The following is a 72,089-nucleotide window of genomic DNA, read 5'->3' on the forward strand; positions in this document are numbered from 1 at the left end:
AGGCTTGGGTGACCACCTTGTGGGTCCCACCTCCTCTCTAAAAAAATAAAAATAAAAAAATAAATAAAAATCAATAAAAACAAAAATAAACAAATAAAAAGAAGCATTTTTTTTTATATAAAATAGAAAAGTAAATGAATGGGCCATCTCAGAGCGGGTCCAAATTCCACATTTGAAATTCATTTTGACGATTAGAGGGGTAAAATAGTCCTTTTAGAAAGTTTCTAGACGAAACGAGCTATTTTTGGCAGTTTTTTAAACGAGCTCGAATTTTGAAGTTCAATACCCCGTTGCGAAGCAAATCCAGAGTAGAATTTAAAAATGTAATTTTGAAAGAAATCCATATTGTTTTTCTCGAGAAAATGCTTCCAACCGAAACGAGCTATTTTTGGCAGTTTTTGAAACAAGCTCGGATTTTGAAGTTCAATACCCCATTGCGAAGCAAATCCAATGTAGAATTTGAAAATTTGATTTTGAAAGAAATCCAGATTATTTTTCTTGTGAGAAAATATTTCCAAATTTAGACTCCCGGGGGTAAAAATGTCAATTTTGGAAACCCAGGGTTTCAAATTGATTTCTAAAAGCTTTTAAAACTCGATCTGGATTGAAATTTATAAAACTGGAGTTCTGGACTTCGAAAATGAAATGAAATGTGATGAAATGATATGAAATGATGAGAAATGACATAAAATGTTATGCGAAATGCTAACCTTGAATAAAGAATTTTGGATGTCAGACCCCGATTGACACTTGTACCAGTTTAAAAAGCATTAAAATTGATAAAATTTGCAAAATAGCTCAAGAAATAATTTTCGGGACTCTACTGGGTCAGAGTGACACTGAAAATTGGGGTTCGAGCTGGATTGAACTGAAGTGAGTTGGATTGAGCTGGGTTTTAGAGTTTCAGAACTCAAATGAACAGACCAGGCACTGACTCAACTGACCTTTCCGACTGAATTTTCAAGAAAAGCTGCCATTTTTAGAGAAATGGTACGGAATGATCACTAGAGTGAAGTGAATTACGAACCTGAACTGGGTTTGAGCTAGAACAAAGGTCAGTAATACTGATATGAACTAAAATCAAAGCTTGAACACTAGCTCAATTGACTGAACTCAGCTCAATTTCAGCTGAAAGAGCTAAAATGGGCTCCTAGACACTTGGAAATGGTTTTGAACTGAAACTGGAGCACTTGAACTCCTGGTGAGCTCAAGTTAGACTCTGGGGAACATGACTGACTGAGAATGACTGACTTAGAGACAATTGGCTTGGATTCAAGTGAGAAATGAGCTCATTTTTGAAGAAATGATCCCATTTTGGCAGGAATGGTCAGAAATGAAAATGGTCTGTTCATTGTGAGCTCAGATGAGCTTGAGATGACTGATATTCTAACTGTCTTGAACTGACCAATGAGCTTAGTTGACTCCGACTGACTGGGGTCCGGGATGACCTAGAGGTAAAATGGTAATTTTCCTAATGAAAATGGGTAAAATTTTGATTTTTTGAAACTGACTCGGGGTTTGACTCCTACACTGACCTGACAGGGTTGGCACTGCACGAGGAGGGTTGTTTGAGAATGGATGAGGAAAATTTGGGGTGTTTACAGATGCCCCTCTTTGCTACTAAGCCGGCTTGAAGACGAGCTTAGTGGCAAAGAAAAACACACCAAATTTGGGCTATAAAAATGCCCCAGTTAGAAGGATCTGACTGGATATGAAGAGATTTAGCCCTGATGAAAATGGTAGATATGAAATGGAGAATAAAGAAGAAAAATTTTGCCTGAAAAGAAGTGAGATTCAGGTTTTGCCCTTAACCTGGATGGGACATGAAATACCTCGTGTAGAAACGAAGCTCAGGTTTGACGCTTAACCTGACCGGGAAATGAAATATCTCATCGAAATGAGACTCAGGTTTGTACCCTTAACCTGACCAGGAAATGAAATACCTCATCAAAAGGAGGCTCAGGTTTGTACCCTTATCCTGATTGGGTAGAAAATGAAATACCTCATCAAAGGAGGCTCAAGTTTGTACCCTTATCCTGATTGGGCAGAAAAATGAAATACCTCATCAAAGGAGGCTCAGGTTTGTACCCTTATCCTGATTGGGCAGAAAATGAAATGGATTCCTCGAAGGAAGAAACCATGATGGAACCTTCGGATTTCCGCACAATGAATCCGATAGGGGTTTTGCAAAAGGATGAAATTGGTGTCCCTAAAACTTGAAAAGGGGTTTGATTTTGGGTGCCTCATTGCTGAGACTAAATAACTTTTGAAATTGATGACCTTTTGCGAGAAAATGATTTGTGGCTTAACCTCAAGCCGAAATTGGACTGTCTATGGTGGGACAGTGGGGACACAGGGAAGTGTGCAAATCTGAGAGCCCATGCGCTCAGATTATACCAATAGAAGGGAAGGAATCTTGAAAACTCCCGTTATCAAGTCCTTAAAAGGGATAACAACTGATGTCAGGATGCGTCAAAGATGAACCTCAAGCTCTCGCTTCATGTCAGGATAGCTAGAAAATATTGTCAAAATATTAAAAATTATTGTTGATTCAAAATAATTTAAAATGATGCACATTGTTTTGAAAATGTTCCCTCTTTTCTACTTGAAGTATTACCTCTGACTGGGCGTAACTTCGTAGAATCCAGATTCGAATTCAAATTTCTTGCAATCGACTTTCTTTCAAGGAGGCTATCAATTTCCTTGATATGAATAGAAAAGAGAGTATTCTTAATATTGTGAAAGCAATTGGTGAAGGAATATTGATAATAGAATTTCACAAATTTTAAAGAAGATTCTTGACAAATTCGGCAGTCTGATATCCTGGGATTCTTTTCTCATGATGATCTTTCTGCCCACTTTTTTTTTTCTTTTTTTTTTTTTTGGCAGAATTAGAGCTCTCTTAGGCTTTTGGGGATTTTATTACATCATCCTTCATTTTGGAGATGTCCTGACTTTTCTCTCTCTCTCTTTTTTTTTTTGGAAGGGTACGTCACAAACTCCTTCATCTTGGAGATGTTTCGATCCTTCTTTTTCTCTCAGGGATTATATCGACGGTTATTGGCTCATTGGTTGGAAATCTCTTGATGATAGCGGAAATTAAATATCTTTTAGGGTTTGTCGGGAGGCTCATCGCAGTCGCCTTCATCTTGACGGTGCTCTGAACTTTCCCTGGAAGGATCCGTCACAAACTCCGTCATCTTGGAGATGATTCAAATCTTCTTTGGCCCCGGGGGTCTACTCGCCTAATTCGCCTTCATCTTGACGACAGTTGAGAGATCTCTTTTGCAGATATTTAATTGCAGCTTTAGGTGATTGAGGAGATATAGGGATTGAATGGATTTTTCTGTATCACCCAGGATATTTCGACTGCTTTATTTTCCAAGAATGATCTTTAAAAATGTGCCATTGACTGCGATCAATACCGATCACTTATGGCTTTGCAACAATATTGAATTTCCTTTGCTGGCCATATCAGGGATTTATTCTTCATCCTTTTGGTTGGCCAATAGAAAAATTTTGAATTTTGAATCCTTCTTCGCGAAAGCTTTGTCCTTTCGAAAGTAATACTGAAGGTATTCTGAAGTAATGTTTTTGTACAATAAAAATTTTGAAATCAACAAATATTTAATGACAAATTGGCAAAATGTTCTTGAAATCCTTGGTGAGAGCAAGCATCTGAAGCACAACGCAACGCACTCATGACAAAAATTTTCTTCTCCTTTTCCCAAAGGAGAAGATTCAGAAAGTGGAAATAGGAATTACTCCTCTTTTCCCTGAAGAGGAGGTGTTTGCAAAACGAACTTTCGAAGAGAAATTAAGCTTTCGTCAAAACTTCCTAACATTAGGCTTCTCTTATGGAAAGGGGGCCGGTAATGATGAGGTCGGTGAATTGGTCATGAAGGAACGAGTCCATCACACTCTCCCTGAAAAGAGGGTCCTTCATGATGAAATGGCCTAGTTTGAAATTGCGGTCACAAGGAAAGCGAGCTTCCGTCGAAGCTCTCCCTGAATTAAGAGTTCCTTGTATGAAATTGGAAATTTGTTTTGCAAATGGTTCACATAGACACGAGTCCCTTCAAACTCTCCCTGAAAAGGGGCTAGGTGAACAAAGGATAGCATGCGAAAAGAACGAGCTCCCTTGAACTCTCCCTGTACAAAGGGTCTCTCGCAAAAGGGAATGATTGGAATTGGTATGAAATTGGAATTTGGAAAATTTGAAATTTTGAAATTTGGAATTTGAAATTGGAAATTTGGAAACTTGGAAATTTGGAAATTGATATTTGGAAACTGGAAATTGATTGACTCGAAGGTCAAAATTGGTTGACCCAAAAGCCGAAATTGGAAATTTAAAAATTGGAAATTGGGAAATTGATTGACCCAAAGGTCGAAATTGGAAATTTTGGAAATTGATTGGCCCGAAGGTCGAAATTGGAAATTGAGTGACCCGAAGATCGAATTTGAAAATTGGTTGACCCGGAGGTCGAAATTGGAAATTTGGAAATTGGGTGGCTCGAGGGCCGAATTGGTAATTGAAATTTGAACTTTGATGTATGATCAACACAAAGACTGAACCCGAGAGGTTGACTGATACGACCCACCAGTGAGATACTAACACAAGTGCTCAATCTTGAAAAAACACCAGCATGAATACCGGGTTTTGAAAATATGTCAACATAGACATTGGATTTTAAAAATATATCAGTTCGAGCACTGGATTTTGGAAGTGTACCAGTTTGAGCACTGGATTTCAAAATTGTACCAGTTCAAGCACTGAGTTTTGAAAATATACCTTGTTTTTAATTTGAAATTTGAATTTTTAAAAGAGACCTATGCGCTTAAAGTATTTGGGAATTGTAACGAGAATGATTGTCGGGGTCTTAGGATTATCCCTTATCCTGAATGGGTAGCGAACTTGATGCAAATTTATGCCAATGAATGCACATGCGTGCAAAATGAGAGATTTGTTTATCCTGCCTGCATACAGGATATTTGTAAAACAAAATTTTAAAAATGCCCCAGTATAACTGGGAAAGGAGAATTTAACCATTATTGAACAAAATTTGGAGGAATTACAAAGAATAAGACATGGTTTAAGTATAGAATTTTTTCAAATGCCGAGCATTGATGGGATCTGGTAATTCCACTCCGTCGACATTTATGAGCCGATATGAATTACGAGGTAATGCCTCTTTGACAACATAGGGACCTTCCCAATTTGGTGACCACTTGCCACCTGGGCGGTGCTTGAGATAAGCCGTTGATCTGAGCACTAGATCATTGACTCGAAATTTTCTTTCAATGACTGATTTTGCATATTGTCTGGCTATCCTCTGACGATATGATTGAGCGTGCTCTGCTGCTCTGAGTCTTCTTTCATCTAGCAAATCAAGCTGTACTAGCCGCTGTTGCTGATACTGATCAAGAGGTAATTCGAGAAGTGATGCAAATTTCAGAGCAGGTTTCTGAACATGTAGAGGCAATACTACTTCGGTTCCGTAGACAAGTTCTGACGGAGTAGCATTAGTTGGAGTTCGAATGGTGGTTCGATACGCCCACAATGCATCATGAATCTTCTCATGCCAGTCACGGCCTGTTTCCAAAGTTCGCTCGAGGATTCGAATCAAAATCTTATTGGTGGCCTCTGCTTGGCCATTTCCTTGAGGATAATAAGGATCGGAGAAATGATGATGAATTTTGAACTTCAAACAGAAAGTCCTCATTCTCTCATTCTTGAAATGACTGCCATTATCTGACACAATATCATGTGGTATGCCGAAACGACATAGGATATTCTAATGGATGAATGAGACCACATGCCGACCTTCTACTGTGCATAGAGTGACTGCTTCTACCCATTTAGTAAAATATTCTGTTGCAGCAAGAAAATATTTATGGCCATTTGAAGCAGAAGGAGTAATGGGACCAACAACATCAAAAGCCCACATAGAAAATGGCCATGGCGAGACGACAGATTGCAAATATGTCGCTGGCGCATGAATGGAAGGTGCATGCATCTGGCATTGAACACACTTTTTCACAAAACGATAACAATCTTGTTGCATAGTTCTCCAGTAATAACCTGCTCGGATAATTTGTTTGACAAGAGTTTGGTAGCCAACATGACCACCGCAGATACCTTCATGTGCTTCTTGCACAACTTCTTTGGCTTCTTCTTCGTCCAAACATCTGGAATATTCAGAGCTGAATCCACGACGATAAAGGACGTCAGCAAGAATAAAATATCGAGCAGACATGCGCTGAATTGCTCGCCGCTCTTTCTTTGAGAGTTCTGGAGGAAATTCGCCAGTTTCAATGAAATTCTTGATGTCATGATACCAGGGCTTCTTCTTTTGCTCAGCTTGGTTTACCTGCTCTACTGGGACGAAAGCAGGTTGATCAAGTCTGCCAATTTCAAAGGAGCGACAAGATTCTTCGTTCCTGAAAGACATGATGGATCCCAGATTGGCTAAACTGTCTGCAATTTGATTAAAGTCTCTCTTGACATGGAAAAGTTGGAATTCTTCGAAATTGCTAACAAGAGCTGAGACGATCTTCTGATAAGGAAGTAACTTCTGATCCTTCACTTGCCATTCAGCTAAGACTTGATTGACGACGAGCAAAGAGTCGCCATAAGCATGCACTCTTTTGACATTGAAGTCTTGTAGAATTTTCAGACCTTGTATCAAAGCTTCATACTCAGCCATATTATGAGTGCACTAAAAATCTAATTTGAGAGAAAAGGGGATCATCTCCTTCTCAGGTGTGATCAACAGAATCCCGATTCCTATGCCTGCCATATTCTTGGAACAGTCAAAGAATAAATTCCAAATTGGGGATTGTTGAATATTGCAGATCCGCTCATCGGGGAAATCATCCTCGACTTTAACATCCTCTGCTAAAGGAAAATCTGCTAATTGATCTGCAATTGCTTGGCCCTTGATAGATTGCTGAGAGACATATTCCAAATCGTATTGCATCAATAAAACCTGCCATTTGGCAATCCGTCCATTGAGGAAGGGTTGCTCTAGAATATACTTGAGAGGATTTAATTTGGATAGGATCTTGACTTCAAATGTCAACAGATAGTGTCTCAATTTCTGACACATCCAAACCAGAGCTAGACATGTCTTCTCTATCTGAGAGTATTTTTTCTCATAATCAATGAAGGTTTTGCTCACATAGTAAATGACATGCTCTATCAGACTGCCTTCTTTGTATTGCGCCAAGAATCCACCACAAGCCACTTGATTAACTGAAATGTATAGCAGTAGGGGTTTTCCTAATTTTGGCGGCTTTAACACAGGAGGATTGAGCAAATATTTCTTGATGCGTTTGAACGATTGCTGACACTCTGGTCCCCATTCGAATTTCACTCCTTTTCTGAGCAAATGATTGAAAGGCTCACATCTCATGGCCAAATTGGATATGAATCGCCGAATTGATTGCATACGTCCCTGAAGGCTACATAATTCTTTCAAATTAGTCGGGGGAGACATGTCAATGATAGCTTTGGCCTTAGCGGGATCAACTTCTATCCCCTTTTTGCTGACTAGAAAGCCTAACAATTTGCCAGATTCGACTCCAAAAACACATTTTTGTGGATTGAGTCTTAGCTTGTAAAGAATGAGCCGCTTGAAAACTTGATTGAGAGTTTCGACGTGATCTTCTTCTTCTTTGGATTTTACCAGAATATCATCGACATAGGCATCCATGATTTTGTGCATCTGATCATGGAAAATGACGGCCATAGCACGCTGATAAGTGGCTCCAGCATTCTTAAGCCCAAATGGCATGACTGTATAACAAAAAGTGCCCCAAGGAGTAGTGAAAGATGTCTTGGACTGATCACGAGCGACCAACTTGATCTGATTATATCTGGAATATCCATCCATAAAAGAGAACATAGCGTGACCTGCTGTGCTATCAATCAAAAGATCAATATTAGGAAGTGGATAATCATCCTTAGGAGTCGCTTTATTGAGATCTCTGAAGTCGATGCAAATTCGAACTTTACCATTTTTCTTGGGAACAACAACAATATTTGCTAGCCAATCTGGATAGTCAATGGTTCGAATGAACCCTGCTTTGAGTAGGTCTTCTAGACCTTCCTTAACTTGTTCCACTCGAGGATCCATCTTTCTCAGTTTCTGCTTAACCGGCTTGACATTTGGTTTTAGGATGAGATGATGTTCAACCAATTTGGTATCTAGACCTGGCATGTCCTCATATGTCCACGCGAACACTTCTTCCTGTTGCTTGAGAAAACGGGTGAGCCTTTCTTTCTCTTCCGGGCTCAAACTGCTGCCAATCTTGAGAATTTTAGGATCGTCTTCTGATCCAATATTGATATCCTCAGTCAGATCCTGAACTAAGGATGATGGCTCATCTTGTTTCTGAATTGCTGCAAATTCTGGTAATTCTTGAAGAGCTGAATCAAATTCTACAAGTTCTTCTGACTGCTTTGTAATCTGACTACATTCTGCTCTTATTTTAACCTGATGAATCACTGTTGGCTTTGAAAAGGCCTCTGGATTAAGAACAAGCTTCTTGATAGATTGGGAAGACATTCTGAAAATTGGAGAATAAATCGATTCAGGAAAATCTCCTATCATAAAACAAATTACTTTTGTTAAGAAAATAATTTGAAAGATAAAAGAGAAGAATAATGGCAAATTTTCAAAGATTTGATAACGAGAAGTAAAGAGACAAATGGCATCCAGATAGACAAAGGAAATTTGCAACTTTATTAAAAGATTGAATTGAGGACAATGATTGAAATGAAACGGGATATCATCCTAAATGTGAAAACAAAAGAATAGAAATGAAAGACAAGCAGATGCCCTTAGTGCGTCCCTTTGATAAAGATAGTGCCCTTCTGAGATCTTCTGCCACTAAAGCCCAATCCGGCCCTCTGAGGATAGTGCTGAGGAATTACTGGCTCGAGATGACCATTCCCATTTTTTCCCAGGCCTTGAAAAGGCTGATAACCATGCTTTACTAACAGATCAAATCCCTTTTTGGCCTTCATAAATTGGGAGAACAGTGGATGATCTTTGAATGTACTATAGTCAATTCGTCCTCCAATCTTGAAAAACTGTGGGCCTCTCCATCGAGTCATGGCCACTGTATGTGCTGGTTGTTCAGCCGTCTGCAGTATTCCCGAATTTCTTCAAAGCTGACCTCATCAATGCCCCTAATGCTAGGGATATCAGTAGTGAAAGTGGGCCTAGGAACCATGGGTTGTGCAAGCCTCTTCTCCGGATCCTCGCCCAAGACTGTTGTGATCATTCCACCTTTTGACCACTTGACACACTGATGCAGAGTAGACGGCACCGCGTTCGTGTTGTGAATCCACGGTCGTCCCAACAACAGATTATACGTTGGGGGTACATTGACCACATGAAAGAGGACAGAGTGGACCGAGTAGTCAATGAAAAATTCCAAGAAAATTTTCCCTTTAGCTGTCTGGCCATGATTATCAAACCCGTAGATGGTGATCGAGTCCGGGATATATTCCTCTTCTCTGATGCCCAAAGCTTTGGCTGTCATTTCTGGGCATATATTGAGGCTGCTGCCTCCATCTATCAGCACATGAGGAACAGTCATTCCTCTGGCTCGAATCACAACATACAAAGCGTTGTTGTGAAACACATGCGACTTAGAAAGATCTTCATCTGAGAAAGTGATTGGAGCATTTGTCATGGCCTGATTGACTATCTGGGCCATGTCTTCAGGAGTTATGCTCGGTTTCACTTTGATTTTCCGCAACAGATCATTCAACACCTGCTGGTGTTTGGTGGAGGCTTGAGCTAAGTCCAAAATTGAGACATTGGATAATGCAGTTATCGGCTGTGGTGTGGATGTCTCACTTTTCTCCGGAGCGGGCTTAATAAAGTGCTTGGGGAGCCATGGCATTCTTTTAGCCACCTCAGGAGATACCCCAGCGGGTTTATCAGATACTTTCATTTTACCAAAAGCTGCAATGAGATCCATTTTCTGAGCTTTGGACTAGGCCTGCTGCAGCACAAGGACCTGATGTTGGACTTGCATATCCCTTTTAGAGCATGGCCTAATATGCTCCTGCGGCTGAAAAGGCTGTTCAGAGACGACCGCCGTAGAATGATGGGGAAAGGGTTTCTTTAGAATATCCATATTTTCATCTTCGGCACCCTCTACCAGAAGATTCTTGTCGATGAGATCCTGAACAATATTCTTGAGAATGAAGCAGTTCTCAGTATTGTGCCCCACTGTTCTGTGAAATTTACAAAATTGATCTTTGAATTTCCCCATGGGAATAGGGGGATCAACCAACCTAGGCAGTTTGACCATCTCCTTGGTCAACATATACTCGAGCACAGTCTCGAGGGATTGGTCTAGTGGAGTGAATTTCCTGTCATAACTCCACCCTTCATGCTTTACTTTTTCTCGGGGCTTCGGTCCCTGTTCTAATTGAAGTGGCTTATTGAATTGAGGGACTGACTTGCCTTTCTGATCGTTCTTGTTGGAACTTCCTACCCCATAACAGAAATCTTTGTTCTGCCCCTTACGGTGTTTCCAATTATTATTTCTGACAGAATGAGTGAAGTGAGTCTTCTTCTTCTGCTCAGTTTGGCCGTTGTTCTTAGTAAAGGTGAAACCTTCATAGAAACCATTTTTCATACTCAACTCGAGCCATTCGGCTCGCTCTGTCAGTTCAATGAATGTCCTTGATGGTGCAGTAGAGATGAGACCTCTTAGAGGCTGTGAGAAGTTACTCAGAATTAGGGACAAAGCATGTCCCTCTGATATGGGGTCCCTCATCTTGTTGCAAGCTGACCTCCATCGGTGGATAAAATCTCTGGCCTTCTCATTTTCTCTCTGTTGAAGGCCGCAAAGATGGCTGAGGGTGGGAAGTGCCTCAGCATTGAAGAGAAATCGCTCAATGAACATGTTTACCACTTTGTCAAATTCTTTCAACTCAATTGGATTTACATGCTCCGAGTACCATTTAGCTGCGGTTCCCTCCAGACTGCGAGGGAAACATAGGAAAAGTGCACGGTTGTCTCGCTTGAATCTGGAGCATTCAGCGAAGAACATGGCGAGATGAGCTTTAGGATCGCCAGAACCATCGAATTTGATAAACTTTCTGGGGAGATTCTCGAGATTGTCGTCCCCATCCAAACCATCATAGAAGTCTTCACTGGTGAAGACTTTCTTGCCCTTGTCGCGGGCCTGCAGGTCTCGAAGCATTCTGACCACATCTTTGAACTGCGGCTGGTCATAGTCATTGACAGACTGCTCTTTGAATTTGTGGGCTGACCCCTGCCCCTGGGTAGACTTGCGGAATGCCTGATGGGTCTCAAACTCTTCATCTGAATCTTCCACTGATTCCTCTTCATCAGTTGCATCAACATGCTGGGCAGGCTTCTTGGATATCTTCAAGGCTTTCTTGACTGCCCGACCTTTTGTCTTTTGCTTCACCTGTGCTTTCTCTGTACTGGCTTCAGCTTGTTCTGCCAGCATCTTAGTCATCATCTTCTTAAACATGGCATACATTTGAGGATCAATGTCATCCTCAACCTGTTGCCCCTGATTTTTGCCTGAGCGCGGGGAATCCATTTCTTCGTCTAAAGCTGTCGAATATGCGATTCCCTCGACTGGTGCAGTCTTCTTCCCTGACCTTGTTTGAACCATTGACTGTCACGAATGCTCTCTGCAGAGCAAAATCGATGGTTAGGCTTTTGAGAGAGATTTTGATTAGAAGAAAATATTCGCTGAGAATTTTGGTAGACAATTTGAAAGAATATCCCATTACTAGGGATTGAGTCGTCGCTGGGATTACGACAATTGCGTTGTCATTCCTTTGCAAAGAAAATAAACAACTGAAAATTAAGCCTTGTTACCTAGGCGAGGTCGTCAAACCAAAAATTGAAGAATTTGCAAGATTTTTATTTATTGAAAGAAAACATGATTGCATCAATAATAAACTTGAGAAAGAGGGGGCGGACAGACAATTTGCCACCACTCTTTATAACTAGCAGAAACACGAGGACCGAGAAAAAGCGGAAGAGTAACAAAAGAGTCCCAGCCATATCTGGCAGAATGGTATGCTCCGGACCACTGTGCTGATGTAAGGTCGAACTCTGGCACGACTCCTGATAGCAGCCGCATCTCTATGTGTTTCTGTCTCTGAGAAAACTATCGAACACACCGCTCCGGATGATAGTAAGCACAGAAGAATGGACCAAGCAACTTGAATCTCTTGCCATATGCATAGGTGTATCTGGGAGGCGATAATTCTCGATCAAAATAGTCCCACACCACTTCTTCTTCCTGCAGATAGTCGATCAAGAATCGGTACCGCGCAACTGGAAGGAGCTCCTTGCCGTTGTATCTGAATGAACTAGCTCTGGTCAGTACATGCTGAAGGAACCAAGATTGAAGAGCATAAGTATATCCCTCGACTAAGATGGACTCTCCAAGTGTGAAGCGGGTCAGTCCTCTGTATAGAAAAGCAAGCGCAGCCATGGCTATCGAGAGACGGCTGGTCTGTCGACTTCCCCATCTTCTCAAAAGTTGAACTATTCTGACATCCACATAATTCTGTCCATCTGGAAAGAAAGCAAGTCCCACAGTACACAAAACCATCGCATGCTGAATTCTCTCTCGAGCTGTCCTGGACAACGAGCTGACTTCTGCGAATTCTCCATACTGTCGGTAGATCTCGATCAGACTCACATACTCATTCCCATTTTCTTCAATCAGCGGCCAAGACTTGAGCCCTGTCACGCGAGCTACGGCATCTTTGGGGTCCAGACCCTTGACATTGATCAGAAACTGCTGCTCTAACGGATCTCCAGGCTGACCGGCTGGCTCAGGCAGTCCCATAATCTCTGAAAATTCATCCATCAGTAGTGTTATCTCGCCCCACGGGAACCAGAACGTGCAAGTGCGCGGATTCCACCGCTCTGCCAGTGCATGAATCAGATTGCCGTTGACTGTCAACTTTCCCACTGCAGATGCCAATTCCAACCCACAATCGCTCAAGTGGTCCGGAAACATACGAGAGAAATTTTTGAACCAGACATAGTACCACCGGGGAAAGAAGGGTCCGGTGCTAAGAGATCGATGCTCAGGAAGACTTTGTCGCACCTCATAGGAGATGTGACCCTCAGGAAAAACAAAATCGAGCTGACTGGATGCCATTGGACTGAAAGATAAGAAGACTGGAATTAGACTTTGGAAAAATACAAGAATTTTGAAAATTGCAGGCAGGATAAAATGAAAGATGGAAATTCGAAGTCCAGAGGAACGAAAGAATGGAAAATTTCCTGGAGTTTTGAAGGAAAAGGTGGATAATTTAGAAAAATCGTCCAGGTTTTTTGAGAAAAAAGGAGATATTTCATAAAAGATGAAAAATGAGGTATTTTGGAAAATTGTTTGGTATTTTGGAAAAATTGGGAAAAATATGAGAAAATAAGGCGAAAATGAATATCATATATTCAATTACAAACAATTATGCACATACAACAATCCCTAGGAAGCCAACTCTAAATGCATTGATTTTGAAAGAGCTTTAGGACCCTAATCCTGACTCTAGGCTTAGATCAACTGTGTCCAATCATGCTATGCCGATATACTCGAGCCGAGGCTCGATGTACGTGGCATAAAACTCATCTCCGGGTCTAGGCTTGTGTTTTCCCAACATCCTTGAGCGCCTGCCGATATACGTTGGACTATGGCCCTTGGTACGTGGCGGGGGGGCGTTTGCCCAAATAAGTGGCCCAGTTGTGAGGCTCTGTCCTGAACTATGGTTCTGGAAGAGAGCCCAGCAACGTGAAGACCGGGTAGACATAGGTGGGGTGGTTTTTGAAATATGATCACATGCAGGCAAACAGAGGGCTCTAAGTCCTAAAGAGATAGAATTTTGAAATTTTTTGAAGAAGCAAACATTGTTTTCATACAAGTCCTAGATTGAGGAGTGTTGTATTTCAGACCTAAGTCTAAGTGAGCATGCATAATTCTCCTCAATATGGTCCTATCAAACCATGCCTAGTCTACATGCAATCCATGTCAGCTGGGTTCAAGTCTAGGCTCCTAGGTTCACATGATATCAGAAATTAAAAGCTGACAGTTCAAAGAGCATAATTTTGATAATTGAACTAAGTTAAAGCACACAATTGATCAGGCGAAGACAGGTCCCATCACGGTCGCCAAACCTGTTATCATCGCAAAATTTTTCCCCTCCCTTGCGAGAGAGAAACGAATTTTGCGAGTCAAACTCGACCAAAGTTTTGAAAATGATTTTGAAAATTTACTCGCCTCCGTTTTTAAAATTTGCGGGAAAATTCCGTGGAATGGGATCCGCCTGTCGGTACGAGGTTCAACCGTTCCTGGCGCCTTTACCAGGGGTAATTAAACCAATGATCAATTACGTGCTTTAATTTGACTCAAATAGCTAAATTATGCTCTATTTTTCCTAGAATGCACAAAGAATCAGGCTTGTGCTATGAAATTTTTAAAAAATGCAAGTTTGAAAAAAATATGATGTTTGCTTTGGAAAATTGAAATATGCTGGAAAAATGATTGGAAAAGTACTTGAAATTGGGATTCCTGGGAAAATCATTGAAGTTCATTGAAAATCAGAAATTTGCATTGGAAAGTGATTTCTCAGGAAAACTTGAACTTTGGAAAATCGATTTTGAAATTTGGAATTGCTTTGCTGAGAAAATGGATTTGAGAATTCTAAGAAAATCTAAGAAATTCATTGGAAAATGACTTTTGAAATGGAAAATAAATTCTCAGGAAAACTGGAAAATATGAGAAAATCGATTTCTGAAAACTTGAGATTTTGAAATTTGAGAATTTGAAAACATAGGAAAATCTTGGTTTGAAATTGGGAAATGCTTTGAAATCTCTTTTGAAAACTCAGGATTTTGAGAAAATCAGATCCTGAGAAAAACTTGGAAATTTTTGAGAAAGCTGAATTTTCTGAAATTGAAATTGGAAAATGAATTTGAGAATAATGTAATTTGAATGATATGAATGAATGAATATGAATTTGAAAAAGGAATTTCAATTGAGAAATTGGGAAATCCTTTTAAAACTTTGAAAAATGCAGTGCATTTTTGAAGTTAGCCTAAGAGTGTAGGCTGAATGTGGCTGATATAAAGATCATAAATCTTGGTTTTCTTCGTATTCTGACTATGGCCATAAATACGAATCCCACCGAGTTTATAAACTCCATAAAAGCTTGTGCACGTATCATTCGTGTAAACCATAGTGAATTTGAAATAATGTGCATGAATCATACATCACATATTAAAATTTGCATAAATTAAACTATATGCAATGCAGCCCTATTCTAAGTAGAAAAGTAACTCTTATTCCAAATTATTACATTTGAGGTTACATTGAATTGAAATAAAAAAAATAAAATCTAAGTCTTCTTCTTGAATGTTCCTGCAAAACTAGAAAACAAGGTTAGCACAAAAATGTAGGTTATTCTGAATTTATCCGAAAATATGAGAAATTATCGGATATTATTCAGATATAAACCCAAATTCATACCCCCCTTTGATATAAACATAATAAATAATGAATAAATTTTGAAAATAAACTTGAAAATTCGAAATTGGGGTTCAAAATGACCAAAATACCCCTGATGACCTTGAAATCAGGGTTTTCTGAAAGAATTTTTATAAATTTTGGAATTTTGAAAATCAAATGAAATAAATCAAACATAATATGATAAAATATGATGATATGCATGAAATTTTGTAGAATTAGAAATTGAAATTTCGAAATTTAGGTCAAAATGACCAAAATACCCCCAATAACAAGACTATGGCCTTGAAACCAGGGTTTTCTGAAATAAATTTTGCAAAATTGAAAAATATGAAATGCAAATGAGATTAAAATTAACCCTAATATGATTCTACATGCTTATGTACATGATACAAACCCTAACATGGCGAAAATATCATAAAATATCGAATTTAACTTGATTTTCGCTTCTGAATTTAAAGATAAACTAACACATGGAGCAAATGAACTTGGAATTATACCAAATTTGGCATGGACAACTAAAATAACCCTAGAAACATAATTAATCTATAAAATATATTTTTTTTGTATTTTTAAATATGGAAATTCAAATAAAAACCCTAAATTTTGTGATTTTTGCCTAAAATGTTGATTCTAAAGGGGATTTAGGATATCAAATTTCCATAAAAATTTCCCAAATTTCATGGGGTGACAGAGGACAGTAAGGCAATGATTTTTTCTTTTAACACTTTCTGGGTTTGACCTATGGTCGGAGTTGTACCACTCCGGCAAGTCGGATCGGAATCCGGCGACTCTAGTAAATGAAGGAAACAGACAGGTTTCGGTAGAAAATGTGGGAAAAATGGCAGACAGATGGGACAATGTCTGAAATTGTGGGAACATGTCCCTGACAAACATAGGAAGATTTTATCTTTTGACACTATTGGGATTCGGGTTACGGTTTGGAAAAGACCACACTGTTATCAGAGACCTAAATCTCTGGAATTTCTGGATATTGGAATCTGTCAGACAGAAAATAAAATTTCGGGAAAAATACTGAAATAGTTCCAAAAATCCCCAAATTTTGGAAAATGACAGTAAAACATGTTAGGAACAACTTTCATGTTGAAAGCTTTTGTAGATGAGCTACGGATTGGGTGGACTCTGTGCATTAGGGTCTGTCTATACCCTGACGAAGGAAAATCAAGATTTTCCCAGGCAGCTGGGAAATCTGATTTTTGACAGAAGACAAAATTAACTGGAAAAACTTCAAAATTTCCAGATCATCAGTAGATTCGATTATGAATACACTGTGATTTTTGGAGGACAATCCGGATCTCCCAAGAGGGTGGTGCTGGAGGTTCTTTTCTGCTAAAGCAGAAATTGAAATTTCTGGAGGGTCCAAAATCCAGTTTGGTTTTCGATTTATTTAACAAGGTTCTAAAATCCTAACTGATCCATATTTTTGACATACAATCATAGACAAACAGAGACAGACATAACAAAATTTTTGAGATTTATCGACAAAAAATTGAGCATAAAATGATGACTAGACTGGACGGCTAAATGGAAAATGTATAAACTAATAGGACATGCATTAATGAAACAAGTGAAATGTATCTAATGAAATCAATTAAAAAAAAAAAATACCTAAATTATACAATCTATATAAAATCAAAACAAAGGAAAGAGGTGAAATATTTATTTGATATAGCCATTGAAATGAGGGGTTCAATCCATCGGCTAGATGAACCCTCTCATTTACGCATGCTTTGTCATGAAAAGTAAAAAAAATAGAAACTTAAGGTTTCCTACCTTCTAACACCATAAAGAAAGCCTTACCTTGCAATAATTTCAACCCCAAATTCCTCATCATTTTCATGAAAGCCATATGTAAGGGTCTCATTTCGATGATCAACCATGAAACCCAACATGTGGTACTTAATAAGATCAACAAGACATACAATATGTCTTACCTTAAGGGGCAGTTACGGCAATGGAGGAGTGGAACGATGGTTGGCTGCCACAAGTGATGTCACCAGTAAAGATGGTTGGAGCTCTTGGGGAAAACAAAAGGGAATAGAGGAGACTGCACGGTGAAGAAGGCTGGAACAAGGCTGCAGCTGTTTGAAGGTTGAAGGAGGAGGTTGCAGCGTCAAAGAGGCTGCTGTAATAGCTTGCTGTTGTAGCTGTAATGAAAGGCTGTGGATGGCAGCTGTTGGTGGCACTGTTGGGTGCTGTGTAGAAGAGGTGAACTGGCTGGTGGCTGTTGGCTGGAGCAGTGAGCGTGGAACCGGTGGAAGAAGCCGTTGGCTGGTGGCTGTTGGCTGGAGCAAGGAGCTTGGAGGTGGGCTGCAACAAGGATGGTGGCTGGAATGGAGAGCTGGCTGAAGCTAGAGTATTTGAAGAAGATGGCTGAATGTTGCTGCAGCTGCAAAGTGGATGTCGGAGGTTGAAGATGATCTGGAGCTGCTGGGCATGGAGCTTCAAAGAGGTGCTGCTGGCTGCAAGGAAGAAGATGGCTGAACCGTTCTAGTGGTGGCTGCAGCTTTTGTTCGATGGCTGGGCATCCAAAGAGGTGGCTGTAGAGAGGTTGGAAGGCTGCTGTGGCTGTAGCAGCTAAGGAGAGAAGAAGGGAGGTAAAGAGAGAGAATAGGAGAGAGGCGTGAGATGGGAGAGGAGCCGTAAGTGGCTTCCTTTTCTCTTTCCTTTTAACCAAACCCAACTTAGGTCTTTAATCAGCCTCAACTTAGGGTTTTTAGGGGTTAATGAAAAGAGAGGGAAAGAGTGTACGTGAATGGGCTGGAGAAGGGAAAGGAAGGAAGGGAAGGGAAGAAGAAAAGAAAGGGAAGAAGAAGAAAAAGAAAGAAAAGGGAAAAAGAAAGAAAAGAAAGAAAAGGAGGGAAAAAGGAAAAGGGAAAGAAAAAAATGAGAAAATGGAAAGTGGGGCTGGAGGCTTGGGTGACCACCTTGTGGGTCCCACCTCCTCTCTAAAAAAATAAAAATAAAAAAATAAATAAAAATCAATAAAAACAAAAATAAACAAATAAAAAGAAGCATTTTTTTTTATATAAAATAGAAAAGTAAATGAATGGGCCATCTCAGAGCGGGTCCAAATTCCACATTTGAAATTCATTTTGACGATTAGAGGGGTAAAATAGTCCTTTTAGAAAGTTTCTAGACGAAACGAGCTATTTTTGGCAGTTTTTTAAACGAGCTCGGATTTTGAAGTTCAATACCCCGTTGCGAAGCAAATCCAGAGTAGAATTTAAAAATGTAATTTTGAAAGAAATCCATATTGTTTTTCTCGAGAAAATGCTTCCAACCGAAACGAGCTATTTTTGGCAGTTTTTGAAACAAGCTCGGATTTTGAAGTTCAATACCCCATTGCGAAGCAAATCCAATGTAGAATTTGAAAATTTGATTTTGAAAGAAATCCAGATTATTTTTCTTGTGAGAAAATATTTCCAAATTTAGACTCCCGGGGGTAAAAATGTCAATTTTGGAAACCCAGGGTTTCAAATTGATTTCTAAAAGCTTTTAAAACTCGATCTGGATTGAAATTTATAAAACTGGAGTTCTGGACTTCGAAAATGAAATGAAATGTGATGAAATGATATGAAATGATGAGAAATGACATGAAATGTTATGCGAAATGCTAACCTTGAATAAAGAATTTTGGATGTCAGACCCCGATTGACACTTGTACCAGTTTAAAAAGCATTAAAATTGATAAAATTTGTAAAATAGCTCAAGAAATGGTTTTCGGGACTCTACTGGGTCAGAGTGACACTGAAAATTGGGGTTCAAGCTGGATTGAACTGAAGTGAGCTGGATTGAGCTGGGTTTTAGAGTTTCAGAACTCAAATGAACAGACCAGGCACTGACTCAACTGACCTTTCCGACTGAATTTTCAAGAAAAGCTGCCATTTTTAGAGAAATGGTATGGAATGATCACTAGAGTGAAGTGAATTACGAACCTGAACTGGGTTTGAGCTAGAACAAAGGTCAGTAATACTGATATGAACTAAAATCAAAGCTTGAACACTAGCTCAATTGACTGAACTCAGCTCAATTTCAGCTAAAAGAGCTAAAATGGACTAAAATGGGCTCCTAGACACTTGGAAATGGTTTTGAACTGAAACTGGAGCACTTGAACTCCTGGTGAGCTCAAGTTAGACTCTGGGGAACATGACTGACTGAGAATGACTGACTTAGAGACAATTGGCTTGGATTCAAGTGAGAAATGAGCTCATTTTTCAAGAAATGATCCCATTTTGGCAGGAATGGTCAGAAATGAAAATGGTCTGTTCATTGTGAGCTCAGATGAGCTTGAGATGACTGATATTCTAACTGTCTTGAACTGACCAATGAGCTTAGTTGACTCCGACTGACTGGGGTCCGGGATGACCTAGAGGTAAAATGGTAATTTTCCTAATGAAAATGGGTAAAATTTTGATTTTTTGAAACTGACTCGGGGTTTGACTCCTACACTGACCTGACAGGGTTGGCACTGCACGAGGAGGGTTGTTTGAGAATGGATGAGGAAAATTTGGGGTGTTTACAAAAGTGCATTCATTCACTCATATCATTTGCATTATGAAATCATTGCTTTTCTCAGGATTTTCTCAAGAAAACTTCATTCTCAAGAAAACCAATTTCTCAAGAAACTCTGAGAATTTTTCAAAATCGGTTTTCCCAAGTCAAGTTTTTCCACAATTTTCCATGGAAAAGGTTATTTTCTCAAGATTTTCAAAAGAAGTCTCTCACCTTTCTCAAAGATCAAAATCGATTTCCAAGTCTTTCAAGGCTAAGATTCCCAGGATTTCAATTTCCCAAGTTTCGATTTTCCTTCCTCAAACGGGTTTTCCAATGAATTTCAATCATTTTCTAAAGAAAGCTTTCAAAACTTGAAGCTTTTCCTGACAAGCATTTTCTCTTCAAATGTTTACCCTTTTCCTAAGAATTACTTACATTTTCCCAGGATTTTTAAACTATTCATGATTTTCCCAAATCTTTATACACTTTCTTGAGATTTCAAATCTTTTCATCAGAGTTTCCTGAGAAGTTGACTTTCAATTTTCCTTAGAAACATTTTCAAATCCAATGCATTTTCCAAGCATACATCATGTTTTTCCTACTTCCATTTTCCAAAATCTCATAGCACATGCCTGAATTCTCTATGCATTTAGGATAGAACACAATTTTCATAATTTCATTAAGTCAAGCACAATTTTGGTCCTTGGTTCGATTACCCCTGTTAAAGGCGGCAGGAACGATCGAACCTCGTACCAACAGGTCGAGCCCCATCCCATGGATTTTCCCGCAATTTTCAAAACTGAGACGAGTATTTCAAAACAATTTCCAAAATCCGGTCAAGTTTGAATCGCAAAAGCATTTTCCCTCTCTCTTCCGTAAGGAAGGGAAGACGGGAAAAATTTTGCGACGATAACTGGTTTGGCGACCGAGATGGGACCTGTCCTTGTCCGATCAAAATGTGTTTGACTTAGTGAAATTATCAAAACTATGTTCATCAAATGTCAACTCTTTTACTTTTGATATCATGCAAACCTAGGAGCCTAGATTCTGACCTAGCTGACATTGACTGCATATAGACTAGGCATGATTTGGTAGGACCAGATTGAGGAGATATTTTCATGTTCACATAGACTTAGGTCTAAACACAACTCTCCTCAATTTAGGATCTGAATGCAAACAATGTATGCTTCTTCAAAGATTTTCAAAAATCTATCTCTCTAGGATTTAGAACCCTCTATTTCTTGCATGTGATCATTTTTTTTCAAACCTCCTTTACCTATTATTACCCGGTCTTCACGTTGCTGGACTCTCTTCCAGAACCTTAGATCGGGACAGATCCTCACAACTGGGCCACCTATTTGGGTTAACACCCCCTACCATGTATCGCGGGCCACAGTCCGAAGTATATCGGTAGGCGCTCAAGGATGTTGGAAAAAACTTACCTTAGAACCAGAGTTGAAATTATATGCCACGTACCTCGAATTTCGATTCGGGTATGTCGGCATAACTGGATTGGACAAAGATGATCTGAACCTAGAGTTAGGATTAAGGTCCTACAACTGTTTTTCAAAATGATGCATCTAGAGTCAGCCTTTTAGGGAGTGTTGTATGTGCATAAATGTTTGTACAGGATGTGATTGTATGTGTGTTATTTCCTCAATTCTTTATATTTCGCAATGTTTTCCAACTTATTAGGCCTTTTTCAAAATATCCTTATTTTCCACGAGATATTTTTCTCAAACCCTGGATGATTTTCTCAAATCTCCCATTTCTTTCAAAACTCCTGGTGATTTTCCATTCTACCTTTCTACTGGATCTCAAATTTCCAGCGACATTTTATATCCTGCCTGCAAAAAAAAAAAAAAAAACTTTCCAAAATTTCCCACATTTTCCCAAAGTCTCATTCTGAGTCTGTCTCTATTTTCAGTTCGATGGCATCCAGTCAAGTCGATCCTATCTTTCCTGAAGGTCACATCTCCTACGAGGTGCGACAAGGTCGTCCTGAACATCGAGCTCTTAGCACCAGAACTTTCATTCCCCGGTGGTACTATTCCTGGCTAAAAAGCTTTTCCTGAATGTTCCCGGACCATTTGAGCGAGTGCGGATTAGAATTGGCGTCAGCAGTCGGAAAGCAGACCATCAACGACAACCTGATCCCCACAATGGCGGAGCGATGAAATCCATGGACGTGTACCTTCTGGTTCCCGTGGGGAGAGATGACAATTTTAATGGATGAATTTTCAGAAATCATGGGATTACCAGAACCAGCCGGTCAATCAGGCGATCCATTAGAACATCAATTCCTTATCAATGTCAAGGGTTTGGACCCTCGAGATTCATTAGCTCGTATGATAGGCCGTCGATCCTGGCCCCTGATCCAGTTGGACGGAAATGAATATGTTGACCTGTTCGAGTTGTACCGCCAGTACGGGACCTTCGTTGAAGTCAGTTCGCTATCCAGGACAGCTAAAGAAAGGATTCAGAATGCAATGGTCCTATGCACTGTAGGATTATCCCTCTTTCCAAATGGACAAAACTATATGGACATCAGAATAATCCAGCTTATGAGAAGATGGGGAAGTCGGTAGACCAATCGCCTCTCCATAGCCATGGCAGCGCTCGCCTTCCTATATCGTGGTTTGACTCGATTCTCACTTGGAGAATCCATTTTAGTCGAAGGTTGCGTCTATGCACTTCAGTCCTGGTTCTTCCAACACGTTCCAGCCCGAGCAAACTCTTTTAGATACAATGGACAAGAACTCCTTCCAGTAGCGCAGTACCGATCCATGATCAACAACATTCAAGAAGATGACATTGTTTGGGACTATTTTGATCGGCAACTGTCTCCTCCCAGATATACATACGCTTAGGGCAAGCGGTTCAAGTTGTTGGGACCATTCTTCTGCACTTACTATCAGCCAGAGCGATGTGTTCGGCAGTTCTCCCAGAGGCAGCAATACATTGAAGCCAGACTACTATCAGGAGCTATGGCAGAGTTCGATTTCACCCCCACACAATGGTTCGGGGTATATCATTCTGCCCACTACAGCTGGGATTCTTTTGTTTCTCTTAAAAATTTTCCTGGTCCTAGAGTGTCTGCCGACTATCGTGAATGGTGGCAAATTGTCTGTCCTCCACCTCTTTGTCAAGATCAATAAAATCATGTTTTCTCATTTCAATAAAATTCTCTCTCTTTCTATTGTGGTTTGACGACCTCGCCTAGGTAACAAGGCATATTTTCGTTGTTTATTCCTCTTGCAAAAAGAATGACAACACACTTCTCGTGATTCCTGCGATGACTCAGTCCCTAGTAATGGGATATCTTTTTCAAAATTGTCTACCATATTTTCAGCAAATATTTCTTCGAAAAACCAATTCCTACAGAATCTAATCAGGACTTTGCTCTGCAGAGAGCATCCATAACATTTGATGGTTCAGACAAGATCAGGCAAAAGAACAACGACATCTCAGTACTCGTCAGCCTTAGAAGAAGAGATGGGCTCCCCCCAGTCCGAGAGGAGTCAAGAGCAGCAACAAGAAGATGATGGCATAGACCCGTAAATGTATGCCATGTTCCGGAAAATGATGAACAAAATGATGAATGAGCAGCCCGGGACCAGCTCAGAAAGGAATCCATTCAGAGAGAAGTTCCATGGTCAAAGGGGTAAGAAGGCTTCCAAAAAGCAGATCCAGCCAGAGGGGATTTCAGACGAATCAGACTCAACTAAAAACACTGATGAAGAATATGAGGTGCCTCCGGCATTTCAGAAACATGGCCAAAAGAGAAGCCACAAATCAAAGAGTCAAGATGCAGAAAAGCCCTTGCAAGCACAGTTCAGGGAAATGGCCCGAGTTGTCAAGGATTTGCAAGCCCGCGACAAGGGCAAGAAAGTCTTCACCAGCGAGGACTTCTACGACGGCTTAGAAGGGGATGATGATCTGGAGAATCTCCCTCGTAAATTCATCAAGTTCGACGGTTCTGGCGACCCAAAAGCTCATCTCGCCACTTTCTTTGCTGAATGCTCAAGGTTCAAGAGGGAAAACCGGACACTATTTCTATGTTTCCCCCGCAACTTGGAAGGAGTTGCAGCTAAGTGGTATGCTGAGCATATCAACCCCATCGAGCTCAAGGATTTCGACAAAGTTGTAAATCTGTTCATTGAACGCTTCTTGTTCAACACAGAAGCGCTTCCTACATTGAGTCATCTCTGCAATCTAAGGCAGAATGAGAATGAAAAAGCACGGGACTTTATTCACAGATGAAGATCGGCCTACAACAAAATGAGAGATCCTATCTAGGAAAGACACGCCCTATCGTTGATCCTCAACAATTTCTCACAACCATTAAGAGGATTAATCTCTACCACAACATCCCGTACCTTTATTGAGTTGACTGAACGAGCCGAATGGCTCGAGCTGAGTGTAGAAAATGAAGTCTACGAAGGCTTCACATTTTCCAAGAACAATCCTCAAGGTGAGCAGAAGAAGAAAGCTCACTTCACCTATTCTGCCAACAACAACAACAAAAGTCGAAATCAGTACAAAGGGCAGAAGAAGGATTACTGCTACGGCGCAGGAAGTTCGAACCACAAAGGAGATCAGAAAGGAAAGCCTGCTCCTCAATACAGCAAGCCCCCTCAACAGGATCAAGGGCCGAAACTGTGTGAGAAGACCAAACATAAAGGATGGAGTTACGATAGAAAATTTACTCCTCTAGACCAATCACTCGAAGATGTACTCGAGTATATGTTGTCAAAAGGGATGGTTAAGTTGCCTAGATTGGCCGATCCCCCCATGCCCATGGGAAAATGGAAAGATCAGTTTTGCAAGTTCCACAGGACAGTGGGACACAACACTGAGAACTGCTTTGTTCTCAAAAACATCGTACAAGATCTTATTGAAAAAAAATCTTTTAGTGGAAGGAGAAGAAGAAGAGAAAATGAATATTCTCAATCAGCCCTTTCCTTCACACACCACAGCAGTATTGTCGGCACAGCCATTTCTACCGCATGAGCATATCAAGTCGTGTTTTGCACAAGATCTTCAGGTTCAACACCAGGTTTCAGTGCTACGACAAGCAGCCCCAACTTCTAAGAAGATGCACCTAATCTCAGCATTCGGCAAGATGGAAGTTTCTGAAGCACCTATAAAGTCAGCCCCCAAGTCAAAGGAAATGCCTGACTTCCTCAATCAAAACATCAAACCCAGGCCAGAAAGTTCAAGCCAGAAGCCTCTGACCGCTCTGTCTAATGTTTTCATTCTTGACTTGGCCAAGAATTCCCGCAAGCACCAATGAGTACTAGATGATTTGCTCAGAAAGATCAAAGTTAAGCCCAGTACCACTCCTGAAGACATGGCACAGATTGTGAACTCTGCCATGACCAATGCGCCAATCACCTTCTAGAATGAGGACCTTCCAAAGCCTCATTTCTTTCATAATAATGCTTTGTACATCGTTGTTCGAGTGAGAGGAATGATGGTACCACACGTGCTAGTTGATGGAGGCAGCAGCCTCAATATTTGTCCTGAGATGACAGCAAAAGCATTAGGGATCAAAGATGAAGAATATATTCCAGATCCCATCACTATCTACGGATTTGACAACCATGGTCAGACGGCCAAAGGCAAAATATTTTTGGAAGTATTCATCAACTATTCGGTGCACTCGGTCCTCTTTCATGTGGTTAATGTGCCACCCACCTACAATCAGCTGCTCGGAAGAACATGGATTCATAATGCAAATGCAGTGCCTTCCACTCTTCATCAATGCGTGAAGTGGTCAAAAGGTGGAATGATTACCATAGTGCTCGGAGAAGACCCAGAAGAAAGGCTCCCGCAGCGCATGATTCCCCGACCGTCATTCACTGCGGATATTCCCAGCATAAGGGAAAGTGAAGAGATCAATCTCGGAGAAAATCATGAAATACTCCAGGCATCATCAAAACTATCTCTGCACATGGTAGCCATGGCCCGATGGAGAGGTCCTCAATTCTTCAAGGTTGGAGGCCGGATCAACTACAGTACCATTAAAGATCACCCGTTGTTCCCGCAATTCATGAAGGCAAGAAAGGGATTCGATTTACTTCTGAAACATGGTTATCAACCCTTCCAGGGACTGGGTAAAAATGAAGATGGCCGCATCGTGCCCGTGATCCAGAAACATCACCCCCTCTGCTTCAAATGGCTACAAATGCTTCCTTGCCGCAAAAGAATATTTCACCAAGTGGGTAGAAGCTATCACTGTTCGCACAGTAGAAGGCCGACACATGGTCTTTTTTATTCACAAGAGCATCATTTGCCGTTTCGGCATCCCGCATGACATCGTGTCAGATAATGGCAGTCATTTTAAGAATGAAAAGATGAAGACATTCTGCTCAAAGTTTAAGATCTATCATCATTTTTTCGCTCCCTACTATCCTCAAGCGAATGGTCAGGTAGAGGCCACCAACAAAATTTTAATTCGTATCTTGGAGCGAACCGTGGAAACAGAACGTGATTGGCATGAAAAGATTCACGATGCACTATGGGCCTACCGGACCACCATTTGTACACCAACGAATGCTACTCCATCAGAACTGGTCTATTGAACAGAAGTAGTATTGCTGCTACATGTCCAAAAGCCCGCTTTAAAATTTGCATCACTCCTGCAATTACCTCTTGATCAATATCAGCAACAGTGACTGGTATAGTTAGACTTGCTCGACAAGAGAAGGCTAAAAGCAGCAGAGCATGCTCAATCCTATCGCCAGAGAGTAACCAGGCAATATGCGAAGTCTATCATCGAAAGAAGATTCAAAGTCAATGATTTAGTACTTCGATCCACAGCTTATCTCAAACATCACCCCGGTAGGAAATGGTCGCCAAATTGGGAAGGCCCATATGTCGTCAAAGAAGCATTACCCCGCAACTCATATCGGCTCATCAACGCCGATGGGGTAGAATTGCCAGATCCCATTAATGCTCGACACTTGAAAAAGTTCTATACATAAAGCAATTATTCCTCCTCTTGTAATCCTTCCTATTTTCTTTAAATAATGATCCAACTTTCTTTCCCAGTTACACTGAGGCATTTTTAAAATTTTATTCTGTATGCAGGCAGGATAAACAAATTCCTCATTTTACACACTTGTGCATGCATGTGCATCAATTCATATTCATTTGCATTCAACTGCATTAACAACAATATGGTCAGTATTGGGATTTCAACAAAAGTTGGATTTTGAGAATGTACCAGTTTGAACACTGGATTTTGAAATAATACAAGTTCGAGCACTGGGTTTTGGTCTGACTCGGGTTTTTATTCAAATTATCCTCCTTTGTTGATCCGGGTTCCGACTTGTGATCTCTTTATCTCATTCGAACTCAGATTCGAGCTTGTCATTTTCTTTTGTTGATCCGAGTTTCGACCCGAGATCTCTTTATCTCATTCGAGCTCAGATTCGAGCTTGTCATTTTCTTTTGTTGATCCGAGTTCTGACTCGTAATCTCTTTATCTCATTCGAGCTCAGACTCGAGCTCTTCATTTCCTTTTGTTGATCCGGGTTCCGACTCGAGATCTCTTTATTTACTCGAGTCCTGACTCGAGCTCTTCATTGTCTTTTGTTGATCCGGGTTCCGACTCGTGATCTCTGTATTTTATTCGAGCTTTGACTCAAACTCATCATTCTCCTTTGTTGATCCAAGTCATTTCGATCCTCAGGGTCTGGCAATTGCTCAAATTTGATATTTTGCCCACCAATTTCCAATTTAAATCTTCGGATCATCCAACTTCCAATTTTGACCTCTAGGTCACCCAATTTCCAATTTCAATTCCAATTCTCAATTCTAAATGCCAAATTCTCAATTTAGACCTCCAGGTCATTTAATTTCTAATTTTCCACCTTCGGGTCACTCAATTCTCAATTTCAACCTTTGAGTTACACAATTTCGACCTTTTGGTCAACCAATTCTCAATTTCGACCGTTAGGTCATCCTATTTTGACCTCCGGGTCATTCAAAATTCCAACAATCAATTTTCCAAGTTTCAATTTCGACCTTTGGGTCAACCAATCTCAGTATCCAATTTCAATCATTTTCTCTTGCGAGAGACCCTTTTTAGGGAGAGTTCGAGGGAGCTCGTTCTTTTCACATGCTATCCAATTCGTTCACTTAGCCCCTTTTCAGGGAGAGTTTGAAGGGACTCGCATCTTCGTGAACTGTTTGCAAAACAATTTCCAATTTCACACAAGGAACCCTTTGATAGGGAGAGGCTCGACGGAGACTTGTTTTTCTTGTGACCCCCCAATTTCATACTAGGCCATTTTTGTTATGAAGGACCCTCTTTGCAGGGAGAGTGTGATGGACTCGTTCTTTTCATGACCCAATTTTCAGACCTCACTATTATCGGCCCCCTTTCCATAAGAGAAGCCTAATATTAGAAAGCTTTGACGAAAGCTCAATTTCTCTTCGAAAGTTCGTTTTGCAAACACCTCATCTTCAGGGAAGAGAGGAGTATTTCCCATTTCCCGTTTAGGTAAGGGCTAAGCCTGAGTCTCTCTTTTTGGGGAAAAAGAGAGGAGAATTTTTGTCACGGATGTGTTGAGCCGGGCTTCAAATGCTCACTTTCACCAAGGATTTCAAGAAAATTTTATCAATTATTTGTTGATTTCAGAATCTTTATTTCACTAATCTCTATCTCAATTTACCTTCAGCATTACTTCCAAAAGAGTGAAGCTTTTGCGAAAAGAGATTCAAAAACTCAAATTCTTTTTTATTGGCCAACCAAAAGGATGAAGGATAAATTCTCGATATGGCCCGAAAAGTAGATTCAATGTTATTGAAAAGTCATAGATGATTGACATTGATCGCAGTCAATGGCACATTTTTAAAGATCATTCTTGTGAAAATGAGGCAGTGGAAATATCCTGAGCGCTAGAAAAAGAGAGAATTCACCCAAGCCCTGTCTCCTCAAAATCACCAAAGCTGGCATTAAATATCCGCAAAAGGGATCTCTCAATTGTCGCCAAGATGAGGGCGAATTAAGCGAGTAGACCCCCGGGGCCAAAGAAGATTTGAAACATCTCCATGGTGACGGAGTTTGTGACGGATCCTTCCAGGGAAAGTCCAAAGCATTGTCGAGATGAAGGCAAATACGATGAACCTCCCGACAATCCCGAAAAGATATTTAATTTTAGCTATCATCCAAAGATCTCTAACCCATGAGCCAATATCGTCAAAGAAGGATCGAAACATCTCCAAGTTGGAGTTTGTAATGTACCCTTCCCAAAAGAGAGCAAGAGAGTAAAAAGAAAGAGAGGAAAAGTGAGGACATCTCCAAAATGAAGGAGAATGTAGCCAAAATCCAAAAGAGCCAAAAGAGTGCAGAAAGATTATCATGAGAGAAGCTCCTAGGATATCAAACTGCCAAATTTATCAAGAATCCTCTTTAAATTTGTGAAATTCTATTATCAATATTCTTTCATCAACTGCTTTCATAATATCAAATTCTCTTTCCTGTTCATATCAAGGAAATTGATAGCTTCCTTGAAGAAGGTCAATTGCAAGCGATTTGGATTTCAAGTCTCGATTCTACGAAGTGAACCTTGTTTGAAGGTAATGCTTTGGATAGAAAAGAAAGAATATCTTTGCAACAATGTGCAACATTTTCAAAAACTTTGAATCAACAACATTTTCACAATATTTTCTAGCTATCCTGACGTGAAGTGAGAGCTGGATGTTCGTTTTTGATACATCCTGACACCAATTTTAAATCCCTCTTAAGGATTTGATTCCTTCCCTTCTCTGAGAGCATGAACTCTCAGATTTGCACACTTCCCTGTGTCCCCACTGTCCCACCATAGACAGTCCCATTTCGGTTCGAGGTCGAACCACCAATCATTTCCCGTGAAAGGCAATTTCAAAAGCTATTTAGTCTCAGCAATGAGACACCCAAGATCAATCCCTTTTCAAGCTTTAGGGACCCCATTTTCCTTCCTTTTGCAAAACCTCTGTTGGATTTACTGTGCAAAATCCGAAGGTTCCATCATGGTCTCTTCCTTCGCGGATTCCATTTCTTTTTCACCCAATCAGGATAAGGGTACAAACCTGAGCCTTCTTCGATGAGGTATTTCATCTTCCGCCCAATCAGGATAATGGTACAAACCTGAGCCTCCTTCGATGAGGTATTTCATTCTTCCGCCCAATCAGGATAAGGGTACAAACCTGAGCCTCCTTCGATGAGGTATTTCATCTTTCGCCCAATCAGGATAAGGGTACAAACCTGAGCCTCATTCAAAGAGGTATTTCATCTTCCGCCCGATCAGGTTAAGGGTACAAACCTGAGTCTCATTTTATGAGATATTTGATTCCTCAATCAGGTTAAGGGTCAAACCTGAGCTTCGTTCCATACGAGGTATTTTTGTCCCATCTAGGATAAGGGCAAAAACCTGAATTTCAATCTCACAGAGTGAGTCTTTCATATCTACCATTTTCCTCGGGCTAATTTTCTCACACCCAGTCAGATCTTTCTAACTGGGGCATTTTTTTTATATAGCCCAAATTTGGTGTGTTTTTCTTTGCCACTAAGCTCGGCCACAAGCCGGCTTAGTAGCAAAGAGGGGCATCTGTAAACACCCCAAATTTTCATTCACTTCTCCAACATTTCCACCAAGCATCATCATCTAGTTCCTGAGATTGCTGGAGGGCAAAATGGTCATTTTCTGAGCCCAAAACTTGCAAAAGTCCAAATTACATCTGCAACTCTCAAAATTCCTCAGATATTCAAAATTCTACTCCTAACAGGAGACGAGAATCTCCAAATCCTGGTTCAAGGTTACATTTCATAAGACATGTCATTGCATAGCATTTGCATGAGCATTTCATATCACTACACTGCACAGCATGTCATTTCGAGATCCGGAACTCTCGATTTCAAAATTTTCAATCCAGATTTGAATTTCAACTCTTTTTAAAATCAATTTCAAAACCCTGGGTCTTCAAAATTATCAATTCTTCCCATTTTACCCCCAGAACTCTGAATTTCAAAATATTTTATCAAGAAAACAATCTGGATAGTTTTCAATATGGATTTCAGCCACCTTATCTCAGATTTTGCCCTTTTGACAATTTCAAATATCTTCCTTTTACAAAATTGCCTTACAAGGGCCAACTCTTTTCAAAAATTTTTGTTTTACCAATTAGTCCAGATTTTGTGAAAATTCCAAAAAAGCGGTTTTGTTGTCTTGTCCTTATTTCAATAAAGAAGCAATGTGGGACCCACACTGAGGTGGTGTCACACATGCTTTTCTTTTGAAAAACCTGAACTTTGAAAAACCAAAAAATATAGGAGCCTTGTCCCCTGAATTGGCGCAACTTGTCTTTTCTCTCTCCTCCCATTTACCTGCCAAGTGTCAGTGTGGGGCTACCTTGAGAAGCCGCCACATGTCATTAGAAACCCTCCTCATTCCATGCCACGTGTCAGTATCCACCCTGAGCCATGTGTCATTCCAAGGTCACCCTGAGAGGCCAAGTGTCATGTGCTGTCCTGTCCAAAAAAAGTAAAGCTTGTCTCCTCTGAGGTGGCACCATTTGAAGAGTGTCTCCTACAGAGGACACGTGTCAACCTCTCCCTCCTTCAGAAAAGTAGACTGACACATGTCTTTCCATACTTTTCTCAGAAAAGTAGGTGACACGTGTCATTCTCTGCTCTTCTCAGATAAAGCAAATGACACATGTCATTTCCTGCTCTCTTCAGAAAAAACTAGAATTCAAATATTCAAATCCTTCCAGTGGTGGCGCAAATCCTGAGTTCTGCCTTTTTCATTTGGTCTATGAAGGCGCCACCTGTTCCTTGCTCCTCCCTCCTGCCACATGGCATTGTAGGAGCCACCCTGAGGTGGCGCCACATGTCCAGACTCCATTCCTCCAGAACCAACCCCATTTGGATTTCAAATCTCCCTCTGAGGTGGCGCCATTTGAGAAGACTCCTCCAGACAGCTGACACTTGTCAAAAGCAGAATCTTCCTGAACTACCACATGTCCAGACCTCCCTGCATCAGAAAAAGTAGAAAAAGCTCCCCTCCGAGGTGGCGCATTCTGCTTCTTCCATTCCTATTCTCCTGCCACATGGCATACTCCTATTGTTTCCAACTTTACACCTCAAAATCTCTTTTGAGGTGGCGCCATTCCAGAACCCCACTTGGCTCCATTTTTTATATTTATTTTATTTTTTATAAAAATAGCCCCCTGAGGTGGCGCCATAGGAGGACCTTCAGAAAAATAGAAGTTTGAATTTCAAACTCCAAGAGAACACTCCCTGAGGTGGCGCAATTTGGGAGCCTCCTGCAGAGAAAATCATGCCACCATTTTGAAAATTTTCAAACTTCCCTGCTGAGGTGTCTCACCCACAAAATCTCCATTTTATTTTCTCAAAAAAAACCAAAATAGCACCCCCTGAGATGGCACCACATGGAAGGCTCAGATTGAGCCTGTTTGAAATTCAAAATTTTTAAAGAATGCTACAAGTACAAGTGCTCACGCCCAGCTTAAGGGACTCCAATTTTGGATTTTGGACTTCAGCGTAGACCCCCTTTAGAACTCAAGTGTGTTTCTCTGAATTCACGCCCCCCTTGGGCTCAGTGGAGAAGGTGCAGTGACGCACCAACCTTGCTCGTGCCGTGGCCAATTTGTTCTAAGTGTGGGTCGAACTTTGTGAACCATCTGAAGCCCGGATCGAAGGACGAACGAAGCCATTGGTAGCCGTCCATTTCGAGAGTTTCAAAGCTGCATAACAACACAAGGTGCACCTCCTTTCCTCTTGATTTCGTAATGTCATGATTCGATACTTGTTGTCGCTTGAAGAAAGAGCTCATCCGAGAGATGGATTGAGCTATTCTCATAAAACGACGTAAATATATATATATATATATATATATATATATATATATATATATATATATATATATATATAATTATGCTTCCTTGATGATTTTTAGCATTCATGCATTTAGCTAAATTTAATTTGTATTTTATTTTGTTAATTTAGCATGTTTTATAAGTTAATTAGGTTTAATTCAGTATTTATTTCAATTCTGCTCAGTTTCAGTAATTCTCTGTTTTTATCAGTCAGTCCACACGTCATTTCATGCATTTATTTTCATTAAAAATTTTTAAAAAAATCATGGAATTCGCCCTTAGGTGTCCCTAACAATCCGCCAAAAATTTAGAAGGATTTGAATTTGTTTACTATGGTAATGGTAAGTCGGGTTTTGTTAACCAGGATGCATTTTAAAAACTCATTTCCGACTACTAAAATTGGGATCTCTCTCCTGTGACGTACAATTTTCACTCCGAAAGATGTCCTGAACTCGAGATGATGTTTAGTATTTAATATGATTTTCTCAGAATTTTCGGAATTTTTTGGTATCTGACAAAAATCCAAGAGTTTGGGACATGTGTCAGAGCTTGATTTGAGCCTCTCAGACCTTGGATTGACTTAAGGAGATGGGTTCTTTTTGGGTATTGCTCCAAATCCAAATCCGTAAAAAGTGAATGTCATGTTCGAGATGTTTTCTGCCTGCATCTGAAAGCTTCTGATTTTTAGAACAGTTTTAATATCTGTTTTGGATTTTTCTTGTCAGTCCTTTGTTTTGTGGTATTCATATGTTTTGTTGCATTAGGCATGAAAAGTTGTATTTTTATCTGTGTTTCTGTTGATCCAATGCTGAAGTCATTAACATGAAAGTTGTCCCTGTATGTCTTGTGAGTTACTCAGTTAAATATAAGAAATTTCCATGGTTGTTTTCTATTTTTTTTAGCATTTTATATTAGATGAGGTCGATTTTACCTCCGTCAGAACCAAATTCCCAATACCGAACTCACCGTAGTTCAAATCCCGAGGCTGTAAAAACCAAAAATGTTAAATTTCAGGTCCTTTAACAGTCTGCAAAATATCAGAGGCTTTTATGGTGTAAATTTTGCATTATCATATTAAGTATTGCATTTGGTTCGTGTCCGTAGGAGAAATTCATCCATTTTAGGGTTCTTTTTAAATTTTAGTATTTAAACCAGGTCATTTCATGAGTTTTTGCATTCTAGGATATTTATCAAAATAGGTAGATGCTTTATACCGAATTTGACAGCATTTGGAATTCATTTGAGGCTCGATTTAGCCATATCATCAAAACAGAGCCCTGCGGGACCCCGATCCAAGCGAAAATCAAGCGAAATTCGTTATTTTGATGGATAGTAGCATGTCAAAATTCTGATTTTTCAGTCCTAATGTGTTTAGCAGTATGTCATCATGTCTCATCATGCATTTCATCATCATTTGTTTCAATTCGAATTTCAAAATCTCAATTTTACCAAAATTTCCTTCAAAAAACCCTGATTTTAAGGTATAACTTTAATATTTGGGGTATTTTGGTCATTTTGACCACCATTTCGAATTTCAAACTATTTTCTACTGAATTTCTTGCATTTTCATCATTTCAAATATCAAGGAAGCATGGGAATAGAGTTTATATCCAATTAAGTCCAATAATTTTATAATATTATTGGAAAATCTTGGAAAACTCACATATTTGAGCTAACCTTATTTCAAGTTTGGCAGAGACATTCAAAAGAAGGAACTAAAGTCTGCAATTTCCATTTATTTCATTTATTTAGTGATGTAATAATGTAAATTTTGGAATAATAGATTTAATTTTCTGCTTAGACTAGGTTGCATATCATATAGTTTGAATTTATGCAATATCCTGTTTATGTGATTCATGCACATTATTTCAAAAGCACTATGGATGTACACGAATGGCACGTGCACCAACTCTTAGGGAGTTAATGAACTCGGTGGAGTCCATATTTACGGCCCTAGTCGGAATATGGACGAGACCCAGATCCATCATCTCTCTACCAGTCACATTGAGCCTACACTCTTAGGCTATCTTAAAATGCACATCATATTTCCAATTTTGCAAAGTATTGTGCATTAAATCAATTAAGCTCTGAACATGTTCATCGCAACAATCAGAATATGTGAAGGATTTATTTTGACTTAATACACATTTTTCCAACAAATTTCTCAGAAAAACTTTTCAAAGTGCATTCATTCACTCATATCATTTGCATCATGAAATCATTGCTTTTCTCAGGATTTTCTCAAGAAAACTTCATTCTCAAGAAAATCGATTTCTCAAGAAACTCTGAGAATTTTTCAAAATTGCTTTTCCCAAGTCAAGTTTTTCCACAATTTTCCATGAAAAAGGTTATTTTCTCAAGATTTTCAAAAGAAGTCTCTTACCTTTCTCAAAGATCAAAATCGATTTCCAAGTCTTTCAAGGATAAGATTCCCAGGATTTCAATTTCCCAAGTTTCGATTTTTCTTCTCCAAACGGGTTTTCCAATGAATTTCAATCATTTTCCAAAGAAAGCTTTCAAAACTTGAAGCTTTTATTGACAAGCATTTTCTCTTCAAATGTTTACCATTTTCCTAAGAATTACTTACATTTTCCCAGGATTTTCAAACTATTCATGATTTTCCCAAATCTTTATACACTTTCTTGAGATTTCAAATCTTTTCATCAGAGTTTCCTGAGAAGTTGACTTTCAATTTTCCTTAGAAACATTTTCAAATCCAAAGCATTTTCCAAGCATACATCATATTTTTCCTACTTCTATTTTACAAAATCTCATAGCACATGCCTGAATTCTCTGTGCATTTAGGATAGAACACAATTTCGATAATTTCATTAAGTCAAGCACAATTTTGGTCCTTGGTTTGATTACCCCTGTTAAAGGCGGCAGGAACGGTCGAACATCGTACCGACAGGTCGAGCCCCATCCCATGGATTTTCCCGCAATTTTCAAAACTGAGGCGTATTTCAAAACAATTTCTAAAATCCGGTCAAGTTTGAATCGCGAAAGCATTTTCCCTCTCTCTTCCGCAAGGAAGGGAAGACGGGAAAAATTTTGCGACGATAACAGGTTTGGCGACCGAGATGGGACCTGTCCTTGTCCGATCAAAATGTGTTTGACTTAGTGACATTATCAAAACTATGTTCATCAAATGTCAACTCTTTTACTTTTGATATCATGCGAACCTAGAAGCCTAGATTCTGACCTAGCTGACATTGACTGCATATAGACTAGGCATGATTTGGTAGGACCAGATTGAGGAGATATTTTCATGTTCACATAGACTTAGGTCTAAACACAACTCTCCTCAATTTAGGATCTGAATGCAAACAATGTATGCTTCTTCAAAGATTTTCAAAAATCTATCTCTCTAGGATTTAGAACCCTCTATTTCTTGCATGTGATCATTTTTTTTCAAACCTCCTTTACCTATTATTACACGGTCTTCATGTTGCTGGGCTCTCTTCCAGAACCCTAGTTCGGGACAAAGCCTCACAACTGGCCCACCTATTTGGGTTAACACCCCCCTACCACGTACCGCGGGCCACAGTCTGAAGTATATCGGTAGGCGCTCAAGGAGGTTGGAAAACCTTACCTTAGAATCGGAGTTGAAATTATATGCCACGTACCTCGAATTTTGATTCGGGTATATCGGCGTAACCGGATTGGACAAAGATGATCTGAACCTAGAGTTAGGATTAAGGTCCTACAACTGTTTTTCAAAATGATGCATCTAGAGTCAGCCTTTTAGGGAGTGTTGTATGTGCATAAATGTTTGTGCAGGATGCGATTATATGTGTGTTATTTCCTCAATTCTTTATATTTCCCAATGTTTTCCAACTTATTAGGCCCTTTTCAAAATATCCTTATTTTCCATGAGATATTTTTCTCAAACCCTGGATGATTTTCTCAAATCTCCCATTTCTTTTAAAACTCCAGGTGATTTTCCATTCTACCTTTCTATTGGATCTCGAATTTCCAGCGACATTTTATATCTTGCCTGCAAAAAAAAAAACTTTCCAAAATTTCCCACATTTTCCTAAAGTCTCATTCTGAGTCTGTCTCTATTTTCAGTTCGATGGCATCCAGTCAAGTCGATCCTATCTTTCCTGAAGGTCACATCTCCTACGAGGTGCGACAAGGTTGTCCTAAACATCTAGCTCTTAGCACTGCAACTTTCATTCCCCGGTGGTACTATTCCTGGCTAAAAAGCTTTTCCCGAATGTTCCCGAACCATTTGAGCGAGTGCAGATTAGAATTGGCGTCCGCAGTTGGAAAGCAGACCATCAACGGCAACCTGATCCCCGCAATGGCAGAGCGATGAAATCCACGGACGTGTACCTTCTGGTTCCCGTGGGGAGAGATGACAATTTTAATGGATGAATTTTCAGAAATCATGGGATTACCAGAACCAGCCGGTCAACCAGGCGATCCATTAGAACATCAATTCCTTATCAATGTCAAGGGTTTGGACCCCCGAGATTCATTAGCTCGTATGACAGGCCACCGATCCTGGCCCCTGATCCAGTTGGACGGAAATGCATATGTTGACCTGTTCGAGTTGCACCGCCAGTACGGGACCTTCGTTGAAGTCAGTTCGCTATCCAAGACAGCTAAAGAAAGGATTCAGAATGCAATGGTCCTGTGCATTGTAGGATTATCCCTCTTTCCAGATGGACAAAACTATATGGACATCAGAATAATCCAGCTTATGAGAAGATGGGGAAGTCGGCAGACCAATCGCCTCTCCATAGCCATGGCAGCGCTCGCCTTCCTATATCGTGGTCTGACTCGATTCTCACTTGGAGAATCCATTTTAGTCGAAGGTTGCGTCTACGCACTTCAATCCTGGTTCTTCCAACACGTTCCAGCCCGAGCAAACTCTTTTAGATACAATGGACAAGAACTCCTTCCAATAGCGCAGTACCGATCCATGATCAACAACATTCAAGAAGATGACATTGTTTGAGACTATTTTGATCGGCAACTATCTCCTCCCAGATATACATACGCTTATGGCAAGCGGTTCAAGTTGATGGGACCATTCTTCTGCACTTACTATCAGCCAGAGCGATGTGTTCGGCAGTTCTCCCAGAGGCAGCAATACATTGAAGTCAGACTACTATCAGGAGCTATGGCAGAGTTCGATCTCACCTCCGCACAATGGTCCGGGGCATATCATTCTGCCCGCTACAGCTGGGATTCTTTTGTTTCTGTTAAAATTTTTCCTGGTCCTAGAGTGTCTGCCAACTATCGTGAATGGTGGCAAATTGTCTGTCATCCACCTCTTTGTCAAGATCAATAAAATCATGTTTTCTCATTTCAATAAAATTCTCTCTCTTTCCATTGTGGTTTGACAACCTCGCCTAGGTAACAAGGCATATTTTCGTTGTTTATTCCTCTTGCAAAAAGAATGACAACACAATTGTTGTGATTCCCGCGACGACTCAGTCCCTAGTAATGGGATATCTTTTTCAAAATTGTCTACCATATTTTCAGCAAACATTTCTTCCAAAAACCAATTCCTACAGAATCTAATCAGGTCTTTGCCGTGCAGAGAGCATCCATAACATTTGATGGTTCAGACAAGATCAGGCAAAAGAACAACGACATCTCAGTACTCGTCAGCCTCAGAAGAAGAGATGGGCTCCCCCCGGTCTGAGAGAAGTCAAGAGCAGCAACAAGAAGATGATGGCATAGACCCGCAAATGTATGCCATGTTCCGGAAAATGATGAACAAAATGATGAATGAGCAGCCCGGGACCAGCTCAGAAAGGAATCCATTTATAGAGAAGTTCCATAGTCACAGGGGTAAGAAGGCTTCCAAAAAGTAGATCCAGCCAGAGGAGATTTTAGACGAATCAGACTCAACTGAAAACACTGATGAAGAATATGAGGTGCCTCCGGCATTTCAGAAACATGGCCAAAAGAGAAGCCACAAATCAAAGAGTCAAGATGCAAAAAAGCCCTTGCAAGCACAGTTCAGGGAAATGGCCCGAGTTGTCAAGGATTTGCAAGCCCGCGATAAGGGCAAGAAAGTCTTCACCAGCGAGGACTTCTACGACGGCTTAGAAGGGGATGATGATCTGGAGAATCTCCCCCGTAAATTCATCAAGTTCAACGGTTCAGGCGACCCAAAAACTCATCTCACCACTTTCTTTGTTGAATGCTCGAGGTTCAAGAGGGACAACCGGGCACTATTTCTATGTTTCCCCTGTAGCTTGGAAGGAGTTGCAGCTAATTGGTATGCTTAGCATATCAACCCCATCGAGCTCAAGGAGTTCGACAAAGTTATAAATCTGTTCATTGAACGCTTCTTGTTCAACACAGAAGCGCTTCCTACATTGAGTTATCTCTGCAATCTAAGGCAGAATGAGAATGAAAAAGCACGGGACTTTATTCAGAGATAAAGATTGGCCTGCAACAAAATGAGATATCCTATCTCGGAAAGACACGCCCTATCGTTGATCGTCAACAATTTCTCACAACCATTAAGAGGATTGATCTCTACCGCACCATCCCGTACCTTTATTGAGTTGACTGAACGAGCCGAATGGCTCGAGCTGAGTGTAGAAAATGGAGTCTACGAAGGCTTCACATTTTCAAAGAACAATCCTCAAGGTGAGCAAAAGAAGAAAGCTCACTTCACCTATTATGCCAACAACAACAACAAAATTCGAAATCAGTACAAAGGGCAGAAGAGGGATTACTTCTACGACGCAAGAAGTTCGAACCACAAAGGAGATCAGAAAGGAAAGCCTGCTCTTTAATACAGCAAGCACCCTCAGCAGAATCAAGGGCCGAAACTGCGTGAGAAGACCAAACATGAAGGATGGAGTTACGATAGAAAATTTACTCCTCTAGACCAATCACTCGAAGATGTACTCGAGTATATGCTGTCAAAAGAGATGGTTAAGTTGCCTAGATTGGCCGATCCCCCCGTTCCCATGGGGAAATGGAAAGATCAGTTTTGCAAGTTCCATAGGACAGTGGGACACAACACTGAAAACTGCTTTATTCTCAAAAACATCGTACAAGATCTTATTGAAAAAAAGCTTTTAGTGGAAGGAGAAGAAGAAGAGAAAATGGATATTCTCAATCAGCCCTTTCCTCCACACACCACAGCAGTAGTGTCTGCACAGCTATTTCTACCGCATGAGCACATCAAGTCGTGTTCTGCACAAGATCTCCAGGTTCAACACCAGGTTTCAGTGCTACACCAGGATTGGACAAAGATGATCTGAACCTAGAGTTAGGATTAAGGTCCTACAACTGTTTTTCAAAATGATGCATCTAGAGTCAGCCTTTTAGGGAGTGTTGTATGTGCATAAATGTTTGTGCAGGATGTGATTGTATGTGTGTTATTTCCTCAATTCTTTATATTTCCCAATGTTTTCCAAATTATTAGGCCTTTTTCAAAATATCCTTATTTTCCACGAGATATTTTTCTCAAACCCTAGATGATTTTCTCAAATCTCCCATTTCTTTCAAAACTCCAGGTGATTTTCCATTCTACCTTTCTACTGGATAACAAATTTTCAGCGACATTTTATATCCTGCCTGCAAAAAAAAAAAAAAACTTTCCAAAATTTCCCACATTTTCCCAAAGTCTCATTCTGAGTCTGTCTCTATTTTCAGTTCGATGCCATCCAGTCAAGTCGATCCTATCTTTCCTGAAGGTCACATCTCCTACGAGGTGCGACAAGGTCGTCCTGAACATCGATCTCTTAGAACCGGAACTTTCATTCCCCGGTGGTACTATTCCTGGCTAAAAAGCTTTTCCCGAATGTTCCCGGACCATTTGGGCGAGTGCGGATTAGAATTGGCGTCAGCAGTCGGAAAGCAGACCATCAACGACAACCTGATCCCCACAATGGCGGAGCGATGAAATCCATGGATGTGTACCTTCTAATTCCCGTGGGGAGAGATGACAATTTTAATGGATGATTTTTCAGAAATCATGGGATTACCAGAACCAGCCGGTCAACCAGGCGATCCATTAGAACATCAATTCCTTATCAATGTCAAGGGTTTGGACCCCCGAGATTCATTAGCTCGTATGACAAGCCGTCGATCCTGGCCCCTGATCCAGTTGGACGGAAATGAATATGTTGACCTGTTCGAGTTGTACCGCCAGTACGGGACCTTCGTTGAAGTCAGTTCGCTATCCAGGACAGCTAAAGAAAGGATTCAGAATGCAATGTTTCTATGCACTGTAGGATTATCCCTCTTTCCAGATGGACAAAACTATATGGACATCAGAATAATCCAGCTTATGAGAAGATGGGGAAGTCGGCAGACCAATCGCCTCTCTATAGCCATGGCAGTGCTCGCCTTCCTATATCGTGGTTTGACTCGATTCTCATGTGGAGAATCCATTTTAGTCGAAGGTTGCGTCTACGCACTTCAGTCCTGGTTCTTCCAACACGTTCCAGCCCGAGCAAACTCTTTTAGATACAATGGACAAGAACTCCTTCCAGTAGCGCAGTATCGATCCATGATCAACAACATTCAAGAAGATGACATTGTTTGGGACTATTTTGATCGGCAACTGTCTCCTCCCAGATATACATACGCTTAGGGCAAGCGGTTCAAGTTGTTGGGACCAATCTTCTGCACTTACTATCAGCCAGAGCGATGTGTTCGGCAGTTCTCCCAGAGGCAGCAATACATTGATGCCAGACTACTATCAAGAGCTATGGCAAAGTTCGATTTCACCCCCACACAATGGTTCGGGGTATATCATTCTGCCCGCTACAGCTGGGATTCTTTTGTTTCTCTTAAAAATTTTCCTGGTCCTAGAGTGTCTGTCGACTATCGTGAATGGTGGCAAATTGTCTGTCCTCCACCTCTTTGTCAAGATCAATAAAATCATGTTTTCTCATTTCAATAAAATTCTCTCTCTTTCTATTGTGGTTTGACGACCTCGCCTAGGTAACAAGGCATATTTTCGTTGTTTATTCCTCTTGCAAAAATAATGACAACACAATTGTCGTGATTCCCGCGACGACTCAGTCCCTAGTAATGAGATATCTTTTTCAAAATTGTCTACCATATTTTCAGCAAATATTTCTTCGAAAAACCAATTCCTACAGAATCTAATCAGGACTTTGCTCTGAAGAGAGCATCCATAACATTTGATGGTTCAGACAAGATCAGGCAAAAGAACAACGGCATCTCAGTACTCGTCAGCCTTAGAAGAAGAGATGGGCTCCCCCCAGTCCGAGAGGAGTCAAGAGCAGCAACAAGAAGATGATGGCATAGACCCGTAAATGTATGCCATGTTCCGGAAAATGATAAACAAAATGATGAATGAGCAGCCCGGGACCAGCTCAGAAAGGAATCCATTCAGAGAGAAGTTCCATGGTCATAGGGGTAAGAAGGCTTCCAAAAAGCAGATCCAGCCAGAGGAGATTTCAAACGAATCAGACTCAACTAAAAACACTGATGAAGAATATGAGGTGCCTCCGGCATTTCAGAAACACGGCCAAAAGAGAAGCCACAAATCAAAGAGTCAAGATGCAGAAAAGCCCTTGCAAGCACAGTTCAAGGAATTGGCTCGAGTTGTCAAGGATTTGCAAGCCCGCGACAAGGGCAAGAAAGTCTTCACCAACGAGGACTTCTACGACGGCTTAGAAGGGGATGATGATCTGGAGAATCTCCCCCGTAAATTCATCAAGTTCGACGGTTCCGGTGACCCAAAAGCTCATCTCGCCACTTTCTTTGCTGAATGCTTGAGGTTCAAGAGGGAAAACCAGACACTATTTCTATGTTTCCCCCGCAACTTGGAAGGAGTTGCAGCTAAGTGGTATGCTGAGCATATCAACCCCATCGAGCTCAAGGATTTCGACAAAGTTGTAAATCTGTTCATTGAACGCTTCTTGTTCAACACAGAAGCGCTTCCTACATTGAGTCATCTCTGCAATCTAAGGCAGAATGAGAATAAAAAAGCACGGGACTTTATTCACAAATGAAGATCGGCCTACAACAAAATGAGAGATCCTATCTCGGAAAGACACGCCCTATCGTTGATCCTCAACAATTTCTCACAACCATTAAGAGGATTGATCTCTACCACACCATCCCGTACCTTTATTGAGTTGACTGAACGAGCCGAATGGCTCGAGCTGAGTGTAGAAAATGGAGTCTACGAACGCTTCACATTTTCCAAGAACAATCCTCAAGGTGAGCAAAAGAAGAAAGCTCACTTCACCTATTCTGCCAACAACAACAACAAAAGTCGAAATCAGTACAAAGGGCAGAAGAAGGATTACTGCTACGGCGCAGGAAGTTCGAACCACAAAGGAGATAAAAAAGGAAAGCCTGCTCCTCAATACAGCAAGCCCCCTCAACAGGATCAAGGGCCGAAACTGTGTGAGAATACCAAACATAAAGGATGGAGTTACGATAGAAAATTTACTCCTCTAGACCAATCACTCAAAGATGTACTCGAGTATATGTTGTCAAAAGAGATGGTTAAGTTGCCTAGATTGGCCGATCCCCCCATGCCCATGGGAAAATGGAAAGATCAGTTTTGCAAGTTCCACAGGACAGTGGGACACAACACTGAGAACTGCTTTGTTCACAAAAACATCGTACAAGATCTTATTGAAAAAAAATCTTTTAGTGGAAGGAGAAGAAGAAGAGAAAATGAATATTCTCAATCAGCCCTTTCCTTCACACACCACAGCAGTATTGTCGGCACAGCCATTTCTACCGCATGAGCATATCAAGTCGTGTTTTGCACAAGATCTTCAGGTTCAACACCAGGTTTCAGTGCTACGACAAGCAGCCCCAACTTCTAAGAAGATGCACCTAATCTCAGCATTCGGCAAGATGAAAGTTTCTGAAGCACCTATAAAGTCAGCTCCCAAGTCAAAGGGAATGCCTGACTTCCTCAATCAAAACATCAAACCCAGGCCAGAAAGTTCAAGCCAGAAGCCTCTGACCGCTCTGTCTAATGTTTCCATTCTTGACTTGGCCAAGAATTCCCGTAAGCACCAATGAGTACTAGATGATTTGCTCAGAAAGATCAAAGTTAAGCCTAGTACCACTCCTGAAGACATGGCACAGATTGTGAACTCTGCCATGACCAATGCGCCAATCACCTTCTAGAATGAGGACCTTTCAAAGCCTCATTTCTTTCGTAATAATGCTTTGTACATCGTTGTTCGAGTGAGAGGAATGATGGTACCACACGTGCTAGTTGATGGAGGCACCAGCCTCAATATTTGTCCTGAGATGACAGCAAAAGCATTAGGGATCAAAGATGAAGAATATATTCCAGATCCCATCACTATCTACGGATTTGACAACCATGGTCAGACGGCCAAATGCAAAATATTTCTGGAAGTATTCATCAACTATTCAGTGCACTCCGTCCTCTTTCATGTGGTTAATGTGCCACCCACCTACAATCAGCTGCTCGGAAGAACATGGATTCATAATGCAAATGCAGTGCCTTCCACCCTCCATCAATGCGTGAAGTGGTCAAAAGGTGGAATGATTACCATAGTGCTCGGAGAAGACCCAGAAGAAAGGCTCCCGCAGCGCATGATTCCCCGACCGTCATTCACTGCGGATATTCCCAGCATAAGGGAAAGTGAAGAGATCAATCTCGGAGAAAATCATGAAATACTCCAGGCATCATCAAAACTATCTCTGCACATGGTAGCCATGGCCCGATGGAGAGGTCCTCAATTCTTCAAGGTTGGAGGCCGGATCAACTACAGTACCATTAAAGATCACCCGTTGTTCCCGCAATTCATGAAGGCAAGAAAGGGATTCGATTTACTTCTGAAACATGGTTATCAACCCTTCAAGAGACTGGGTAAAAATGAAGATGGCCGCATCGTGCCAGTGATCCAGAAACATCACCCCCTCTGCTTCAAATGGCTACAAATGCTTCCTTGTCGCAAAAGAATATTTCACCAAGTGGGTAGAAGCTATCACTGTTCGCACAGTAGAAGGCTGACACATGGTCTTTTTTATTCACAAGAGCATCCTTTGCCGTTTCGGCATCCCGCATGACATCGTGTCAGATAATGGCAGTCATTTCAAGAATGAAAAGATGAAGACATTCTGCTCAAAGTTTAAGATCTATCATCATTTTTTCGCTCCCTACTATCCTCAAGCGAATGGTCAGGCAGAGGCCACCAACAAAATTTTAATTCGTATCTTGGAGCGAACCGTGGAAACAGGTCGTGATTGGCATGAAAAGATTCACGATGCACTATGGGCCTACCGGACCACCATTTGTACACCAACGAATGCTACTCCATCAGAACTGGTCTATTGAACAGAAGTAGTATTGCTGCTACATGTCCAAAAGCCCGCTTTAAAATTTGCATCACTCCTGCAATTACCTCTTGATCAATATCAGCAACAGTGACTGGTATAGTTAGACTTGCTCGACAAGAGAAGGCTAAAAGCAGCAAAGCATGCTCAATCCTATCGCCAGAGAGTAACCAGGCAATATGCGAAGTCTATCATCGAAAGAAGATTCAAAGTCAATGATTTAGTACTTCGATCCACAGCTTATCTCAAACATCACCCCGGCAGGAAATGGTCGCCAAATTGGGAAGGCCCATATGTCGTCAAAGAAGCATTACCCCGCAACTCATATCGGCTCATCAACGCCGATGGGGTAGAATTGCCAGATCCCATTAATGCTCGACACTTGAAAAAGTTCTATACATAAAGCAATTATTCCTCCTCTTGTAATCCTTCCTACTTTCTTTAAATAATGATCCAACTTTCTTTTCCAGTTACACTGAGGCATTTTTAAAATTTTATTTTGTATACAGGCAGGATAAACAAATTCCTCATTTTACACACTTGTGCATGCATGTGCATCAATTCATATTCATTTGCATTCAACTGCATTAACAACAATATGGTCAATATTGGGATTTCAACAAAAGTTGGATTTTGAGAATGTACCAGTTTGAACACTGGATTTTGAAATAATACAAGTTCGAGCACTGGGTTTTGGTCTGACTCGGGTTTTTTTTCAAATTATCCTCCTTTGTTGATCCGGGTTCCGACTCGTGATCATTCTCCTTTGTTGATCCAAGTCATTTCGATCCTCAGGGTCTGGCAATTGCTCAAATTTGATATTTTGCCCACCAATTTCAATTTAAATCTTCGGATCATCCAACTTCCAATTTTGACCTCTAGGTCACCCAATTTCCAATTTCAATTCCAATTCTCAATTCTAAATGCCAAATTCTCAATTTTGACCTCCAGATCATTTAATTTCTAATTTTCCACCTTCGGGTCACTCAATTCTCAATTTCGACCTTTGAGTCACACAATTTCGACCTTTTGGTCAACCAATTCTCAATTTCGACCGTTAGGTCATCCTATTTCGACCTCCGGGTCATTCAAAATTCCAACAATCAATTTTCCAAGTTTCAATTTCGACCTTTGGGACAACCAATCTCAGTATCCAATTTCAATCATTTTCTCTTGCGAGAGACCCTTTTTAGGGAGAGTTCGAGGGAGCTCGTTCTTTTCACATGCTATCCAATTCGTTCACTTAGCCCCTTTTCAGGGAGAGTTTGAAGGGACTCGCATCTTCGTGAACTGTTTGCAAAACAATTTCCAATTTCACACAAGGAACCCTTTGATAGGGAGAGGCTCGACGGAGACTTGTTTTTCTTGTGACCCCCCAATTTCATACTAGGCCATTTTTGTTATGAAGGACCCTCTTTGCAGGGAGAGTGTGATGGACTCGTTCTTTTCATGACCCAATTTTCAGACCTCACTATTATCGGCCCCCTTTCCATAAGAGAAGCCTAATATTAGAAAGCTTTGACGAAAGCTCAATTTCTCTTCGAAAGTTCGTTTTGCAAACACCTCATCTTCAGGGAAGAGAGGAGTATTTCCCATTTCCCGTTTAGGTAAGGGCTAAGCCTGAGTCTCTCTTTTTGGGGAAAAAGAGAGGAGAATTTTTGTCACGGATGTGTTGAGCCGGGCTTCAAATGCTCACTTTCACCAAGGATTTCAAGAAAATTTTATCAATTATTTGTTGATTTCAGAATCTTTATTTCACTAATCTCTATCTCAATTTACCTTCAGCATTACTTCCAAAAGAGTGAAGCTTTTGCGAAAAGAGATTCAAAAACTCAAATTCTTTTTTATTGGCCAACCAAAAGGATGAAGGATAAATTCTCGATATGGCCCGAAAAGTAGATTCAATGTTATTGAAAAGTCATAGATGATTGACATTGATCGCAGTCAATGGCACATTTTTAAAGATCATTCTTGTGAAAATGAGGCAGTGGAAATATCCTGAGCGCTAGAAAAAGAGAGAATTCACCCAAGCCCTGTCTCCTCAAAATCACCCAAGCTGGCATTAAATATCCGCAAAAGGGATCTCTCAATTGTCGCCAAGATGAAGGCGAATTAAGCGAGTAGACCCCCGGGGCCAAAGAAGATTTGAAACATCTCCATGGTGACGGAGTTTGTGACGGATCCTTCCAGGGAAAGTCCAAAGCATTGTCGAGATGAAGGCAAATACGATGAACCTCCCGACAATCCCGAAAAGATATTTAATTTTAGCTATCATCCAAAGATCTCTAACCCATGAGCCAATATCGTCAAAGAAGGATCGAAACATCTCCAAGTTGAAGGAGTTTGTAATGTACCCTTCCCAAAAGAGAGCAAGAGAGTAAAAAGAAAGAGAGGAAAAGTCAGCACATCTCCAAAATGAAGGAGAATGTAGCCAAAATCCAAAAGAGCCAAAAGAGTGCAGAAAGATTATCATGAGAGAAGCTCCTAGGATATCAAACTGCCAAATTTATCAAGAATCCTCTTTAAATTTGTGAAATTCTATTATCAATATTCTTTCATCAACTGCTTTCATAATATCAAATTCTCTTTCCTGTTCATATCAAGGAAATTGATAGCTTCCTTGAAGGTCAATTGCAAGCGATTTGGATTTCAAGTCTCGATTCTACGAAGTGAACCTTGTTTGGAGGTAATGCTTTGGATAGAAAAGAAAGAATATCTTTGCAACAATGTGCAACATTTTCAAAAACTTTGAATCAACAACATTTTCACAATATTTTTTAGCTATCCTGACGTGAAGTGAGAGCTGGCTGTCCGTTTTTGATACATCCTGACACCAATTTTAAATCCCTCTTAAGGATTTGATTCCTTCCCTTCTTTGAGAGCATGAACTCTCAGATTTGCACACTTCCCTGTGTCCCCACTGTCCCACCATAGATAGTCCCATTTCGGTTCGAGGTCGAACCACCAATCATTTCCCATGAAAGGCAATTTCAAAAGCTATTTAGTCTCAGCAATGAGACACCCAAAATCAATCCCTTTTCAAGCTTTAGGGACCCCATTTTCCTTCCTTTTGCAAAACCCCTGTTGGATTTACTGTGCAAAATCCGAAGGTTCCATCATGGTCTCTTCCTTCGAGGATTCCATTTCTTTTTCACCCAATCAGGATAAGGGTACAAACCTGAGCCTTCTTCGATGAGGTATTTCATCTTCCGCCCAATCAGGATAATGGTACAAACCTGAGCCTCCTTCGATGAGGTATTTCATTCTTCCGCCCAATCAGGATAAGGGTACAAACCTGAGCCTCCTTCGATGAGGTATTTCATCTTTCGCCCAATCAGGATAAGGGTACAAACTTGAGCCTCATTCAAAGAGGTATTTCATCTTCCGCCCGATCAGGTTAAGGGTACAAACCTGAGTCTCATTTTATGAGATATTTGATTCCTCAATCAGGTTAAGGGTCAAACCTGAGCTTCGTTCCATACGAGGTATTTTTGTCCCATCCAGGATAAGGGCAAAAACCTGAATTTCAATCTCACAGAGTGAGTCTTTCATATCTACCATTTTCCTCAGGCTAATTTTCTCACACCCAGTCAGATCTTTCTAACTGGGGCATTTTTTTTATATAGCCCAAATTTGGTGTGTTTTTCTTTGCTACTAAGCTCGGCCACAAGCCGGCTTAGTAGCAAAGAGGGGCATCTGTAAACACCCCAAATTTTCATTCACCTCTCCAACATTTCCACCAAGCATCATCATCCAGTTCCTGAGATTGCTGGAGGGCAAAATGGTCATTGTCTGAGCCCAAAACTTGCAAAAGTCCAAATTACATCTGCAACTCTCAAAATTCCTCAGATATTCAAAATTCTACTCCTAACAGGAGAAGGGAATCTCCAAATCCTGGTTCAAGGTTATATTTCATAAGACATGTCATTGCATAGCATTTGCATGAGCATTTCATATCACTACACTGCACAGCATGTCATTTCGAGATCCGGAACTCTCGATTTCAAAATTTTCAATCCAGATTTGAATTTCAACTCTTTTTAAAATCAATTTCAAAACCCTGGGTCTTCAAAATTATCAATTCTTCCTATTTTACCCCCAGAACTCTGAATTTCAAAATATTTTATCAAGAAAACAATCTGGATAGTTTTCAATATGGATTTCAGCCACCTTATCTCAGATTTTGCCCTTTTGACAATTTCAAATATCTTCCTTTTACAAAATTGCCTTACAAGGGCCAACTCTTTTCAAAAATTTCTGTTTTACCAATTAGTCCAGATTTTGGGAAAATTCCAAAAAGAGGTTTTGTTGTCTTGTCCTTATTTCAATAAAGAAGCAATGTGGGACCCACACTGAGGTGGTGTCACGCATGCTTTTCTTTTGAAAAACCTGAACTTTGAAAAACCAAATAATATTGGAGCCTTGTCCCCTGGATTGGCGCAACTTGTCTTTTCTCTCTCCTCCCATTTACCTGCCAAGTGTCAGTGTGGGGCTACCTTGAGAAGCCGCCACATGTCATTAGAAACCCTCCTCATTCCATGCCACGTGTCAGTATCCACCCTGAGCCATGTGTCATTCCAAGGTCACCCTGAGAGGCCAAGTGTCATGTGTTGTCCTGTCCAGAAAAAGTAAAGCTTGTCTCCTCTGAGGTGGCACCATTTGAAGAGTGTCTCCTACAGAGGACACGTGTCAACCTCTCCCTCCTTCAGAAAAGTAGACTGACACATGTCTTTTCATACTTTTCTCAGAAAAGTAGGTGACACGTGTCATTCTCTACTCTTCTCAGATAAAGGAAATGACACATGTCATTTCCTGCTCTCTTCATAAAAAACTAGAATTCAAATATTCAAATCCTTCCAGTGGTGGCGCAAATCCTGAGTTCTGCCTTTTTCATTTGGTCTATGAGGGTGCCACCTGTTCCTTGCTCCTCCCTCCTGCCACATGGCATTGTAGGAGCCACCCTGAGGTGGCGCCACATGTCCAGACTCCATTCCTCCAGAACCAACCCCATTTGAATTTCAAATCTCCCTCTGAGGTGGCGCCATTTGAGAAGACTCCTCCAGACAGCTGACACTTGTCAAAAGCAGAATCATCCTGAACTGCCACATGTCCAGACCTCCCTGCATCAGAAAAAGTAGAAAAAGCTCCCCTCTGAGGTGGCGCATTCTGCTTCTTCCATTCCTATTCTCCTGCCACATGGCATACTCCTATTGTTTCCAACTTTACACCTCAGAATCTCTTTTGAGGTGGCGCCATTCCAGAACCCCACTTGGCTCCATTTTTTATATTTATTTTATTTTTTATAAAAATAGCCCCCTGAGGTGGCACCATAGGAGGACCTTCAGAAAAATAGAACTTTGAATTTCAAACTCCAAGAGAACACTCCCTGAGGTGGCGCAATTTGGGAGCCTCCTGCAGAGAAAATCAAGCCACCATTTTGAAAATTTTCAAACTTCCCTGCTCAGGTGTCTCACCCACAAAATATCCATTTTATTTTCTCAAAAAATACCAAAATAGCACCCGCTGAGATGGCGCCACATGGAAGGCTCAGATTGAGCCTGTTTGAAATTCAAAATTTTCAAAGAATGCTACAAGTACAAGGGCTCACGCCCAGCTTAAGGGACTCCAATTTTGGATTTTGGACTTCAGCCTAGACCCCCTTTAGAACTCAAGTGTGTTTCTCTGAATTCACGCCCCCCTTGGGCTCAGTGGAGAAGGTGCAGTGACGCACCAACCTTGCTCGTGCCGTGGCCAATTTGTTCTAAGCGTGGGTCGAACTTTGTGAACCATCTGAAGCCCGGATCGAAGGACGAACGAAGCCATTGGTAGCCGTCCATTTCGAGAGTTTCAAAGCTGCATAACAACACAAGGTGCACCTCCTTTCCTCTTGATTACATAATGTCTTGATTCGATTCTTGTTGTCGCTTGAAGAAAGAGCTCATCCGAGAGATGGATTGAGCTATTCTCATAAAATGACGTAAATATATATATATATATATATATATATATATATATATATATATATATATATAATTATGCTTCTTTGATGATTTTTAGCATTCATGCATTTAGCTAAATTTAATTTGTATTTTATTTCGTTAATTTAGCATGTTTTATAAGTTAATTAGGTTTAATTCAGTATTTATTTCAATTCTGCTCAGTTTCAGTAATTCTCTGTTTTTGTCAGTCAGTCCACACGTCATTTCATGCATTTATTTTCATTAAAAAATTTTAAAAAAATCATGGAATTTGCCCTTAGGTGTCCCTAGCAATCCGCCAAAAATTTAAAAGGATTTGAATTTCTTTACTGCAGTAAACATTCAAAATGGTAAGTCAGGTTTTGTTAACCAGGATGTGTTTTAAAAACTCATTTCCGACTAGTAAAATCAAAATATCTCTCCTGTGAGGTCCGATTTTCGCTTCGAAAAATGTCCTGAACTCAGGATAATGTTTATTATTTAATATGATTTTCTCAAAATTTTCAGAATTTTTTGGTATCTGACAAAAATCTGAGAGTTTGGGACACGTGTCAGAGCTTGATTTGAGCCTCTGAGACCTTGGATCGACTTAAGGAGATGGGTTCTCTTTGGGTATTGCTCCAAATCCAAATCTGTAAAAAGTGAATGTCATGTTTGGGATGTCTTCGGTTTACATCTGAAAGCTTCTGATTTTTAGAATAGTTTTAGTATCTGTTTTGGATTTTTCTTGTCAGTCCTCTGTTTTGTGGTATTCATATGTTCTGTTGCTTTAGGCATGAAAAGTTATATTTTTATCTGTGTTTCTGTTGATCCAATGCTAAAGTCATTAACATAAAAGTTGTCCTTGTATGTGTCTTGAGTTACTCAGTTAAATATCAGAAATTTCCATGGTTGTTTTCTATTTTGTTTAGCATTTTATATTAGATTAGGTCGATTTTACCTCCGTCAGAACCAAATTCCCAATACCGAACTCACCGTAGTTCAAATCCCGAGGCTGTAAAAACCAAAAATGTTAAATTTCAAGTCCTTTAACAGTCTGCAAAATATCAAAGGTTTTTATGGTGTAAATTTTGCATTATCATATTAAGTATTGCATTTGGTTCGTGTCCGTAGGCGAAATTCATCCATTTTAGGGTTCTTTTTAAATTTTAGTATTTAAACCAGGTCATTTCATGAGTTTTTGCATTCTAGGATATTTATCAAAATAGGTAGATGCTCTATACCGAATTTGACAGCATTTGGAATTCGTTTGAGGCTCGATTTAGCCATATCATCAAAACAGAGCCCTGCGGGACCCCGATCCAAGCGAAAATCAAGCAAAATTCGTTATTTTGATGGATAGTAGCATGTCAAAATTCTGATTTTTCAGTCCTAATGTGTTTAGCAGTATGTCATCATGTCTCATCATGCATTTCATCATCATTTGTTTCAATTCGAATTTTAAAATCTCAATTTTACCAAAATTTCCTTCAAAAAACCCTGATTTTAAGGTATAACTTTAATATTAGGGGTATTTTGGTCATTTTGACCACCATTTCGAATTTCAAACTATTTTCTACTGAATTTCTTGCATTTTCATCATTTCAAATATCAAGGAAGCATGAGAATAGAGTTTATATCCAATTAAGTCCAATAATTTTATAATATTATTGGAAAATCTTGGAAAACTCACATATTTGAGCTAACCTTATTTCAAGTTTGGCAGAGACATTCAAAAGAAGGAACTGAAGTCTGCAATTTCCATTTATTTCATTTATTTAGTGATGTAATAATGTAAATTTTGGAATAATAGATTTAATTTTCTGCTTAGACTAGGATGCATATCATATAGTTTGAATTTATGCAATATCCTGTTTATGTGATTCATGCACATTATTTCAAAAGCACTATGGATTTACACGAATGGCACGTGCACCAACTCTTAGGGAGTTAATGAATTCGGTGGAGTCCATATTTACGGCCCTAGTCGGAATATGGACGAGACCCAGATCCATCATCTCTCTACCAGTCACATTGAGCCTACACTCTTAGGCTATCTTAAAATGCACATCATATTTCCAATTTTGCAAAGTATTGTGCATTAAATCAATTAAGCTCTGAACATGTTCATGGCCACAGTCAGAATATGCGAAAGATTTATTTTGACTTAATACACATTTTTCCAACAAATTTCTCAGAAAAACTTTTCAAAGTGCATTCATTCACTCATATCATTTGCATTATGAAATCATTGCTTTTCTCAGGATTTTCTCAAGAAAACTTCATTCTCAAGAAAACCAATTTCTCAAGAAACTCTGAGAATTTTTCAAAATCGGTTTTCCCAAGTCAAGTTTTTTCACAATTTTCCATGGAAAAGGTTATTTTCTCAAGATTTTCAAAAGAAGTCTCTCACCTTTCTCAAAGATCAAAATCGATTTCCAAGTCTTTCAAGGCTAAGATTCCCAGGATTTCAATTTCCCAAGTTTCGATTTTCCTTCCTCAAACGGGTTTTCCAATGAATTTCAATCATTTTCCAAAGAAAGCTTTCAAAACTTGAAGCTTTTCCTGACAAGCATTTTCTCTTCAAATGTTTACCCTTTTCCTAAGAATTACTTACATTTTCCAAGGATTTTTAAACTATTCATGACTTTCCCAAATCTTTATACACTTTCTTGAGATTTCAAATCTTTTCATCAGAGTTTCCTGAGAAGTTGACTTTCAATTTTCCTTAGAAACATTTTCAAATCCAAAGCATTTTTCAAGCATACATCATGTTTTTCCTACTTCCATTTTACAAAATCTCATAGCACATGCCTGAATTCTCTGTGCATTTAGGATAGAACACAATTTCGATAATTTCATTAAGTCAAGCACAATTTTGGTCCTTGGTTTGATTACCCCTGTTAAAGGCGGCAGGAACGGTCGAACATCGTACCGACAGGTCGAGCCCCATCCCATGGATTTTCCTGCAATTTTCAAAACTGAGGCGAGTATTTCAAAACAATTTCCAAAATCCGGTCAAGTTTGAATCGCGAAAGCATTTTCCCTCTCTCTTTCGCAAGGGAAGACGGGAAAAATTTTGCGACGATAACAGGTTTGGCGATCGAGATGGGACCTGTCCTTGTCCGATCAAAATGTGTTTGACTTAGTGACATTATCAAAACTATGTTCATCAAATGTCAACTCTTTTACTTTTGATATCATGCGAACCTAGAAGCCTAGATTCTGACCTAGCTGACATTGACTGCATATAGACTAGGCATGATTTGGTAGGACCAGATTGAGGAGATATTTTCATGTTCACATAGACTTAGGTCTAAACACAACTCTCCTCAATTTAGGATCTGAATGCAAACAATGTATGCTTCTTCAAAGATTTTCAAAAATCTATCTCTCTAGGATTTAGAACCCTCTATTTCTTGCATGTGATCATTTTTTTTCAAACCTCCTTTACCTATTATTACACGGTCTTCACGTTGCTGGGCTCTCTTCCAGAACCCTAGTTCGGGACAAAGCCTCACAACTGGGTCACCTATTTGGGTTAACACCCCCCTACCACGTACCGCGGGCCACAGTCCGAAGTATATCGGTAGGCGCTCAAGGAGGTTGGAAAACCTTACCTTAGAATCGGAGTTGAAATTATATGCCACCTTCCTCGAATTTCGATTCGGGTATATCGGCGTAACTGGATTGGACAAAGATGATCTGAACCTAGAGTTAGGATTAAGGTCCTACAACTGTTTTTCAAAATGATGCATCTAGAGTCAGCCTTTTAGGGAGTGTTGTATGTGCATAAATGTTTGTGCAGGATGCGATTATATGTGTGTTATTTCCTCAATTCTTTATATTTCTCAATGTTTTCCAACTTATTAGGCCCTTTTCAAAATATCCTTATTTTCCATGAGATATTTTTCTCAAACCCTGGATGATTTTCTCAAATCTCCCATTTCTTTTAAAACTCCATGTGATTTTCCATTCTACCTTTCTATTGGATCTCGAATTTCCAGCGACATTTTATATCCTGTCTGCAAAAAAAAAAAAAACTTTCCAAAATTTCCCACATTTTCCTAAAGTCTCATTTTGAGTCTGTCTCTATTTTCAGTTCGATGGCATTCAGTCCAGTCGATCCTATCTTTCCTGAAGGTCACATCTCCTACGAGGTGCGACAAGGTTGTCCTGAACATCGAGCTCTTAGCACTGGTACTTTCATTCCCCGGTGGTACTATTCCTGGCTAAAAAGCTTTTCCCGAATGTTCCCGAACCATTTGAGCGAGTGCAGATTAGAATTGGCGTCTGTAGTCGGAAAGCAGACCATCAACGACAACCTGATCCCCGCAATGGCGGAGCGATGAAATCCACGGACGTGTACCTTCTGGTTCCCGTGGGGAGAGATGACAATTTTAATGGATGAATTTTCAGAAATCATGGGATTACCAGAACCAGCCGGTCAACCAGGCGATCCATTAGAACATCAATTCCTTATCAATGTCAAGGGTTTGGACCCCCGAGAATCATTAGCTCGTATGACAGGCCGCCGATCCTAGCCCCTGATCCAGTTGGACGGAAATGAATATGTTGACTTGTTCGAGTTGCACCGCCAGTACGGGACCTTCTTTGAAGTCAGTTTGCTATCCAAGACAGCTAAAGAAAGGATTTAGAATGCAATGGTCCTGTGCATTATAGGATTATCCCTCTTTCCAGATGGACAAAACTATATGGACATCAGAATAATCCAGCTTATGAGAAGATGGGGAAGTCGGCAGACCAATCGCCTCTCCATAGCCATGGCAACGCTCGCCTTCCTATATCGTGGTCTGACTCGATTCTCACTTGGAGAATCCATTTTAGTCGAAGGTTGTGTCTACGCACTTCAATCCTGGTTCTTCCAACACGTTCCAGCCCGAGCAAACTCTTTTAGATACAATGGACAAGAACTCCTTCCAATAGCGCAGTACCGATCCATGATCAACAACATTCAAGAAGATGACCTTGTTTGGGACTATTTTGATCGGCAACTATCTCCTCCCAGATATACATACGCTTATGGCAAGCGGTTCAAGTTGTTGGGACCATTCTTCTGCACTTATTATCAGCCAGCGCGATGTGTTCGGCAGTTCTCCCAGAGGCAGCAATACATTGAAGTCAGACTACTATCAGGAGCTATGGCAGAGTTCGATCTCACCTCCGCACAATGGTCCGGGGCATATAATTCTGCCCGCTACAGGTGGGATTCTTTTGTTTTTGTTAAAATTTTTCCTGGTCCTAGAGTGTCTGCCAACTATCGTGAATGGTGGCAAATTGTCTGTCATCAACCTCTTTGTCAAGATCAATAAAATCATGTTTTCTTATTTCAATAAAATTCTCTCTCTTTCCATTGTGGTTTGACGACCTCGCCTAGGTAACAAGGCATATTTTCGTTGTTTATTCCTCTTGCAAAAAGAATGACAACACAATTGTCGTGATTCCCGCGACGACTCAGTCCTTAGTAATGGGATATCTTTTTCAAAATTGTCTACCATATTTTCAGCAAATATTTCTTCCAAAAACCAATTCCTACAGAATCTAATCAGATCTTTGCCGTGCAGAGAGCATCCATAACATTTGATGGTTCAGACAAGATCAGGCAAAAGAACAATGACATCTCAGTACTCGTCAGCCTCAGAAGAAGAGATGGGCTCCCCCCGGTCTGAGAGAAGTCAAGAGCAGCAACAAGAAGATGATGGCATAGACCCGCAAATGTATGCCATGTTCCTGAAAATGATAAACAAAATGATGAATGAGCAGCCCGGGACCAGCTCAGAAAGGAATCCATTCAGAGAGAAGTTCCATGGTCACAGGGGTAAGAAGGTTTCCAAAAAGCAGATCCAACCAGAGGAGATTTCAGACGAATCAGACTCAACTGAAAACACTGATGAAGAATATGAGGTGCCTCCGGCATTTCAGAAACATGGCCAAAAGAAAAGCCACAAATCAAAGAGTCAAGATGCAAAAAAGCCCTTGCAAGCACAGTTCAGGGAAATGACCCGAGTTGTCAAGGATTTGCAAGCCCGCGATAAGGGCAAGAAAGTCCTCACCAGCGAGGACTTCTACGACGGCTTAGAAGGGGATGATGATCTGGAGAATCTCCCCCGTAAATTCATCAAGTTCAACGGTTCTGGCGACCCAAAAGCTCATCTCACCACTTTCTTTGTTGAATGCTCGAGGTTCAAGAGGGACAACCAGGCACTATTTCTATGTTTCCCCCGCAGCTTGGAAGGAGTTGCAGCTAAGTGGTATGCTGAGCATATCAACCCCATCGAGCTCAAGGAGTTCGAAAAAGTTGTAAATCTGTTCATTGAACGCTTCTTGTTCAACACAGAAGCGCTTCCTACATTAAGTCATCTCTGCAATCTAAGGCAGAATGAGAATGAAAAAGCACGGGACTTTATTCAGAGATAAAGATTGGCCTGCAACAAAATGAGATATCCTATCTCGGAAAGACACGCCCTATCGTTGATCCTCAACAATTTCTCACAACCATTAAGAGGATTGATCTCTACCGCACCATCCCGTACCTTTATTGAGTTGACTGAACGAGCCGAATGGCTCGAGCTGAGTGTAGAAAATGGAGTCTACGAAGGCTTCACATTTTCAAAGAACAATCCTCAAGGTGAGCAAAAGAAGAAAGCTCACTTCACCTATTATGCCAACAACAACAACAAAAGTCAAAATCAGTACAAAGGGCAGAAGAGGGTTTACTGCTACGGCGCAAGAAGTTTGAACCATAAAGGAGATCAGAAAGGAAAGCCTGCTCCTTAATACAGCAAGCCCCCTCAGCAGAATCAAGGGCCGAAACTGTGTGAGAAGACCAAACATGAAGGATGGAGTTACGATAGAAAATTTACTCCTCTAGACCAATCACTCGAAGATGTACTCGAGTATATGCTGTCAAAAGAGATGGTTAAGTTGCCTAGATTGGCCGATCCCCCCGTGCCCATGGGGAAATGGAAAGTGAAATTCCACTAGAGGGGGGGTGAATAGTGAAATATGATAATGATCGATAGAATAAAAAATTAAGCAATAAGGCACAACACATAAAACACAGAATTTATACTGGTTCGGTCAGTATCCAGACCTACATCCAGTCCCCAAGCAAACCACTTGAGCTTTCCACTATAACATCTGAGTCACCGGATAAATAGTACAACACCCTCTTCCCTAGAGGTCTTCTTCTCTCAATAGAGAAGGGGCACACCCTCTTCCCAAGAGGTCTTCTTCTCTCAACAGAGAAGGGCAACACCCTCTTTCACAGAGGTCTACTTCTTCCAACAAAGAAGGAATACAGTGAATAACAGAGTTACAATACTTCCTATAGAACCTTCAGAATGATATGAATGCACGAATGAAGGATTCTCAAAATGTTCTGTTTGTCACTCAGAGGATACTCTTTGTCAAAGAGCTGGACTTGACTTTTTCTCTTTTCTTTCTTTCCTTTTTCTCTTTCTTTTTCAAGGCTCTCTTTTCAAATATCGAATAGAAATTTTTCTCGTTGTAAGCTCACACGTCTATTCCATTCCATGTTTGAATAGTTTATTTGAGTGTGTTTATATAGCTTTTAAAAAGTAGTCGTTACATTTTTGGAATTGTAACTTTTTGAAATGTGAAATGTTATGTCATTTAAAAAAATATCTTTTGGATAAATTCGAGAATACCTTTTTCCATAAAAGTAGAATAGAGGGTACACTAGTCGTAATATTTTATGTAAAAAGTCTATTTCTTACAATAGTACATTGAACGTTGGGTTGTAGTTTTGTCTTTATTCTAATTAATGATTTGAGGTACATTAGTACTTCTTTGCTTTAAATGAGTGTAAGTACAATGAGTGCTTTGAGATATTTATTTGTACATAGTCATGTCAAGTGTTTTCTTTATGTTGTGTATTTCAAAGTCTCCAGAGAGAAGGAGGACCAAAAGAAGGTCGACATTCTTTGAGAAGGATATTAACAAGGATTTTTTACAGGAGGCATTTAATGCTTTGTAAAGAGAATGATGACTTCAAGTAAGTCGACATTCTATGGTTATGAAAAAAGTAACTAGAGTCCTTTCAAAAACATATTTTATGTGTTTTTCTTTTGTGTAGCCGATTTATGTTTTTGTCTTCTTCTTATATTAAAAAAACATTTCTTTAAAGAAGATAACTAAAGTCTTGTTAAAACATATTTTATTTGTTTTTCTTTTGTAGTCGATTTTATGTTTTTGTCTTCTTCTTATATTAAAAATATTTCTAGAGTCTTTTCAAAAACATATTATATTTGTTTTCTCCATGTAGCCGATTTTATGTTTTTGTCTTTTTCCTACATTCCTTTTCATGTTGTCTTGTATATAGTGTAAGGTACAATTATTACGTGACAAAATATCTTTTTCATAAAAGGTTGTAAGAAGGTACAATTATTATATGACAAAATATCTTTTTCATAAAAGGTTGTAAGAAGGTACAATTATTGGTTTTCAAAAAGGACCTTTTTGAAACTATCGTATACTTTTATGATATAGTGTTTATGAATGAGTATGTAATATGCAATATGCATGTTCCTGAAGGTTCTGTTACATATGACTCTAAAGAAGAAAAAAAAAATCTTCATCTTGAGGTAGCCGATCTCTTCATTTGAACTTTAGGAATGCATGGCTCATCAAGCTTTTTCTTCAAGGAGTATGATTGCACCATAGTTGTACTTGAACAGGAAGTCTCCATCCTTATTAGGTGAGATATCCTTGCATCAAATACTCGTTAGATTTATGGCAAAACATATTTAGTCATAATATAACATTATTTTAAGAGGACATATTATCATATCATATAAAATCAAATGAGACAGTGTATCATATTATGTGACATCAAAACCGAGTTTCTCAACAGAAAGATCAGTTTTGCAAGTTCCACAGGACAGTGGGACACAACACTGAAAACTGCTTTATTCTCAAAAACATCGTACAAGATCTTATTGAAAAAAAGCTTTTAGTGGAAGGAGAAGAAGAAGAGAAAATGAATATTCTCAATCAGCCCTTTCCTCCACACACCACAGCAGTAGTGTCTGCACAGCCATTTCTACCGCATGAGCACATCAAGTCGTGTTCTGCACAAGATCTCTAGGTTCAACACCAGGTTTCAGTGCTACGACAAGCAGCCCCAACTTCTAAGAAGATGGACCTAATCTCAGCATTCGGCAAGATGAAAGTTTCTGAAGCACCTGTAAAGTCAGCCCCCAAGTGAAAGAGAATGCCTGACTTCCTCAATCAAAACATCAAACCCAGGCCAGAAAGTTTAAGTCAGAAGCCTCTGACCGCTCTATCTAATGTTTCCATTCTTGACTTGGCCAAGAATTCCCATAAGCACCAACGAGTACTGGATGATTTGCTCAGAAAGATCAAAGTTAAGCCCAGTACCACTCCTGAAGACATGGCACAGATTGTGAACTCTGCCATGACCAATGCGCCAATCACCTTCTCGGATGAGGACCTTCCAAAGCCTCATTCCTTTCATAATAATGCTTTGTACATCATTGTTCGAGTGAGAGGAATGACGGTACCACACATGCTAGTTGATGGAGGCAGCAGCCTCAATATTTGTCCTAAGATGACAGCAAAAGCATTAGGGATCAAAGATGAAGAATATATTCCAGATCCCATCAGTATCTACGGATTTGACAACCATGGTCAGACGACCAAAGGAAAAATATTTTTGGAAGTATTCATCAACTATTCAGTGCACTCCGTCCTCTTTCATGTGGTTAATGTGTCACCCACCTACAATCAGCTGCTCAGAAGAACATGGATTCATAATGCAAATGCAGTGCCTTCCACCCTCCATCAATGCGTGAAGTGGTCAAAAGGTGGAATGATTACCACAGTGCTCGGAGAAGACCCAGAAGAAAGGCTCCCGCAGCCCATGATTCTCCGGCCGTCATTCACTGCGGATATTCCCAGCATCAGGGAAAGTGAAGATATCAATCTCGGAGAAAATTGTGAAATACTCCAGGCATCATCAGAACTATCTCTGCACACGGTAGCCATGGCCCGATGGAGAGGTCCTCAATTCTTCAAGGTTGGAGGCCGGATCAACTACAGTACCATTAAAGATCACCCGTTGTTCCCGCAATTCATGAAGGCAAGAAAGGGATTCGATTTACTTCTGAAACATGGTTATCAACCCTTCAAGAGACTGGGTAAAAATGAAGATGGCCGCATCGAGCCAGTGATCCAAAAACATCACCCCCTCTACTTCAAATGGCCACAAATACTTCCTTGCTGCAACAGAATATTTCACCAAGTGGGTAGAAGCTAGCATCCTTTTCCGTTTCGGCATCCTGCATGACATCGGGTTAGATAATGGCAGTCATTTCAAGAATGAAAAAATGAAGACATTCTGCTTAAAGTTTAAGATCTATCATCATTTTTTCGCTCCCTACTATCCTCAAGGGAATGGTCATGCAGAGGCCACCAACAAACTTTTAATTTGTATCTTGGAGCGAACCTTGTTCAGTGCCAACCCTGTTAGGTCAGTGTAGGAGTCAAACCCCGAGTCAGTTTCAAAAAATCACCATTTTACCCATTTTTATTAGGAAAATTACCATTTTACCCCTTGGTCATCCCGGACCCCAGTCAGTCGGAGTCAACCAAGCTCATTGGTCAGTTCAAGACAGTTAGAATATCAGTCATCTCAAGCTCATCTGATCTCATAATGAATAAACCATTTCCATTTCTGACCATTCTTGCCAAAATGGGATCATTTCTTCAGAAATGAGCTTACTTCTCACTCAAATCCAAGCCAATTGTCTCTGAGTCAGTCATTCATAGTCAGTCATACTCCCCAGAGTCTAACTTGAGCTCACCACGAGTTCAAGCGCTCCAATTTCAGTTCAAAAGCCTTTCCAAGTGTCTAGGAGCCCATTTTAGTCCATTTCAGCTCTTTCAGCTGAAATTGAGCTGAGTTCAGCCAATTGAGCTAGTGTTCGAGCTTCGATTTTAGTTCATGTCAGTATTATTGACCTTTTTTTTAGCTCAAAGTCAGCTCAAGTTCGTAATTCACTTCACTCCAGTGACCATTCCGTACCATTTCTCTAAAAATGACAGCTTTTCTTGAAAATTCAGTCGGAAAGGTCAGTTGAGTCAGTGCCTGGTCAGTTCATTTGAGTTCTGAAACTCTAAAACTCAGCTCAATCCAGCTCATTTCAGTTCAATCCAGCTCGAACCTCAATTTTCAGTGTCACTCTGATCCCGTAGAGTCCCGAAAACCATTTCTTGAGCTATTTTGCAAATTTTATCAATTTTAATGCTTTTTAAACTGGTACAGCTGCCAATCGAGGTCTAACATCTAAAATTCTCCATTCAGGGTCTGCATTTCGCATGTCATTTCTCATCATTTCATATCATTTCTTAGCATTTCATAACATTTCATCACATTTCATTTCATTTTCGAAGTCCAGAACTCCAGTTTTATTAATTTCAATCCAGATTGAGTTTTAAAAGTTTTCAGAAATCAATTTCAAACCTCGGGTTTCCAAAATTGACATTTTCACCCCGGGAGTCTAAATTTGGAAATATTTTCTCAAGAAAAATAATCTGGATTTCTTTCGAAATCACATTTTCAAATTCTACATTGGATTTGCTTCGCAATGAGCTATTGAACTTCAAAATCTGAGCACGTTTCAAAAACTGCCAAAAATTGCTCATTTCGGTTGGAAGCATTTTCTCGAGAAAAACAATATGGATTTCTTTCAAAAATATATTTTTAAATTCTACATTGGATTTGCTTCGCAATGGGATATTGAAATTCAAAATCCAAGCTCGTTTCAAAACTGCCAAAAATAGCTCGTTTTGTTGGAAGCATTTTCTTGAGAAAAACAATTTGGATTTCTTTCAAAATTACATTTTCAAATTCTACATTGGATTTGCTTCGCAACGGGGTATTGAACTTCAAAATCCGAGCTCGTTTCAAAAACTGCCAAAAATAGCTCGTTTCGTCTAAAAATTTTCTAAAAAGACTATTTTACCCCTCTAATCGTCAAAATGAATTTCAAAATCAAAATTTGGACCCGCTCTGAGATGGCCCATTCATTTGCATTTCTATTTTATTCAAAAAAAAAAAATGGTTCTTTTTATTTGTTTTTATTGATTTTTATTTATTTATTATTATTATTAGTAGTATTATTTTTTTTAGAGAGGTGGGACCCACAAGGTGGTTGCCCAAACCTCCAGCCCCATTTCTTTCTTTCTTTCCTTTTCCTTTTTCCCTCCTTTTCTTTCTTTCCTTTCTTTTTCCCTTTTCTTTCTTTTTCTTTCTTTTCTTCTTCCTTCTTTCTTTCCTTCTTCCCTTCCTTCCTCCCTTCCTTTCCCTAGCCTCCAGCCATTCACGTATGGCTTTTCATAAAGGTCATTTGATATTATTAGAAACTTAGGTCTTAGTTGATTAAGACCTAAGTTAGCAAATACCAAAAGAAAAAAAAGAGAAAGAACGGCTCCTCTCCCATCTCACGCCTCTCTCCTATTCTCTCTCCTATTCTCTCTCTTTACCTCCCTTCTTCTCTCCTTAGCTGCTACAGCCACAGCAGCCTTCCAACCTCTTTGAAGCTCCATGCCCAGCAGCTCCAGATCATCTTCAACCTCCGACATCCTCTTTGCAACTGCAGCAACATTCAACCATCTTCTTCAGATACTCTAGCTCCAGCCAGCTCTCCATTCCAGCCACCATCCTTGCCGCAGCCTACCTCCAAGATACTTGCTCCAGCCAACAGCCACCAGCCAACGGCTTCTTCCACCGGTTCCACTCTCACTGCTCCAGCCAACAGCCACGCCAAGGTGCAGCCATCTTCCACACAGCTTGCAGCCATCAAGGAGCAACTCCAACCATTGTTGCAGCTGACACCTTCCATTGCTCATCATCACCACCTCCAGTCGGCTCCTTTGCAACAAGACGCCCCAGCTACTCCCCTATTTGCCCCAACCTCCATCACTATTGAATCCTTGGTGAAGCTCCAACCGAGCCCCTCCTTCAACACATCAAGGTTCAGCCACAACCACCATTTCCAAATCAGCTCCACCTTGCTTCAGCCGGTCTCCACCTGGAAGCACCATCCTCACCACCTTCAAACAGCCACCTCTTTGCCGATCCAAGGTAGGACCCTTAAGTCTGCTAAACTCTTCCGTTTGAGGTTAGATTTAATACTTTAGATTCGTTATTATTTATTTAGTCTCATTTCAAGCATCCCTCTATATCGAACATATGATTATTATGTGCGTGGGCTAAATAAGCGATAAAATCCATCCGTTCAATGGATTGGATCTTTCGTTTTGCAAGCCAACAACAAAAATAGTTTATGCCCTTTATTGGTTCTCATTTTTCATGTCATTTCATATTAAAATGTGCATTTAGGATAAGCTATCATTCGTTTTATGCGTTTTATGGTTATTTAATTTAGGATTCATAAATTGTCATTTATATATAAAGTCCATGCATCATTTTATGTGAGTTTTTGCATTTAAAAAATTCTGTAAATTTTAGAGTAACTAGGTTTATATGTATTTGTTGTACTGTCGAAAATTTGATTCATTTTGTGTTTCGGAATCCATCTAAACCAATCAAATCCCAAACTGGGATTCTGTATTTCTGGAACTTTCAAGTTTCTTCCTTAGCAGACTAAAACCTCCGGCACCACCATCGTGAGAGATTCGGATCATTCTCCAAAAATCACAGTAGATTCATGATTGAATCTACTAATGATCTGGAAATTTTGAGATTTTTCCAATTAGTTTTGGCCTCTGTAAAAAATCGGATTTCTCAGACCCCTGGGAAAATATCGATTTTCTTTCGTCAGGGTATAGACAGACCTTAATGCACCAATTCCATCCAATCTATAACCCTTCTGCAAAAACTTTCAACACGAAAGTTGTTCATAACATAATTTACTGTCATTTCCCAAAATTTGGGAATTTTTAGATCTGTTCCAGTATTTTTCCCGGATTTTCTATTTCTGTCTAACAGATTCCAATGTCCAGAAATCTCAGAGATTTAGGTCTCTGATAACAGTATGGCCTTTTCCAAACCGTAACCCGAATCCCAATAGTGTCAAAATATAAAATCTTCCTCTGTTTGTCAGGGACATTTTCCCACAATTTCAGCCATTTTCCCATCTGTCTACCATTTTTACCACATTTTCTACCGAAACCTGTCTGTTTCCTTCATTTACTAGAGTCGCCGGTTTCCGATCCGACTTGCCGGAGTGGTACAGCTCCGACCATAGGTCAAAAACAGAAAGTGTAAAATGAAAAAATCCTTGCCTTACTGTCCTCTGTCACCCCATAAAATTTGGGAAATTTTTATGGAAGTTTGATATCCTAAATCCCCTTTAGAATCAATATTTTAGGCAAAAATCATAAAATTTAGGGTTTTTACTTAAATTTCTATGTCTAAAAATACAAAAAAATTAGATTTTCGAGCTTCATTCTGTTTTTAGGGTTATTTTGGGTGTCCATGCCAAATTTGGTTTAATTCCAAGTTCATTTGCTCCATGTGTTAGTTTATCTTTAAATTCAGAAGCGAAAATCAAGCGAAAATCAGGTTAAATTCAATATTTTGTGATATTTTTGCCATTTTAGGGTTTTTATCATGTACATAAGCATGTAGAATCGTATTAGGGTTAATTTCAATCTCCTTTGCATTTCATATTTTTCAATTTTGCAAAATTTATTTCAGAAAACCCTGGTTTCAAGGCCATAGTCTTGTTATCGGGGGTATTTTGGTCATTTTGACCATAATTTCGAAATTTCAATTTCTAATTTCATAAATTTTCATGCATATCATCATGTTTTATCATATTATGTTTGATTTATTTCATTTGATTTTCAAAATTCCAAAATTTATAAAAATTCTTTCAGAAAACCCTGATTTCAAGGTCATCAGGGGTATTTTGGTCATTTTGACCCCAATTTCGAATTTTCAAGTTTATTTTCAAAATTTATTCATTATTTATCATGTTTATATCAAATGGGGTATGATTTGGGGTTTATATCTGAATAATATCCGATAATTTCCCATATTTTCGGATAAATTCAGAAAAACCTACATTTTTGTGCTAACCTTGTTTTCTAGTTTTGCAGGAACATTCAAGAAGAAGACTTAGATTTTATTTTTCTTTTTATTTCAATTCAATGTAACATCAAATGTAATAATTTGGAATAAGAGTTACATTTCTGCTTAGAATAGGGTTGCATGGCATATAGTTTAATTTCTGCAAAATTTTAATATGTGATGTATGATTCATGCACATTATTTCAAATTCACTATGGTTTACACGAATGGCACGTGCACAAGCTCTTATGGAGTTTATAAACTCGGTGGGATTTGTATTTATGGCCATAGTCAGAATACGAAGAAAACCAAGATTTATGATCTTCATATTAGCCACATTCAGCCTACACACTTAGGCTAACTTCAAAATGCACCGCATTTTTCAAAGTCTTAAAAGGATTTCCCAATTTCTCAATTGAAATTCCCTTTTCAAATTCATATTCATTCATTCATATCATTCAAATTGCATTATTCTCAAATTCATTTTCCAATTTAAATTCCAGAAAAATCAATTTTCTCAAGGATTTACCAAGTCTTTCTCAGGATTTGATTTTCCCAAAATCCTAAGTTTTCAAATGACATTTAAAAGCATTTCCCAAGTTCAAATCAAGATTTTCCTATGTTTTCAAATTCTCAAATTTCAAAATCCTAAGTTTTCAGAAATCGATTTTCTCATATTTTCCAGTTTTCCTGAGAATTTATTTTCCATTTCAAAAGTCATTTTCCAATGAATTTCTTAGATTTTCTTAGAATTCTCAAATCCATTTTCTCAGCAAAGCAATTCCAAATTTCAAAATCGATTTTCCAAAGTTCAAGTTTTCCTGAGAAATCACTTTCTAATGCAAATTTCTGATTTTCAATGAACTTCAATGATTTTCCCAGGAATCCCAATTTCAAGTACTTTTTCAATCAATTTTCAAGCACATTTCAATTTTCCAAAGCAAACATCATATTTTCTCAAACTTGCATTTTTCAAAATTCCATAGCACAAGCCTGATTCTTTGTGCATTTTAGGAAAAATAGAGCTTAATTTAGATATTTGAGTCAAGTTAAAGCACATAATTGGTCCTTGGTTCAATTACCCCTGGTAAAGGCGCCAGGAACGGTTGAACCTCGTACCGACAGGCGGATCCCATTCCATGGAATTTTCCCGCAAATTTTCAAAACGGAGGCGAGTAAATTTTCAAAACCATTTTCAAAACTTTGGTCGAGTTTGACTCGCGAAATTCTTTTCTCTCTCGCAAGGGAGGGGAAAATTTTTGCGATGATAACAGGTTTGGCGACCGAGATGGGACCTGTCCTCGCCTGATCAATTATGTGCTTTAACTTAGCCCAATTGTCAAAATTATGTTCTATGAAATGTCAGCTTTAATTTCTGATATCATGTGAACCTAGGAGCCTAGACTTGAACCCAGCTGACATGGATTGCATGTAGACTAGGCATGGTTTGGTAGGACCATATTGAGGAGAATTATGCATGCTCACATAGACTTAGGTCTGAAATACAACACTCCTCAATCTAGGACTTGTATGAAAACAATGTTTGCTTCTTCAAAAGTTTTCAAAATTCTATCTCTTTAGGACTTAGAGCCCTCTGTTTGCCTGCATGTGATCATATTTCAAAAACCACCCCACCTATGTCTACCCAGTCTTCACATTGCTGGGCTCTCTTCCCTTACCATAGTTCGGGACAGAGCCTCACAACTGGGCCACTTATTTGGGCTAACGCCCCCCTGCCACGTACCAAGGGCCATAGTCCAACGTATATCGGCAGGCGCTCAAGGATGTTGGGAAAACACAAGCCTAGACCCGGAGATGAGTTTTATGCCACGTACATCGAGCCTCGGCTCGAGTATATCGGCATAGCATGATTGGACACAGTTGATCTAAGCCTAGAGTCAGGATTAGGGTCCTAAAGCTCTTTCAAAATCAATGCATTTAGAGTTGGCTTCCTAGGGATTGCTGTATGTGCATAATTGTTTGTAATTGTATATATGATATTCATTTTCGCCTTATTTTCTCATATTTTTCCCAAGTTTTCCAAAATACCAAACAATTTTCCAAAATACCTCATTTTTCATCTTTTATGAAATATCTCCTTTTTCTCAAAAACCCTGGACGATTTTTCTAAATTATCCACCTTTTCCTTCAAAACTCCAGGAAATTTTCCATTCTTTCGTTCCTCTGGACTTCGAATTTCCAGCTTTCATTTTATCCTGCCTGCAATTTTCAAATTTCTTATATTTTTCCAAAGTCTAATTCCAGTCTTCTTGTCTTTCAGTCCAATGGCATCCAGTCAGCTCGATTCTGTTTTTCCTGAGGGTCACATCTCCTATGAGGTGCGACAAAGTCTTCCTGAGCATCGATCTCTTAGCACCGGACCCTTCTTCCCCCGGTGGTACTATGTCTGGTTCAAAAATTTCTCTCGTATGTTTCCGGACCACTTGAGCGATTGTGGGTTGGAATTGGCATCTGCAGTGGGAAAGTTGACAATCAACGGCAATCTGATTCATGCACTGGCGGAGCGGTGGAATCCGCGCACTTGCACGTTCTGGTTCACGTGGGGCGAGATGACAATACTGATGGATGAATTCTCAGAGATTATGGGACTGCCTGAGCCAGCCGGTCAGCCTGGAGATCCGTTAGAGCAGCAGTTTCTGATCAATGTCAAGGGTCTGGACCCCAAAGATGCCGTAGCTCGCATGACAGGGCGCAAGTCTTGGCCACTGATTGAAGAAAATGGGAATGAATACGTGAGTCTGATCGAGATCTACCGACAGTATGGAGAATTCGCAGAAGTCAGCTTGTTGTCCAGGACAGCTCGAGAGAGAATTCAGCATGCGATGGTTTTGTGTACTGTGGGACTTGCTTTCTTTCCAGATGGACAAAATTATGTGGATGTCAGAATAGTTCAACTTTTGAGAAGATGGGGAAGTCGACAGACCAGCCGTCTCTCGATAGCCATGGCCGCGCTTGCTTTTCTATACAGAGGACTGACCCGCTTCACACTTGGAGAGTCCATCTTAGTCGAGGGATGTACTTATGCTCTTCAATCTTGGTTCCTTCAGCATGTACCAACCAGAGCTAGTTCATTCAGATACAACGGTAAGGAGCTCCTTCCAGTTGCGCGGTACCGATTCCTGATCGACTATCTGCAGGAAGAAGAAGTGGTGTGGGACTATTTTGATCGAGAATTATCGCCTCCCAGATACACCTATGCATATGGCAAGAGATTCAAGTTGCTTGGTCCATTCTTCTGTGCTTACTATCATTCGGAGCGGTGTGTTCGACAGTTTTCTCAGAGACAGAAGCACATAGAGATGCGGCTGCTATCAGGAGTCTTGCCAGAGTTCGACCTTACATCAGCACAGTGGTCCGGAGTATACCATTCTGCTAGATATGGCTGGGACTCTTTTGTTACTCTTCCGCTTTTTCCCGGTCCTCGTGTCTCTGCTAGTTATAAAGAGTGGTGGCAAATTGTCTGTCCGCCCCCTCTTTCTCAAGTTTATTATTGATGCAATCATGTTTTCTTTCAATAAATAAAAATCTTGCAAATTCTTCAATTCTTGGTTTGACGACCTCGCCTAGGTAACAAGGCTTAAATTTTCAGTTGTTTATTTTCTTTGCAAAGGAATGACAACGCAATTGTCGTAATCCCCGCGACGACTCAATCCCTAGTAATGGGATATTCTTTCAAATTGTCTACCAAAATTCTCAGCGAATATTTTCTTCCAATCAAAATCTCTCTCAAAAGCCTAACCATCGATTTTGCCCTGCAGAGAGCATTCGTGACAGTCAATGGTTCAAACAAGGTCAGGGAAGAAGACTGCACCAGTCGAGGGAATCGCATATTCGACAGCTTCAGGCGAAGAAATGGATTCCCCGCGCTCAGGCAAAAATCAGGAGCAACAGGTTGAGGATGACATTGATCCTCAAATGTATGCCATGTTTAAGAAGATGATGACTAAGATGCTGGCAGAACAAGCTGAAGCCAGTACAGAGAAAGCACAGGTGAAGCAAAAGACAAAAGGCCGGGCAGTCAAGAAAGCCTTGAAGATATCCAAGAAGCCTGCCCAGCATGTTGATGCAACTGATGAAGAGGAATCAGTGGAAGATTCAGATGAAGAGTTTGAGACCCATCAGGCATTCCGCAAGTCTACCCAGGGGCAGGGGTCAGCCCACAAATTCAAAGAGCAATCTCTCAATGACTCTAACCAGCCGCAGTTCAAAGATGTGGTCAGAATGCTTCGAGACCTGCAGGCCCGCGACAAGGGCAAGAAAGTCTTCACCAGCGAAGACTTCTATGATGGTTTGGATGGGGACGACAATCTCGAGAATCTCCCCAGAAAGTTTATCAAATTCGATGGTTCTGGCGATCCTAAAGCTCATCTCGCCATGTTCTTCGCTGAATGCTCCAGATTCAAACGAGACAACCGTGCACTTTTCCTATGTTTCCCTCGCAGTCTGGAGGGAACCGCAGCTAAATGGTACTCGGAGCATGTAAATCCAATTGAGTTGAAGGAATTTGACAAAGTGGTAAACATGTTCATTGAGCGATTTCTCTTCAATGCTGAGGCACTTCCCACCCTCAGCCATCTTTGCGGCCTTAAACAGAGAGAAAATGAGAAGGCCAGAGATTTTATCCACCGATGGAGGTCAGCTTGTAACAAGATGAGGGACCCCATATCAGAGGGACATGCTTTGTCCCTAATTCTGAGTAACTTCTCACAGCCTCTAAGAGGTCTCATCTCTACTGCACCATCAAGGACATTCATTGAACTGACAGAGCGAGCTGAATGGCTCAAGTTGAGCATGGAAAATGGTTTCTATGAAGGCTTCACCTTTACTAAGAACAACGGCCAAACTGAGCAGAAGAAGAAGACTCACTTCACTCATTCTGTCAGAAATAATAATTGGAACCACTGTAAGGGGCAGAACAAAGATTTCTGTTATGGGGCAGGAAGTTCCAACAAGAACGATCAGAAATGCAAGTCAGTGCCTCAATACAATAAGCCACTTCAATTAGAACAGGGACCGAAGCCCCGAGAAAAAGTAAAGCATGAAGGGTGGAGTTATGACAGGAAATTCACTCCACTAGACCAATCCCTTGAGACTGTGCTCGAGTATATGTTGACCAAGGAGATGGTCAAACTGCCTAGGTTGGTTGATCCTCCTATTCCCATGGGGAAATTCAAAGATCAATTTTGTAAATTTCACAGAACAGTGGGGCACAATACTGAGAACTGCTTCGTTCTCAAAAATATTGTTCAGGATCTCATCGACAAGAATCTTCTAGTAGAGGGTGCCGAAGATGAAAATATGGATATTCTAAAGAAACCCTTTCCCCATCATTCTACGGCGGTCGTCTCTGAACAGCCTTTTCAGCCGCAGGAGCATATTAGGCCATGCTCTAAAAGGGATATGCAAGTCCAACATCAGGTCCTGGTACTGCAGCAAACTGAGTCCAAAGCTCAGAAAATGGATCTCATTGCAGCTTTTGGTAAAATGAAAGTATCTGATAAACCCGCTGGGGTATCTCCTAAGGTGGCTAAAAGAATGCCATGGCTCCCCAAGCACTTTATTAAGCCCGCTCCGGAGAAAGGTGAGACATCGACACCAAAGCCGATTACTGCATTATCCCATGTCTCAATCTTGGATTTAGCCCAAGCTTCCGCCAAGCACCAGCAAGTGTTGAATGATCTGTTGCGGAAAATCAAAGTGAAACCGAGCATAACTCCTGAAGACATGGCCCAGATAGTCAATCAGGCCATGACAAA

Source organism: Nuphar pumila, chromosome 6 (assembly GCF_984573655.1).
Source record: "Nuphar pumila chromosome 6, dmNupPumi1.hap1.1, whole genome shotgun sequence".
Classification (NCBI taxonomy): Eukaryota; Viridiplantae; Streptophyta; class Magnoliopsida; order Nymphaeales; family Nymphaeaceae; genus Nuphar; species Nuphar pumila.